Source organism: Procambarus clarkii, chromosome 5 (assembly GCF_040958095.1).
Source record: "Procambarus clarkii isolate CNS0578487 chromosome 5, FALCON_Pclarkii_2.0, whole genome shotgun sequence".
Classification (NCBI taxonomy): Eukaryota; Metazoa; Arthropoda; class Malacostraca; order Decapoda; family Cambaridae; genus Procambarus; species Procambarus clarkii.
The window spans coordinates 7,316,008-7,388,096 of NC_091154.1; the positions used below are offsets into that span (position 1 = coordinate 7,316,008).

Genomic DNA, 72,089 nt, shown 5'->3' on the forward strand with positions numbered 1-72,089 from the left:
TCGTAAAACTTATTACATTTTCAAAGACTTTAGTTAACACATACACAACGGAATAGAACTTACACATCTCCGATTTTGTTTATATCTACATTTGAGTGATGTGGATGGGGTGAGGTGGTATTTAATAAGGTATTAATTTCATCAACGCAAGCGAGAACATGAAACAATGGGTATTGAATAGAAGTGATTGCAGAAAGCCTATTGGTCCATATTTCTTGATGCTTCTATATTGGAGCGGAGTCTTGAGTTGAAACTAACAACGTTATATGGAGGACCTATGGCAATTCCACGACCAAGAGATGGCTTCCTGAACCTTGCAGGAATTAACCTCACTGAGGACCAAGTCACTCTCCTAAATCTGGGCATAAACTGTCACGTTATGTCCAGACCGAGTGAGATGGCCCGGAAAGTGGAGTTGGAAATTCTGTTGGACGACATATTCGACCTCGAGACACAAAAGAAGGTCACTACCAAAGATACCTTACAAGCAGAACTTATTGCGGAAGGAGGAAAGAATCGAGGCAATTACAGAAGCACCATACCGTCCCCCGAGTTCAAAGCAGCAGCCAAAAGCCTTCGTGAGAACAAGGAGATAGTTGTCAGGAGAGGTTACAAGTCGCCAATATACGTCATTCTTAAAAAAGACGAATATCTGGCGAAAATGAACCTCATACTCTCTGACCAAACTAAATTCCAAAGGGTAACGAAGGACACTACAGCCGAATTGAAAGCAAAGGTCAACAGACTAATCGAAACTGTGAACGCCAAGAAATCAGGACTCCACCTGCCAAAGATTATTGGGGAATATAAACCTGGATATGCGTATGGAAATGTCAAGACACACAAGCCTGGAAACCCGCTTCGGCCAATCATTAGCCAGATACCCACACCCACGTACAGACTAGCGAAGCGACTCAACGGCCTGCTGACTCCTTATGTCCCTTGCGCCTTCAGCCTGAAGTCGCCAAAGGAATTTGTTGACTTACTGTGGGGCACACGGGCCACAGGAATAAGAGCCTCGTTGGACGTAGAATCGCTGTTCACTAACGTACCAGTGGACGAGACAATCGGGATGATAGCCGACAGAGTGTATCGTGATCCAGCTTGTACTCCTCTTGACATACCAGAAAATATCCTAAGGAAACTACTCCAAGCTTGTATTAAAGAGGCACCCTTCTTGAGCCCGGATGGGCACATGTATAAGCAGTCGTGTTTGAATTTCCTTCTCTTGATTCCTGGCTTTGGTTCGAGTCAAGTGTTGTCTTGGTGAATGTTGTTCGTGCTCCATAATATTGATTTGGGCAGTTATTAAATATGACCGAAAAAGTAAGATTAATAATTCTAACACGAATTTTCTCAATCTTTCGTACATTTCTTTTCACTGTTGGTGGTAATTCAAAAATCAATTCTCCAAAATTCATTTTTATTTCTAGTCTGACGCGACACTTGAGCGCGTTTCGTAAAACTTATTACATTTTCAAAGACTTTAGTTTACACATACACAACTGAATAGAACTTACACATCTCCGATTTGTTTATATCTACATTTGAGTGAGGTGGCATTAATAGCGTATTAAATTCATCAACACAAGACAGAACACGAAACAATGGGTATTGAATGGAAGTGATTGTAGAAAGCCTATTGGTCCATATTTCTTGATGCTTCTATATTGGAGCGAAGTCTTGAGGTGGGTAGAATATAGTTGTGCAATAATTGGCTGTTGATTGCTGGTGTTGACTTTTTAATGTGTAGTGCCTCGCAAACGTCAAGCCGCCTGCTATCGCTGTATCTATCGATGATTTCTGTGTTGTTTACTAGGATTTCTCTGGCGATGGTTTGGTTGTGGGAAGAGATTATATGTTCCTTAATGGAGCCCTGTTGCTTATGCATCGTTAAACGCCTAGAAAGAGATGTTGTTGTCTTGCCTATATACTGGGTTTTTTGGAGCTTACAGTCCCCAAGTGGGTATTTGAAGGCATAGACGATGTTGGTCTCTTTTAAAGCGTTCTGCTTTGTGTCTGGAGAGTTTCTCATGAGTAGGCTGGCCGTTTTTCTGGTTTTATAGTAAATCGTCAGTTGTATCCTCTGATTTTTGTCTGTAGGGATAACGTTTCTATTAACAATATCTTTCAGGACCCTTTCCTCCGTTTTATGAGCTGTGGAAAAGAAGTTCCTGTAAAATAGTTTAATAGGGGGTATAGGTGTTGTGTTGGTTGTCTCTTCAGAGGTTGCATGGCGTTTCACTTTCCTTCTTATGATGTCTTCGACGAAACCATTGGAGAAGCCGTTGTTGACTAGGACCTGCCTTACCCTACAGAGTTCTTCGTCGACTTGCTTCCATTCTGAGCTGTGGCTGTGTTCACGGTCGACATATGCGTTAACAACACTCCTTTTGTACCTGTCTGGGCAGTCGCTGTTGGCATTTAGGCACATTCCTATGTTCGTTTCCTTAGTGTAGACTGCAGTGTGGAAACCTCCGCTCTTTTCCATGACTGTTACATCTAGAAAGGGCAGCTTCCCATCCTTTTCCATCTCGTAAGTGAAACGCAGCACGGAACTCTGCTCAAACGCCTCCTTCAGCTCCTGCAGATGTCTGACATCAGGTGCCTGTGTAAAAATGTCGTCAACATACCTGCAGTATATGGCCGGTTTCAAGTTCATGTCGACTAAGACTTTTTGCTCGATGGTACCCATGTAGAAGTTTGCAAACAGGACACCTAGGGGAGAACCCATGGCGACCCCATCTACTTGCTTATACATGTGCCCATCCGGGCTCAAGAAGGGTCACCCTTCTTGAGCCCCTTGCATTTTTTGGCATTTTTTCGGTATGAAACTTCGTAATTTAAAACTGAAAATAGGCGCAGAGAGTCAGAATTCGGCTCAAAAATCACGCTCAGGAGTCAAATTTTCGACATTTCAGACATTTTGAAATCTGCAGGGGGGTTTGGCCAAAATATGACCCATCGCCGTTTACAGTAATTGGATTATTTTCGGTATGAAACGTCGTAATTTGAAACTGAAAATAGGCGCAGAGAGTCAGAATACGGCTCAAAAATCACGCCCAGGAGTCAAATTTCCGACATTTCAGACATTTTGAAAACTGCACATGGGTTTGGGCAAAATATGACCCATCGCCGTTTTCAGTAATTGGCATTTTTTCGGTATGAAACGTCGTAATTTGAAACTGAAAATAGGTGCAGAGAGTCAGAATTCGGCTCAAAAATCACGCTCAAGAATCAAATTTCCGACATTTCAGACATTTTGAAAACTGCAGGGGGGTTTGGGCAAAATATGACCCATCGCCGTTTACAGTAATTGGCATATTTTCGGTATGAAACATCGTAATTTGAAACTGAAAATAGGCGCAGAGAGTCAGAATACGGCTCAAAAATCACGCTCAGGAGTCAAATTTCCGACATTTCAGACATTTTGAAAACTGCAGGGGGGTTTGGGCAAAATATGACCCATCGCCGTTTACAGTAATTGGTATATTTTCGGTATGAAACGTCGTAGTTTAAAACTGAAAAAAGGCGCAGAGAACCAGAATTCGGCTCAAAAATCACGCTCAGGAGTCAAATTTCCGACATTTCGGACATTTTGAAAACTGCAGGGGAGTTTGGGCAAAATATGACCCATCGCCGTTTACAGTAATTGGCATATTTTTTTTTTTTTTTTTTTGAGATATATACAAGAGTTGTTACATTCTTGTACAGCCACTAGTACGCGCAGCGTTTCGGGCAAGTATGAAACGTCGGTATGAAACGTCGTAATTTGAAACTGAAAATAGGCGCAGAGAGTCAGAATACGGCTCAAAAATCACGCTCAGGAGTCAAATTTCCGACATTTCAGACATTTTGAAAACTGCAGGGAGGTTTGGGCAAAATATGACCCATCGCCGTTTTCAGTAATTGGCATATTTTCGGTATGAAACTTCGTAATTTGAAACTGAAAATAGGTGCAGAGAGTCAGAATTCGGCTCAAAAATCACGCTCAGGAGTCAAATTTCCGACATTTCAGACACTTTGAAAACCGCAGGAAACAGAAACTTTCAAATTACGACATTTCATACCGAAAATATGCCAATTACTGAAAACAGCGATGGGTCATATTTTGCCCAAACCCCCCTGCAGGTTCCAAATGTCTGAAATGTCGGAAATTTGACTCCTGAGCGTGATTTTTGAGCCGTATTCTGACTCTCTGCGCCTATTTTCAGTTTCAAATTACGACGTTTCATACCGAAAATATGCCAATTACTGTAAACGGCGATGGGTCATATTTTGCCCAAACCCCCCTGCAGTTTTCAAAATGTCTGAAATGTCGGAAATTTGACTCCTGGGCGTGATTTTTGAGCCGAATTCTGACTCTCTGCACTTATTTTCAGTTTCAAATTACGACGTTTCATACCCAAAAAATGCCAATTACTGAAAACGGCGATGGGTCATATTTTGCCCAAACCCCCCTGCAGTTTTCAAAATGTCTAAAGTGTCGGAAATTTGACTCCTGAGCGTGATTTTTGAACCGTATTCTGACTCTCTGCGCCTGTTTTCAGTTTCAAATTACGACGTTTCATACCGAAAATATGCCAATTACTGTAAACGGCGATGGGTCATATTTTGCCCAAACCCCCCTGCAGTTTTCAAAATGTCCGAGATGTCGGAAATTTGACTCCTGAGCGTGATTTTTGAGCTGAATTCTGACTCTCTGCACCTATTTTCAGTTTCAAATTACGACGTTTCATACCGAAAATATGCCAATTACTGTAAACGGCGATGGGTCATATTTTGCCCAAACCCCCCCTGCAGTTTTCAAAATGTCCGAGATGTCGGAAATTTGACTCCTGAGCGTGATTTTTGAGCCGAATTTTGCCTCTCTGCACCTATTTTCGGTTTCAAATTACGACGTTTCGTACCGAAAATATGCCAATTACTGAAAACGGCGATGGGTCATATTTTGCCCAAACCCCCCTGCAGTTTTCAAAAAGTCTAAAATGTCGGAAATTTGAATCCTGAGCGTGATTTTTGAGCCGTATTCTGACTCTCTGCGCCTATTTTCAGTTTCAAATTACGACGTTTCATACCGAAAATATGCCAATTACTGTACACGGCGATGTGTCATATTTTGCCCAAACCCCCCTGCAGTTTTCAAAATGTCCGAAATGTCGGAAATTTGACTCCTGAGCGTGATTTTTGAGCCGAATTCTGACTCTCTGCGCCTATTTTCAGTTTCAAACTACGACGTTTCATACCGAAAATATACCAATTACTGTAAACGGCGATGGGTCATATTTTGCCCAAACCCCCCTGCAGTTTTTAAAATGTCTGAAATGTCGGAAATTTGACTCCTGAGCGTGATTTTTGAGCCGAATTCTGACTCTGCACCTATTTTCAGTTTCAAATTACGACGTTTTATAACGAAAAAATGCCAATTACTGTAAACGGCGATGGGTCATATTATGCCCAAACCCCCCTGCAGTTTTCAAAATGTCTGAAATTTCGGAAATTTGACTCCTGAGCGTGATTTTTGAGCCGTATTCTGACTCTCTGCGCCTATTTTCAGTTTCAAATTACGACGTTTCATACCGAAAATATGCCAATTACTGTAAACGGCGATGGGTCATAATTTGCCCAAAACCCCCTGCAGTTTTCAAAATGTCCCAAATGTCGGAAATTTGACTCCTGAGCGTGAATTTTGAGCCGAATTCGGACTCTCTGCGACTATTTTCAGTTTCAAATTACGACGTTTCATACCGAAAATATGCCAATTACTGTAAACGGCGATGGATCATATTTTGCCCAAACCCCCTTGCAGTTTTCAAAATGTCTGAAATGTCGGAAACTTGACTCCTGAGCATGATTTTTGAGCCGAATTCTGAATCTCTGCACCTATTTTCAGTTTCAAATTACGACGTTTCATACCTAAAATATGCCAATTACTGAAAACGGCGATGGGTCATATTTTGCCCAAACCCCCCCGCAGTTTTCAAAATGTCTGAAATGTCGGAAATTTGTCTCCTGAGTGTGATTTTTGAGCCGTATTCTGACTCTCTGCGACTATTTTCAGTTTCAAATTACGACGTTTCTTACCGAAAATATGCCAATTACTGTAAACGGCGATGGGTCATATTTTGCCCAAACCCCCCTGCAGATTTCAAAATGTCCGAAATGTCGGAAATTTGACTCCTGAGCGTGATTTTTGAGCCGTATTCTGACTCTCTGCACCTATTTTCAGTTTCAAATTACGAAGTTTCATACCGAAAATATGCCAATTACTGAAAACGGCGATGGGTTATATTTTGCCCAAACCCCCCCCCCCCCCCTGCAGTTTTCAAAATGTCCGAAATGTCGGAAGTTTGACTCCTGAGCGTGATTTTTGAGCCGTATTCTGACTCTCTGCACCTATTTTCAGTTTCAAATTACGACGTTTCATACCGAAAATATGCCAATTACTGTAAACGGCGATGGATCATATTTTGCCCAAACCCCCTTGCAGTTTTCAAAATGTCTGAAATGTCGGAAACTTGACTCCTGAGCATGATTTTTGAGCCGAATTCTGAATCTCTGCACCTATTTTCAGTTTCAAATTACGACGTTTCATACCTAAAATATGCCAATTACTGAAAACGGCGATGGGTCATATTTTGCCCAAACCCCCCCGCAGTTTTCAAAATGTCTGAAATGTCGGAAATTTGTCTCCTGAGTGTGATTTTTGAGCCGTATTCTGACTCTCTGCGACTATTTTCAGTTTCAAATTACGACGTTTCTTACCGAAAATATGCCAATTACTGTAAACGGCGATGGGTCATATTTTGCCCAAACCCCCCTGCAGATTTCAAAATGTCCGAAATGTCGGAAATTTGACTCCTGAGCGTGATTTTTGAGCCGTATTCTGACTCTCTGCACCTATTTTCAGTTTCAAATTACGAAGTTTCATACCGAAAATATGCCAATTACTGAAAACGGCGATGGGTTATATTTTGCCCAAACCCCCCCCCCCCCCTCAAAATGTCCGAAATGTCGGAAGTTTGACTCCTGAGCGTGATTTTTGAGCCGTATTCTGACTCTCTGCACCTATTTTCAGTTTCAAATTACGACGTTTCATACCGAAAATATGCCAATTACTGAAAACGGCGATGGGTTATATTTTGCCCAAACCCCCCTGCAGTTTTCAAAATGTCTGAAATGTCGGAAATTTGTCTCCTGAGTGTGATTTTTGAGCCGTATTCTGACTCTCTGCGACTATTTTCAGTTTCAAATTACGACGTTTCATACCGAAAATATGCCAATTACTGTAAACAGCGATGGGTCATATTTTGCCCAAACCCCCCTGCAATTTTCAAAATGTCTGAAATGTCGGAAATTTGACTCCTGAGCATGATTTTTGAGCCGAATTCTGAATCTCTGCACCTATCTTCAGTTTCAAATTACGACGTTTCATAACGAAAATATGCCAATTACTGTAAACGGCGATGGGTCATATTTTGCCCAAACCCCCCTGCAGTTTTCAAAATGTCTGAAATGTCGGAAATTTGTCTCCTGAGTGTGATTTTTGAGCTTTATTCTGATTCTCTGCGCCTATTTTCAGTTTCAAATTACGACGTTTCATACCGAAAATATGCCAATTACTGTAAACGGCGATGGGTCATATTTTGCCCAAACCCCCCTGCAGTTTGCAAAATGTCCGAAATGTCGGAAGTTTGACTCCTGAGCGTGATTTTTGAGCCGTATTCTGACTCTCTGCACCTATTTTCAGTTTCAAATTACGACGTTTCATACCGAAAATATGCTAATTACTGAAAACGGCGATGGGTTACATTTTGCCCAAACCCCCCTGCAGTTTTCAAAATGTCCGAAATGTCGGAAATTTGACTCCTGAGCGTGATTTCTGAGCCGAATTCTGACTCTCTGCGCCTATTTTCAGTTTCAAATTACGACGTTTCATAGCGAAAATATGCCAATTACTGTAAACGGCAATGGGTCATATTTTGCCCAAACCCCCCTGCAGTTTTCAAAATGTCCGAAATGTCGGAAATTTGACTCCTGACCGTGATTTTTGAGCCGTATTCTGACTCTCTGCGCCTATTTTCAGTTTCAAATTACGACGTTTCATACCGAAAATATGCCAATTACTGTAAACAGCGATGGGTCATATTTTGCCCAAACCCCCCTGCAATTTTCAAAAGTCTGAAATGTCGTAAATTTGACTCCTGACCGTGATTTTTGAGCCGAATTCTGAATCTCTGCACCTATTTTCAGTTTCAAATTACGACTTTTCATACCGAAAATATGCCAATTACTGTAAACGGCAATGGGTCATATTTTGCCCAAACCCCCCTGCAGTTTTCAAGATGTCTGAAATTTCGGAAATTTGACTCCTGAGTGTGATTTTTGAGCCGTATTCTGACTCTCTGCGCCTATTTTCAGTTTCAAATTACGACGTTTCATACCGAAAATATGCCAATTACTGTAAACAGCGATGGGTCATATTTTGCCCAAACCCCCCTGCAATTTTCAAAATGTCTGAAATGTCGGAAATTTGACTCCTGAGCATGATTTTTGAGCCGAATTCTGAATCTCTGCACCTATCTTCAGTTTCAAATTACGACGTTTCATAACGAAAATATGCCAATTACTGTAAACGGCGATGGGTCATATTTTGCCCAAACCCCCCTGCAGTTTTCAAAATGTCTGAAATGTCGGAAATTTGTCTCCTGAGTGTGATTTTTGAGCTTTATTCTGACTCTCTGCGCCTATTTTCAGTTTCAAATTACGACGTTTCATACCGAAAATATGCCAATTACTGTAAACGGCGATGGGTCATATTTTGCCCAAACCCCCCTGCAGTTTGCAAAATGTCCGAAATGTCGGAAGTTTGACTCCTGAGCGTGATTTTTGAGCCGTATTCTGACTCTCTGCACCTATTTTCAGTTTCAAATTACGACGTTTCATACCGAAAATATGCCAATTACTGAAAACGGCGATGGGTTACATTTTGCCCAAACCCCCCTGCAGTTTTCAAAATGTCCGAAATGTCGGAAATTTGACTCCTGAGCGTGATTTCTGAGCCGAATTCTGACTCTCTGCGCCTATTTTCAGTTTCAAATTACGACGTTTCATAGCGAAAATATGCCAATTACTGTAAACGGCAATGGGTCATATTTTGCCCAAACCCCCCTGCAGTTTTCAAAATGTCCGAAATGTCGGAAATTTGACTCCTGACCGTGATTTTTGAGCCGTATTCTGACTCTCTGCGCCTATTTTCAGTTTCAAATTACGACGTTTCATACCGAAAATATGCCAATTACTGTAAACAGCGATGGGTCATATTTTGCCCAAACCCCCCTGCAATTTTCAAAAGTCTGAAATGTCGTAAATTTGACTCCTGACCGTGATTTTTGAGCCGAATTCTGAATCTCTGCACCTATTTTCAGTTTCAAATTACGACTTTTCATACCGAAAATATGCCAATTACTGTAAACGGCAATGGGTCATATTTTGCCCAAACCCCCCTGCAGTTTTCAAGATGTCTGAAATTTCGGAAATTTGACTCCTGAGTGTGATTTTTGAGCCGTATTCTGACTCTCTGCGCCTATTTTCAGTTTCAAATTACGACGTTTCATACCGAAAATATGCCAATTACTGTAAACGGCGATGGGTTATATTTTGCCCAAACCCCCCTGCAGTTTTCAAAATGTCCCAAATGTCGGAAATTTGACTCCTGAGCGTGATTTTTGAGCCGTATTCTGACTCTCTGCACCTATTTTCAGTTTCATATTACGACGTTTCATACAGAAAATATGCCAATTACTGAAAACGGCGATGGGTTATATTTTGCCCAAACCCCCCTGCATTTTTCAAAATGTCCGAAATGTCGGAAATTTGACTCCTGAGCGTGATTTTTGAGCAGTATTCTGACTCTCTGCACCTATTTTCAGTTTCAAATTACGACGTTTCATACCGAAAATATGCCAATTACTGTAAACGGCGATCGGTCATATTTTGCCCAAACCCCCCTGCAGTTTTCAAAATGTCTGAAATGTCGGAAATTTGACTCCTGAGCGTGATTTTTGAGCACCTATTTTCAGTTTCACATTACGACGTTTCATACCGAAAAAATGCCAAAAAATGGCCCGGGTACAGGCCCAGAAATGGCCCGGGTGCAGGCCCAGAAATGGCCCGGGTGCAGGCGCAGAAATGGCCCGGGTGCAGGCCCAGAAATGGCCCAGGTGCAGGCCCAGAAATGGCCCGGGGGCAGGCCCAGAAATGGCCCGGGTGCAGGCCCAGAAATGGCCCGGGTGCAGGCCCAGAAATGGCCCGGGTGCAGGCCCAGAAATGGCCCGGGTGCAGGCCCAGAAATGACCCGGGTACAGGCCCAGAAATGGCCCGGGTACAGGCCCAGAAATGGCCCGGGTACAGGACCAGAAATGGCCCGGGTACAGGCCCAGAAATGGCCCGGGTACAGGCCCAGAAATGGCCCGGGTACAGGCCCAGAAATGGCCCGGGTACAGGCCCTGAAATGGCCCGGGTACACGCCCAGAAATGGCCCGGGTACAGGCCCAGAAATGGCCCGGGTACAGGCCCAGAAATGGCCCGGGTACAGGCCCAGAAATGGCCCGGGTACAGGCCCAGAAATGGCCCGGGTACAGGCCCAGAAATGGCCCGGGTACACGCCCAGAAATGGCCCGGGTACCAGACCACCACACATCACCATCACAATACACCATCACCACCACACACCACCATCACAATACACCATCACCACCACACATCACCATACAATACACCATCACCACCACACACCACCATCACAATACACCATCACCTCCACACACCACCATCACAATACACCATCACCACCACACATCACCATCACAATACACCATCACCACCACACACCACCATCACAATACACCATCACCACCACACACCACCATCACAATACACCATCACCACCGCACACCACCATCACAATACACCATCACCACCACACATCACCATCACAATACACCATCACCACCACACACCACCATCACAATACACCATCACCACCATACACCACCATCACAATACACCATCACCACCACACACCACCATCACAATACACCATCACCTCCACACACCACCATCACAATACACCATCACCACCACACATCACCATCACAATACACCATCACCACCATACACCACCATCACAATACACCATCACCACCACACACCACCATCACAATACACCATCACCACCATACATCACCATCACAATACACCATCACCGCCACACATCACCATCACAATACACCATCACCACCACACACCACCATCACAATACACCATCACCACCATACACCATCACAATACACCATCACCACCACACATCACCACCACACACCACCATCACCATACATCACCATCACCATACATCACCATCACAATACACCATCACCACCATACACCATCACAATACACCATCACCACCATACACCATCACAATACACCATCACCATACATCACCATCAGCTGCAAGTGTTCCACAGGTGCAACAATACTGGCAACATAATATAAAGTTTCACGCTGCTTGAAAAATCACATGTTACCCTGGAGACCTGTCCCCACCTGTCCCGGTCCACCTGTCCCGGTCCACCTGTCCCGGTCCACCTGTACCCCACCTGGCCTGGTCCACCTGTCCCCACCTGTACCCCACCTGTGAACAACCAGTTGCGTAATGCTACAAACTTGAGCCATGGGAAGAAATATCTGTTCATATGTAGTCAGGAGTCGAGTGTCAGGAGTCGAGTGTCAGGAGTCGAGTGTCAGGAGTCGAGTGTCAGGAGTCGAGTGTCAGGAGTCGAGTGTCAGGAGTCGAGTGTCAGGAGTCGAGTGTCAGGAGTCGAGTGTCAGGAGTCGAGTGTCAGGAGTCGAGTGCCAGGAGTCGAGTGTCAGGAGTCGAGTGTCAGGAGTCGAGTGTCAGGAGTCGAGTGTCAGGAGTCGAGTGTCAGGAGTCGAGTGTCAGGAGTCGATTGTCAGGAGTCGAGTGTCAGGAGTCGAGTGTCAGGAGTCGAGTGTCAGGAGTCGAGTGTCAGGAGTCGAGTGTCAGGAGTCGAGTGCGCCTCTACACACCTGTGTATCCCCCCCCCCATTAAAAGAAGCGCGGCCTCGTTTATAGATGCGTTGTCAAGTGCGCTTTCAGGTGTTTGTGCCCGGAGAGGAACACACAGGTGTGTCCTGCACGCTACGTGTGTTATAAGACAACAGAAACATTCTAATTTATCTATGCAACACTTTCTACACCAGTTCATCCAAACGCTTATTCAGTATAACACAGTTACAGACATACTGTATTACCAATGCACCATCACCCCCATACAGTCCCTTAATACACCATACACTTCAACAAATGCATCATCACCCCCATATTGTATTAGTAATACACCATCACCACCATACAGTCCCTTAATACACCATACACGTCCACTAATACACCATCACCCCCATACAGTCCCTTAATACACCATACACGTCCACTAATACACCATCACCCCCATACAGTCCCTTAATACACCATACACGTCCACTAATACACCATCACCACCATAGTAGCAGGCATCCCGCAGTCTCAGGAGACTATGGAGTTGCGCTCTGGTTGTCGAGGCTGGAGTGGCCTCTCCAGGGCACAAAACCTGGGATGGTCGACATGGAGGAAAAGCTGTTACCCATACAGCAGGTCTCCACGCTGATGAAGTTGCCCAAAGGAAAGGTAAACGCCAGAACGAGGTTAAGGTCAACAACGAACTAATCTTATGGACTCCAACTCCGGATCTTACCTCGAGGTTGACTCCTGACGACCGTCCCGCCGCGACGGTCTGAGGTCCAGGGGTTCCTCCTCCTTGATGAGCTGCCTTCCCAGGCTGTCGAGTCCCACCTACCCGGAGCAGGTGGTTGTAAGGCGCCAGAGGTACGAGGACGTGGAGGGCCGCTCCTCGTGCTCCAGCGGCAGGGTGGTGGCCTCACTGAGGGCCCTGCCGGACCTCCGGGGGAGGACAGGGGGCCCCCGGGGTCCACAACACACAACTCATATATTATAATACCAATTTCATCATTATTATTATATTATAATAATATTAACATCATAATTATAAATTATTACATCACCACCATACACAGCCACCGACATACACCACCGCTGTCCTACGCCACCATATATATATATACCCGCAATATACAACTAACTATACACCATGATAGGCAAACACCTCCATACTACACCACCAATATGTAACTAACTATACACCAGAGCCAATACTCAATCGCCACCATACACCTCCAGTACATCACTGCAAGCATACACTACCACCATACACAACCACCATCATACACAACCACCATCATACACAACCACCATCATACACAACCACCATCATGCACAACCACCATCATGCACAACCACCATCATACACAACCACCATCATGCACAACCACCATCATACACAACCACCATCATACACAACCACCATCATACACAACCACCATCATACACAACCACCATCATACACAACCACCATCATGCACAACCACCATCATACACAACCACCATCACACACAACCACCATCATTCACAACCACCATCATACACAACCACCATCATACACAACCACCATCATACACAACCACAATCATGCACAACCACCATCATACACAACCACCATCATACACAACCACCATCATACACAACCACCATCATACACAACCACCATCATGCACAACCACCATCATACACAACCACCATCATACACAACCACCTTCATACACAACCACCATCATACACAACCACCATCATACACAACCACCATCACACACAACCACCATCATTCACAACCACCATCATACACAACCACCATCATACACAACCACCAACATACACAACCACCATCATTCACAACCACCATCATTCACAACCACCATCATACACAACCACCATCATACACAACCACCATCATACACAACCACCATCACACACAACCACCAACATACACAACCACCATCATACACAACCACCATCATTCACAACCACCAACATACACAACCACCATCATACACAACCACCATCATGCACAACCACCATCATGCACAACCACCATCATACACCACCATCATGCACAACCACTATCATACACAACCACCATCACACACCACCACCATCATACACAACCACCAACATACACAACCACCATCATACACAACCACCAACATACACAACCACCATCATTCACAACCACCAACATACACAACCACCATCATACACAACCACCATCATACACAACCACCACCATACACAACCACCATCATACACAACCACCATCATTCACAACCACCATCATACACAACCACCATCATACACAACCACCATCATGCACAACCACCATCATACACAACCACCATCATACACAACCACCATCATACACAACCACCATCATACACAACCACAATCATGCACAACCACCATCATACACAACCACCATCATACACAACCACCATCATACACAACCACCATCATGCACAACCACCATCATACACAACCACCATCATACACAACCACCTACATACACAACCACCATCATACACAACCACCATCATACACAACCACCATCACACACAACCTCCATCATTCACAACCACCATCATACACAACCACCATCATACACAACCACCAACATACACAACCACCATCATTCACAACCACCATCATTCACAACCACCATCATACACAACCACCATCATACACAACCACCATCATACACAACCACCATCACACACAACCACCAACATACACAACCACCATCATACACAACCACCATCATTCACAACCACCAACATACACAACCACCATCATACACAACCACCATCATGCACAACCACCATCATGCACAACCACCATCATACACCACCATCATGCACAACCACCATCATACACAACCACCATCACACACCACCACCATCATACACAACCACCAACATACACAACCACCATCATACACAACCACCAACATACACAACCACCATCATTCACAACCACCAACATACACAACCACCATCATACACAACCACCATCATACACAACCACCAACATACACAACCACCATCATACACAACCACCATCATTCACAACCACCATCATACACAACCACCATCATACACAACCACCATCATGCACAACCACCATCATACACAACCACCATCATACACAACCACCATCATACACAACCACCATCACACACAACCACCATCACACACAACCACCATCATACACAACCACCATCATACACAACCACCATCATTCACAGCCACCATCATTCACAGCCACCAACATACACAACCACCATCACACACAACCACCATCATACACAACCACCATCATTCACAACCACCATTATACACAACCACCATCATACACAACCACCATCATGCACAACCACCATCATACACAACCACCATCATGCACAACCACCATCATACACAACCACCATCATACACAACCACCATCATAGACAACCACCATCATACACAACCACCATCATACACAACCACCATCATACACAACCACCATCATACACAACCACCATCATGCACAACCACCATCATACACAACCACCATCATACACAACCACCATCATACACAACCACCATCATACACAACCACCATCATAGACAACCACCATCATACACAACCACCATCATACACAACCACCATCATACACAACCACCTTCATACATAACCACCATCATACACAACCACCATCATACACAACCACCATCATACACAACCACCATCATACACAACCACCATCATACACAACCACCATCATACACAACCACCATCATACACAACCACCAACATACACAACCACCATCATTCACAACCACCAACATACACAACCACCATCATACACAACCACCATCATACACAACCACCATCATACACAACCACCATCACACACAACCACCAACATACACAACCACCATCATACACAACCACCATCATACACAACCACCAACATACACAACCAATATCATTCACAACCACCAACATACACAACCACCATCATACACAACCACCATCATATACAACCACCATCATACACAACCACCTTCACACACAACCACCAATATACACAACCACCATCATACACAACCACCATCATACACAACCACCAACATAGACAACCACCATCATACACAACCACCAACATACACAACCACCATCATTCACAACCACCATCATACACAACCACCATCATACACAACGACCATCACACACAACCACCAACATACACAACCACCATCATACACAACCACCATCATACACAACCACCAACATACACAACCACCATCATTCACAACCACCAACATACACAACCACCATCATAGACAACCACCATCATACACAACCACCATCATACACAACCACCATCACACACAACCACCAACATACACAACCACCATCATACACAACCACCATCATACACAACCACCAACATAGACAACCACCATCATACACAACCACCAACATACACAACCACCATCATTCACAACCACCATCATACACAACCACCATCATGCACAACCACCATCATACACAACCACCATCATACACAACCACCATCATACACAACCACCATCATACACAACCACCAACATTCACAACCACCAACATACACAACCACCATCATACACAACCACCATCATACACAACCACCATCACACACAACCACCAACATACACAACCACCATCATACACAACCACCATCATACACAACCACCATCATACACAACCACCATCATACACAACCACCATCATACACAACCACCATCATACACAACCACCATCATACACAACCACCAACATACACAACCACCAACATACACAACCACCATCATACACAACCACCAACATACACAACCACCAACATACACAACCACCAACATACACAACCACCATCATACACAACCACCAACAAACACAACCACCAACATACACAACCACCAACATACACAACCACCATCATACACAACAACCATCATACACAACCACCATCATGCACAACCACCATCATACACAACCACCATCATGCACAACCACCATCATACACAACCACCAACATTCACAACCACCAACATACACAACCACCATCATACACAACCACCATCATACACAACCACCATCATACACAACCACCATCATACACAACCACCATCATACACAACCACCATCATACACAACCACCATCATACACAACCACCATCATACACAACCACCAACATAGACAACCATCATCATACACAACTACCATCATGCACAACCACCAACATACACAACCACCAACATACACAACCACCATCATACACAACCACCATCATACACAACCATCATCATACACAACTACCATCATGCACAACCACCAACATACACAACCACCAACATACACAACCACCATCATACACAACCACCAACATAGACAACCATCATCATACACAACCACCAACATACACAACCACCATCATACACAACCACCATCATACACAACCACCAACATACACAACCACCATCATACACGGTGAAGAGACCATAAAATGCAACTTGACCTCTCGAACAATACATCGCATTTTGACATAAAAATCCCCAACGTCGAAAATATGGTGTAATATATAGCGGCTCACAAACTTGACGAGTTAGCCCGTTTTCAATTCTTGAGTCTACGGTTAGGTTAGGTTCGGGCACAATAGTACATAATTTTTGTGAACACTCAGTAGGACGATTAATATTTACATATATTAATACGGATAACAGGTTTTAATATTATAATAATTAAACTATAGACTATCGACATAATGTCTAAAACCTAAATTATTTTAAAATAAAATATTAATTATTATATAAGATTTTTATATTAATTTTTAATAATAATATTTAAATTTTAAGCTATTTTTTAAAACATGAATATTAAATTTATATTACGATAATTTTATTACTTAAAGATATAATATATAAATAAAGTTAGTTAAATTATATTGAGTAAATATTTGTTCTGACTACATAGAGAAAACGAGATCATCTTATTGGATCACGTGGCTCCAGGTGGCCTCGGGGGGTAAGCTCTTGGCGCCAGCAGTTACCCTCTGGCAGCGCAGGTGAGCACACGGCACCCTTGGTTGCTCGTCCACAACCTTCCTCCACCCATCCCCATACAACACACAACCACACGCACACACACACATATACACACGCTCTCTCACAGTATCTTCCAAGCTACGGCTGAACCCTAAAATACATATTCATATTCGTTGCAATATGTAACCAAAAACTAAATTTCCCCCCCCCCAAAAAACGAATATTAAATGTTTGTTAAAATTTGATTTATGGTTTGACCGACGAGAGGCTATGTTTAGGTTCTGTTGGTAATTATTTAGAGTACGTTATTGAAGCATATTGTACTTATCCTATGAGTGGTAGTTTATTGTGCACCCCATACTCATCCTGTGATCGGTAGTTTATTGTGCACCCCATACTTATCCTGTGAGCGGTAGTTTATTGTGCACCCCATACTCATCCTGTGAGTGGTAGTTTATTGTGCACCCCATACTTATCCTGTGAGCGGTAGTTTATTGTGCACCCCATACTTATCCTGTGAGCAGTAGTTTATTGTGCACCCCATACTCATCCTGTGAGCGGTAGTTTATTGTGCACCCCATACTTATCCTGTGAGCAGTAGTTTATTGTGCACCCCATACTCATCCTGTGAGCAGTAGTTTATTGTGCACCCCATACTCATCCTGTGAGCGGTAGTTTATTGTGCACCCCATACTTATCCTGTGAGCAGTAGTTTATTGTGCACCCCATACTCATCCTGTGAGCGGTAGTTTATTGTGCACCCCATACTTATCCTGTGAGCAGTAGTTTATTGTGCACCCCATACTCATCCTGTGAGTGGTAGTTTATTGTGCACCCCATACTTATCCTGTGAGCAGTAGTTTATTGTGCACCCCATACTCATCCTGTGAGCAGTAGTTTATTGTGCACCCCATACTCATCCTGTGAGCGGTAGTTTATTGTGCACCCCATACTTATCCTGTGAGCAGTAGTTTATTGTGCACCCCATACTCATCCTGTGAGCGGTAGTTTATTGTGCACCCCCATACTTATCCTGTGAGCAGTAGTTTATTGTGCACCCCATACTCATCCTGTGAGTGGTAGTTTATTGTGCACCCCATACTTATCCTGTGAGCGGTAGTTTATTGTGCACCCCATACTTATCCTGTGAGTGGTAGTTTATTGTGCACCCCATACTCATCCTGTGAGTGGTAGTTTATTGTGCACCCCATACTTATCCTGTGAGTGGTAGTTTATTGTGCACCCCATACTCATCCTGTGAGTGGTAGTTTATTGTGCACCCCATACTCATCCTGTGAGTGGTAGTTTATTGTGCACCCCATACTCATCCTGTGAGTGGTAGTTTATTGTGCACCCCATACTTATCCTGTGAGCAGTAGTTTATTGTGCACCCCATACTCATCCTGTGAGCGGTAGTTTATTGTGCACCCCATACTTATCCTGTGAGCAGTAGTTTATTGTGCACCCCATACTCATCCTGTGAGTGGTAGTTTATTGTGCACCCCATACTTATCCTGTGAGCAGTAGTTTATTGTGCACCCCATACTTATCTTGTGAGTGGTAGTTTATTGTGCACCCCATACTCATCCTGTGAGTGGTAGTTTATTGTGCACCCCATACTTATCCTGTGAGCAGTAGTTTATTGTGCACCCCATACTCATCCTGTGAGCAGTAGTTTATTGTGCACCCCATACTCATCCTGTGAGCAGTAGTTTATTGTGCACCCCATACTGATCCTGTGAGCAGTAGTTTATTGTGCACCCCATACTGATCCTGTGAGCAGTAGTTTATTGTGCACCCTATACTGATCCTGTGAGCAGTAGTTTATTGTGCACCCCATACTCATCCTGTGAGCGGTAGTTTATTGTGCACCCCATACTGATCCTGTGAGCAGTAGTTTATTGTGCACCCCATACTCATCCTGTGAGCGGTAGTTTATTGTGCACCCCATACTTATCCTGTGAGCAGTAGTTTATTGTGCACCCCATACTCATCCTGTGAGCGGTAGTTTATTGTGCACCCCATACTGATCCTGTGAGCAGTAGTTTATTGTGCACCCCATACTCATCCTGTGAGCGGTAGTTTATTGTGCACCCCATACTGATCCTGTGAGCAGTAGTTTATTGTGCACCCCATACTCATCCTGTGAGCAGTAGTTTATTGTGCACCCCATACTTATCCTGTGAGCAGTAGTTTATTGTGCACCCCATACTTATCCTGTGAGCAGTAGTTTATTGTGCACCCCATACTTATCCTGTGAGCAGTAGTTTATTGTGCACCCCATACTTATCCTGTGAGCAGTAGTTTATTGTGCACCCCATACTTATCCTGTGAGCAGTAGTTTATTGTGCACCCCATACTCATCCTGTGAGCAGTAGTTTATTGTGCACCCCATACTTATCCTGTGAGCAGTAGTTTATTGTGCACCCCATACTCATCCTGTGAGCAGTAGTTTATTGTGCACCCCATACTCATCCTGTGAGCAGTAGTTTATTGTGCACCCCATACTCATCCTGTGAGCGGTAGTTTATTGTGCACCCCATACTTATCCTGTGAGCAGTAGTTTATTGTGCACCCCATACTCATCCTGTGAGCAGTAGTTTATTGTGCACCCCATACTCATCCTGTGAGCGGTAGTTTATTGTGCACCCCATACTCATCCTGTGAGCAGTAGTTTATTGTGCACCCCATACTCATCCTGTGAGCAGTAGTTTATTGTGCACCCCATACTTATCCTGTGAGCAGTAGTTTATTGTGCACCCCATACTCATCCTGTGAGCAGTAGTTTATTGTGCACCCCATACTCATCCTGTGAGCAGTAGTTTATTGTGCACCCCATACTCATCCTGTGAGCGGTAGTTTATTGTGCACCCCATACTTATCCTGTGAGCAGTAGTTTATTGTGCACCCCATACTCATCCTGTGAGCAGTAGTTTATTGTGCACCCCATACTCATCCTGTGAGCGGTAGTTTATTGTGCACCCCATACTCATCCTGTGAGCAGTAGTTTATTGTGCACCCCATACTCATCCTGTGAGCGGTAGTTTATTGTGCACCCCATACTTATCCTGTGAGCAGTAGTTTATTGTGCACCCCATACTCATCCTGTGAGCAGTAGTTTATTGTGCACCCCATACTCATCCTGTGAGCGGTAGTTTATTGTGCACCCCATACTTATCCTGTGAGCAGTAGTTTATTGTGCACCCCATACTCATCCTGTGAGCAGTAGTTTATTGTGCACCCCATACTCATCCTGTGAGCAGTAGTTTATTGTGCACCCCATACTCATCCTGTGAGCAGTAGTTTATTTATTTAATTAAATTTGATATGAAAATTTGTTAGGGGCCAATGCTATGGACTGCCATCGCAGGCGTTCAATGTTTACAGATGATGAACGTGGTTGTGGGGGTCCACAGGTGTGGAGGTGGTTGTGGGGGTCCACAGGTGTGGAGGTGGTTGTGGGGGTCCACAGGTGTGGAGGTGGTTGTGGGGGTCCACAGGTGTGGAGGTGGTTGTGGGGGTCCACAGGTGTGGAGGTGGTTGTAGGGGTCCACAGGTGTGGAGGTGGTTGTCCACAGGTGTGGAGGTAGTTGTGGGGGTACACAGGTGTGGAGGTGGTTGTAGAGGTCCACAGGTGTGGAGGTGGTTGTAGGGGTCCACAGGTGTGGAGGTGGTTGTAGGGGTCCACAGGTGTGGAGGTGGTTGTAGGGGTCCACAGGTGTGGAGGTGGTTGTGGGGGTCCACAGGTGTGGAGGTGGTTGTGGGGGTCCACAGGTGTGGAGGTGGTTGTAGGGGTCCACAGGTGTGGAGGTGGTTGTAGGGGTCCACAGGTGTGGAGGTGGTTGTAGGGGTCGACAGGTGTGGAGGTGGTTGTAGGGGTGCACAGGTGTGGAGGTGGTTGTAGGGGTCCACAGGTGTGGAGGTGGTTGTAGGGGTCCACAGGTGTGGAGGTGGTTGTAGGGGTCCACAGGTGTGGAGGTGGTTGTAGGGGTGCACAGGTGTGGAGGTGGTTGTAGGGGTCCACAGGTGTGGAGGTGGTTGTAGGGGTCCACAGGTGTGGAGGTGGTTGTAGGGGTCCACAGGTGTGGAGGTGGTTGTAGGGGTCCACACATGAGAGCTTGGTTGTAGAGGTCCACAGGTGTATAGGTGGTTGTAGGGGTCCACAGGTGTGGAGGTGATTGTAGGGGTACACAGGTGTGGAGGTGGTTGTAGAGGTCCACAGGTGTGGAGGTGGTTGTAGGGGTCCACAGGTGTGGAGGTGGTTGTAGGGGTCCACAGGTGTGGAGGTGGTTGTAGGGGTCCACAGGTGTGGAGGTGGTTGTAGGGGTCCACAGGTGTGGAGGTGGTTGTAGGGGTCCACAGGTGTGGAGGTGGTTGTAGGGGTCCACAGGTGTGGAGGTGGTTGTAGGGGTCCACAGGTGTGGAGGTGGTTGTAGGGGTACACAGGTGTGGAGGTGGTTGTAGAGGTCCACAGGTGTGAAGGTGGTTGTAGGGGTCCACAGGTGTGGAGGTGGTTGTAGGGGTACACAGGTGTGGAGGTGGTTGTAGAGGTCCACAGGTGTGAAGGTGGTTGTAGGGGTCCACAGGTGTGGAGGTGGTTGTAGGGGTCCACAGGTGTGGAGGTGATTGTAGGGGTACACAGGTGTGGAGGTGGTTGTAGAGGTCCACAGGTGTGGAGGTGGTTGTAGGGGTCCACAGGAGTGGAGGTGGTTGTAGGGGTACACAGGTGTGTAAGTGGTTGTAGGGGTCCACAGGTGTGGAGGTGGTTGTAGGGGTCCACAGGTGTGGAGGTGATTGTAGGGGTACACAGGTGTGGAGGTGGTTGTAGAGGTCCACAGGTGTGGAGGTGGTTGTAGGGGTCCACAGGTGTGGAGGTGGTTGTCCACAGGTGTGGAGGTGGTTGTAGGGGTCCACAGGTGTGGAGGTGGTTGTAGGGGTCCACAGGTGTGGAGGTGGTTGTAGGGGTCCACAGGTGTGGAGGTGGTTGTAGGGGTCCACAGGTGTGGAGGTGGTTGTAGGGGTCCTCAGGTGTGGAGGTGGTTGTAGGGGTCCACAGGTGTGGAGGTGGTTGTAGGGGTCCACAGGTGTGGAGGTGGTTGTAGGGGTACACAGGTGTGGAGGTGGTTGTAGAGGTCCACAGGTGTGAAGGTGGTTGTAGGGGTCCACAGGTGTGGAGGTGGTTGTAGGGGTCCACAGGTGTGGAGGTGGTTGTAGGGGTCCACAGGTGAGGAGGTGGTTGTAGGGGTCCACAGGTGTGGAGGTGGCTGTAGGGGTCCACAGGTGTGGAGGTGGTTGTAGGGGTACACAGGTGTGGAGGTGATTGTAGGGGTACACAGGTGTGGAGGTGGTTGTAGAGGTCCACAGGTGTGGAGGTGGTTGTAGGGGTCCACAGGTGTGAAGGTGGTTGTAGGGGTCCACAGGTGTGGAGGTGGTTGTAGGGGTCCACAGGAGTGGAGGTGGTTGTAGGGGTCCACAGGTGTGGAGGTGGTTGTAGGGGTACACAGGTGTGGAGGTGGTTGTAGAGGTCCACAGGTGTGAAGGTCGTTGTAGGGGTCCACAGGTGTGGAGGTGGTTGTAGGGGTACACAGGTGTGGAGGTGGTTGTAGAGGTCCACAGGTGTGGAGGTGGTTGTAGGGGTCCACAGGTGTGAAGGTGGTTGTAGGGGTCCACAGGTGTGGAGGTGGTTGTAGGGGTCCACAGGTGTGGAGGTGGTTGTAGGGGTCCACAGGTGTGGAGGTGGTTGTAGGGGTCCACAGGTGTGGAGGTGGTTGTAGGGGTCCACAGGTGTGGAGGTGGTTGTAGGGGTCCACAGGAGTGGAGGTGGTTGTAGGGGTCCACAGGTGTGGAGGTGGTTGTAGGGGTCCACAGGTGTGGAGGTGGTTGTAGGGGTCCACAGGTGTGGAGGTGGTTGTAGGGGTCCACAGGTGTGGAGGTGGTTGTAGGGGTACACAGGTGTGGAGGTGGTTGTAGAGGTCCACAGGTGTGAAGGTGGTTGTAGGGGTCCACAGGTGTGGAGGTGGTTGTAGGGGTCCACAGGTGTGGAGGTGGTTGTAGGGGTCCACAGGAGTGGAGGTGGTTGTAGGGGTCCACAGGTGTGAAGGTGGTTGTAGAGGTCCACAGGTGTGAAGGTGGTTGTAGGGGTCCACAGGTGTGGAGGTGGTTGTAGGGGTCCACAGGTGTGGAGGTGGTTGTAGGGGTCCACAGGAGTGGAGGTGGTTGTAGGGGTCCACAGGTGTGGAGGTGGTTGTAGGGGTCCACAGGTGTGGAGGTGGTTGTAGGGGTCCACAGGTGTGGAGGTGGTTGTAGGGGTCCACAGGTGTGGAGGTGGTTGTAGGGGTCCACAGGTGTGGAGGTGGTTGTAGGGGTCCACAGGTGTGGAGGTGGTTGGAGGGGCCACGTCAAGGCTGCTAGTTCATACAGGACGCATCAGGGTTGCTATTAATAGCGGAGATTTGTGATCGTGTCGACCGTTTAAGCTGATGTTCCTGAGGCCTATAAACCCCCTGGAGGGTTATATGACCTACTGACCAAGCAAAAAGTAAACTTTATCCTAAACTAAACTAAACCTAAACTCTAATTATAATATATAATTAAATATATATAAGTTTTTTTCTAGGTGGATACACATTACAACAACGGGGATACTATAGTAAACTCTGGTCTACTCTGTGTTTGTGTTGTCTTGTTCTCTGGTCGTGCTGGTTACCTGTGTGTCCAACACTTGTGTTTTTAGCGAACATTCTTGCATGGTTTTGTAAACAAACCATCACAATTATCATGAAAATTCTTAACATTTATTTGTTAGTATAAATATTCCTAAATGCCTCGTATATACTAATAAATTTTAGTACCTCTGGAATTTCACTTTTTGTATGAAAAGGAGACATAATGTGTTTTTCTTTGAATTTAAACAAAATCAACTTGCATGAATAATTTTTTGGAATTGTTCCAAGTTTTTATTTTTGTTAACTTTGTTAATCTGTCCTCCACAAATTCTACAACCTGTAGCTAATATGGAGCCTACAAAATGAGGATTGTTGTACCCCACAAATGTACGTGTTTTGCACTTTTGGAATACTAAATTGCATTGCGAAAGAAGTGGAGCAGAATAACCATAAATCTAACCTAAGCTGCATTACGACTGACTATGCAATAATAAGCCTAATATATCCAATCTTAAGCTAAGTTTATAACAGTCTACCCTAACCTAACCTATTGGTTGTGTTGAGTTTAAGGTCAATCAACCTCTTAAGGGAAATTAAGGTCTATCAACCTCTTAAGGAAAATTAAGGTCTATCAACCTCTTAAGGGAAATTAAGGGCTATCAACTTTTAGAAGGAATTTAATGTCTATCAATCTTGTGGGGAAAATTGACTCGTGGGATTTATTGATTTATTTACAATTTATTATTTTATCTTAATTTATATATGACTTTATTTATTTCAATAGCGGACAGTATGATGTTTAAAGTTGACTGTATGAGTTTATTCCCACAAATAGTTTACTACACAAGCTGGGGTGTTTATTATTTATATAATAGTCTATCAGACATCAGATATGGTAGACATTCACTACTACATATATATATATATATATATATATATATATATATATATATATATATATATATATATATATATATATATATATATATATATATATATATATATATATATATATATATATATATATATATATATATATATATAAATAAATAAAATAGAATATAGTTGTGCATTCTACCCACTTCAAGACTCCGCTCCAATATAGAAGCATCAAGAAATATGGGCCAATAAAAATAGGTCTTCTGCAGTTACCTACCTTTAATACCCATTGTTTCGTGTCCTGTCTTGTGTTAAAAGTTTATTTTCACCTCATCCAAAACTATTGTAACATGTCACCTCACCCAAATGTAGGTATAAAAACTCGAAGATGTTTAAGCTCTATTCAGTTAAAGTTGTGTGTGTGTAAACTAAAGACTTTGAAAATGTAATAAGTTTTACGAAACGCGCTCAAGTGTCGCGTCAAACTTGGAATAAAAATGAATTTTGGAGAATTGATTTTTGAATTACCATCAACAGTGAAAAGAAACGTAAGAAAGATCGAGAAAATTCGTGTTAGAATTATTAATCTTACTTTTTCGGTCATATTTAATAATATACGTCTACAGGAAACATTGCTACCAAATATACTAATATATATATATATATATATATATATATATATATATATATATATATATATATATATATATATATATATATATATATATATATATATATATATTACATATATATATATATGTAATATATGTAAATATGTATGTTTTTTTACATATTTACATATATATATATATATATATATATATATATATATATATATATATATATATATATATATATATATATATATATATATATATATATATATATATATATATATATTAGTATATTTTGGTAGCAGTCTTTCCTGTAGACATATATTATTAAATATGACCGAAAAAGTAAGATTAATAATTCTAACACGAATTTTCTCAATCTTTCGTACATTTCTTTTCACTGTTGGTGGTAATTCAAAAATCAATTCTCCAAAATTCATTTTTATTTTTAGTCTGACGCGACACTTGAGCGCGTTTCGGAAAACTTATTACATTTTCAAAGACTTTAGTTTACACATACACAACTGAATAGAACTTACACATCTCCGATTTGTTTATATCCACATTTGAGTGAGGTGGATGGGGTGAGGTGGTATTTAATAGGGTATTAAATTCATCAACACAAGACAGAACACGAAACAATAGGTATTGAATAGAAGTGATTGTAGAAAGCCTATTGGTCCATATTTCTTGATGCTTCTATATTGGAGCGGAGTCTTGAGGTGGGTAGAATATAGTTGTGCATTAATTGGCTGTTGATTGCTGGTGTTGACTTCTTAATGTGTAGTGCCTCACAAACGTCAAGCCGCCTGCTATCGCTGTATCTATCGATGATTTCTGTGTTGTTTACTAGGATTTATCTGGCGATGGTTTGGTTGTGGGAAGAGATTATATGTTCCTTAATGGAGCCCTGTTGCTTATGCATCGTTAAACGCCTAGAAAGAGATGTTGTTGTCCTGCCTATATACTGTTTTTTTTGGAGCTTACAGTCCCCAAGAGGGCATTTGAAGGCATAGACGACGTTGGTCTCTTTTAAAGCGTTCTGCTTTGTGTCTGGAGAGTTTCTCATGAGTAGGCTGGCCGTTTTTCTGGTTTTATAGTAAATCGTCAGTTGTATCCTCTGATTTTTGTCTGTAGGGATAACGTTTCTATTAACAATATCTTTCAGGACCCTTTCCTCCGTTTTATGAGCTGTGGAAAAGAAGTTCCTGTAAAATAGTCTAATAGGGGGTATAGGTGTTGTGTTAGTTGTCTCTTCAGAGGTTGCATTACGTTTCACTTTCCTTCTTATGATGTCTTCGACGAAACCATTGGAGAAGCCGTTGTTGACTAGGACCTGCCTTACCCTACAGAGTTCTTCGTCGAATTGCTTCCATTCTGAGCTGTGGCTGAGAGCACGGTCGACATATGCGTTAACAACACTCTTCTTGTACCTATCTGGGCAGTCTGAACTTGAAACCGGCCATATACTGCAGGTATGTTGACGACATTTTTACACAGGTACCTGATGTCAGACATCTGCAGGAGCTGAAGGAGGCATTTGAGTGGAGTTCCATGCTGCGTTTCACTTACGAGATGAAAAAGGATGGGAAGCTGCCCTTTCTAGATGTAACAGTCATGGAAAAGAGCGGAGATTTCCACACTGCAGTCTACACTAAGGAAACGAACATAGGAATGTGCCTAAATGCCAACAGCGACTGCCCAGATAGGTACAAGAGGAGTGTTGTTAACGCATATGTCGACCGTGCTCTCAGCCACAGCTCAGAATGGAAGCAAGTCGACGAAGAACTCTGTAGGGTAAGGCAGGTCCTAGTCAACAACGGCTTCTCCAATGGTTTCGTCGAAGACATCATAAGAAGGAAAGTGAAACGCCATGCAACCTCTGAAGAGACAACTAACACAACACCTATACCCCCTATTAGACTATTTTACAGGAACTTCTTTTCCACAGCTCATAAAACGGAGGAAAGGGTCCTGAAAGATATTGTTAATAGAAACGTTATCCCTACAGACAAAAATCAGAGGATACAACTGACGATTTACTATAAAACCAGAAAAACGGCCAGCCTACTCATGAGAAACTCTCCAGACACAAAGCAGAACGCTTTAAAAGAGACCAACGTCGTCTATGCCTTCAAATGCCCTCTTGGGGACTGAAAGCTCCAAAAAACCCAGTATATAGGCAAGACAACAACATCTCTTTCTAGGCGTTTAACGATGCATAAGCAACAGGGCTCCATTAAGGAACATATAATCTCTTCCCACAACCAAACCATCGCCAGATAAATCCTAGTAAACAACACAGAAATCATCGATAGATACAGCGATAGCAGGCGACTTGACGTTTGCGAGGCACTACACATTAAGAAGTCAACACCAGCAATCAACAGCCAATTAATGCACAACTATATTCTACCCACCTCAAGACTCCGCTCCAATATAGAAGCATCAAGAAATATGGACCAATAGGCTTTCTACAATCACTTCTATTCAATACCCATTGTTTCGTGTTCTGTCTTGTGTTGATGAATTTAATACCCTATTAAATACCACCTCACCCCATCCACCTCACTCAAATGTAGATATAAACAAATCGGAGATGTGTAAGTTCTATTCAGTTGTGTATGTGTAACTAAAGTCTTTGAAAATGTAATAAGTTTTACAAAACGCGCTCAAGTGTCGCGTCAGACTAGAAATAAAAATGAATTTTGGAGAATTGATTTTTGAATTACCACCAACAGTGAAAAGAAATGTACGAAAGATTGAGAAAATTCGTGTTAGAATTATTAATCTTACTTTTTCGGTCATATTTAATATATATATATATATATATATATATATATATATATATATATATATATATATATATATATATATATATATATATATATATATATACATATATATATACATATATATATATATATGTATATATATATATGTATATATATATATATATATATATATATATATATATATATATATATATATATATATATATATATATATATATATATATATATATATATATATATATATATATATATATTAAGATCCCAATCTTAACCTACCAGAATATATTATAATTTTGATTTATTCACTCAAGAACTTGTCTCAGATTTCAGAGAAATAGGACATCATGCAGCTGAAACAAGAAAAAGCTGTTGGCAGAAGTTAAATGTTAAAAAGCTTGCAAGTCTTCAGTCCAAATCAAAGCTGTGTAATAATATGAGAAATTTACAATAACTTTAGAAAACAGATATTGAAAAGAGCACGTGAGCATTGCCTTCTGGAAACATTCACTCTGATGAATGTAAATCTAATACAGGATACGTGACAAATTAAAATATTAAACGTTCCATTGTGAACAAAAATGTAAAACTCAAATTGTAAGGAGAATTCCATCTTCAGTAAATATTTGTATTGACTGTGGAATGAAATGAACGTTTCATTGTGGAAATAAACGTTAAGGAGTGAAAACGTTCCACCAATACGTGAAAAACCTTGCCATATTAAATAAGTACTTTATTAGGAGGAAATAAAACTGAAGGAAAGTGAGTAAAAGCTCATTATAAACATAATATATACATAACAAGAAGGTGAGTGAAGATGGAGTTCTTGAAGTCGAGGAGCACGACAGTGTTGCTGAAAGTTATGTGTTCGTTGTTGATCGTCATGTTCATCTACGCCTGCTACCATATGGTGAGTGTGTTTATGTTCTCATGTTCACTGCTGCCTCATGGTGAGTGTGTTTGTGTCCTCATGTTCACTGCTGCCTCATGGTGAGTGTGTTTATGTTCTCATGTTCACTGCTGCCTCATGGTGAGTGTGTTTATGTTCTCATGTTCACTGCTGCCTCATGGTGAGTATGTTTATGTTCTCATGTTCACTGCTGCCTCATGGTGAGTGTGTTTATGTTCTCATGTTCACTGCTGCCTCATGGTGAGTGTGTTTATGTTCTCATGTTCACTGCTGCCTCATGGTGAGTGTGTTTGTGTTCTCATGTTCACTGCTGCCTCATGGTGAGTGTGTTTATGTTCTCATGTTCACTGCTGCCTCATGGTGAGTATGTTTATGTTCTCATGTTCACTGCTGCCTCATGGTGAGTGTGTTTATGTTCTCATGTTCACTGCTGCCTCATGGTGAGTGTGTTTATGTTCTCATGTTCACTGCTGCCTCATGGTGAGTGTGTTTATGTTCTCATGTTCACTGCTGCCTCATGGTGAGTGTGTTTATGTTCTCATGTTCACTGCTGCCTCATGGTGAGTGTGTTTATGTTCTCATGTTCACTGCTGCCTCATGGTGAGTGTGTTTGTGTTCCCATGTTCACTGCTGCCTCATGGTGAGTATGTTTGTGTCTTCAAGTAGTCCTTATCTTCAAGCAGGAGATAGATCACTTTCGTTCAACTCTCGGCTGATAGCTCAACGTCTATTCATTTTGAATTGCTTGAATCAACTGAACTCAAATCAACTCAATTCCCAGTTAGAGAACACCTTCAGTCATGTCCATTCAAGGACTGTTCTTATGCTGATAATGTTCTTTATGGTATCACTGTGAACCATCTATGCTTCAAAATTCCTATTATATTCTGTTCTTCTGCCATTCTTTATACTGAACATCAGCCTTATTAGTTTCCCATTAAGGGAACCCGTTAAAGGCCTTTGGCGCAAGTCAGGGCTCCTGCGGTACCCGTTAAGGGCTTCCGGTACAAGTCAAGGCCTTTCGGTGCCTGTTAAGGGCTTTGATGCCAGTCAAGGGTTGTATAAAGTCGCACAAACTTTCCCTTATTTAGCATTGCTCAGTTGATCATGATTCTCCATCTCTTAACCTCATCACATTGTATTTGTTGATGTTTAACCCTTAAAATGCGCAACGTTTTTTTTTAAGTACTTCTTTTAATGTGCACATCTTTAAAAGTAGTAAACAATCAATTGGGTAAAATCAAATCACATTATTGCGTTTGGGGAGAAGTGTGAGGGTTTAGTCGGGTTCTCACTTGTTTGACTACCTCTGAAGGGCCTCGAGATCCCCCGTTGCATCTGTTTACAATCCTCGTGTGTTGTCATATCATCGGTTTTGCTTCATGTATGAATATTTATTTGAATGCATCAGCTTCCTCAGGCTATTTATGTATATTATAAATAGTATAGATGCTAGTTCTGACTATAGTGAACCCCATAATAGTATTGGTCCTGGTATTGACCATAGTGGTGCTCAACAATAGTATTGGTGCTGGTACTGATACCACTTGCGACTTCTTTCTATTCTGAGGCCATATTCCTCTCACCATAACCATCCTATCAGAGAGGAACTCTCTGTTCCCACTTACCACCCTCCTGTTTACCTGTGCTTGATGCACAAGCTTGTAAAGCAGTCTCTTGTGAAAGCTTACCTGTGCATGCAAAAGTGAGTGTTTGTATAAGAATATGCTTAAGCACTATAGTGTTTGTATATGAATATGCTTAAGCACTATAGTGTGTGTGTGTCGAATGAGATGAAGGCTCAACCATACCAGTAATATATATTTGTAATCAACAGAGTGGCAGCGTAACACTCCGTACGTTATGGGTTCAAGACGAAGTTCGACACAGACTTCGTGGACCGATTTCTCCTGATGACCCTCGAGTCCTGGACATATTGCGTCGCGAGCACCTGGTCCCGCCATCTACCAAGCCCTACAATTTGAAAAATACAACTTTTGGTGATGTCCCCTTCATTCTAGACAACATAAAGAAGCTATTTGGCGACCAACGTGGGGGATTCTTCGTGGAATCAGGAGCCTTTGATGGCGAAATTGGATCGAACACCCTCCGCCTGGAAAGAGAGTTAGGGTGGACAGGTCTGCTGATCGAGGCCAACCCTGAGAACTACCAGATGGTGACAACCAAGCACCGCAAGGCTTGGATCTCCTTCTCTTGCTTGTCGACAGAGAATCACCCGAAGGAGGAGGTGATCGTCTCTCTACGTGAGAAAAATAATGCCGCCGAACGTCGCTGGTCCTCCTACCTCGTCGGCGTCAAGCTTAACACTACCATCTACGATGGTTATATATCATCCTCGAACAAGACGTATTACGCCGTGCAGTGCTTCCCTCTAGCGTCCTACCTGTTGGCCCTCAAGGTGTCCACAGTGGACTTCCTCTCCCTGGACATACAAGGGGCGGAGAAAAGTGTCCTCAAGAATATTCCCTGGGACAGAATCACCATCCGCGCCATGGTGGTCGAGGAAGTCCACTTCAAGGACTTCAATCACCAGTTTGTCGACGACATGAAGAACAGAGGATTCGTCCTGATTGGCAAAAATGGCTTCGACTATTTTTTTGTGAAGGGAGACGACCCGATCATGAAAAAAGTCCAAGCAATGCCCATACCTCCAAAAAATTAAACCTTCGAAGAGTTTGTAATTAATATGTAGAAGCACAAGTGCCCAACCACTTGAACTGGTCGGTATTGTGTAGGCGTTGCATTTTGCTGGTTAAGATTGTTATTTGCTTAGCTAAACGAACTAGAGGGTTCAGTTCCTGAACCGATTATGTGCCTCTGTAATCCTTTACACCACCGCCCACGGGATGGATATGGGGTGCATAAAAAAGAAAAAAATTGAATTGGCGTTCGATTCCCTCATGGTCAAAGTGGTTGGGCACAATTCCTTCCCTCTATCCTATCCCTGATCCACATACACATATCTTTTCCAAATGCTACATACTCGTACTGACTTAGCAGCTTCTCCTGAGAACTATATCTCACTTTCCCCCAAATCTTAGTCTGTCTCTTATTGTATGTCTCTTATCCCTGTCAAATACTAAATCATCATTGCTTAGCACTTTCTTCCAATAACTAGAGATATACAACCACCCTTGAAATCATAAAATGTATATTCAAACAACACACAATTAAAGAGCTGAGATTCATCAATATTCTAGGAAGATAATCCCATTACAGAAAGTCTTTGATCATCGACATAAAGATGGCACCAAGATTGATAATATAGATTAAGGCACCTAAAGAGAATGGCACCTAATTTACCAGAAATTATATATAACATAATAATATTCCTATCTACTAAAGGTGTGAAAATTTATGAAATATTCAACTTAATAAGTGTTAATTTACAATATTTTCTTGTTAGCTGTTCAAACACTGTATTGTATAATTCCTGCAAAAATTAAACTTTTTGATATGTGTCTGATTTACATTAACTTTACTTGGTCCCATGTATGTGAATCTGGAGTTGTCGCCCAGCCCATCAACCCCATCGAAGTCTGGGATCATTCCACTAAACCACGTCAATTCAGACGCTGGTCTCCATAGCTTCCTAACCCAAGAGCATTAAGGGAGGAGCAGGTTTATAACCATGTACAGAGTTTAAATCATCTACTTTTTTGAGAAGACTGTTTGAACCAGCGATTTCGTGGCTCCCAGGCGAGAACTGATTTATCAATATAAATAAAAATGTTTTATTGAATATGACCGCATATTCTGTATTTATTATTTTCTGGTTTAGGGCTTCTATCCCTCTAATTATTTTCTTAGCATCCGGGCTTAGTTGAAATAGGAGTTCTCCAAAACTCATTTTCGTACTTTTAAGGTGAAGAAAAGAAGTGATTTACTATAGAGTGTATTACACTTATTTATACAATTTGCACAACGTTTCGAACCTCCATGGTTCATTCTCAAGTGAACAGATCTTACAATGCTGGTTGATTTTATTGCTCTACGCTCTTGTACACTCTCTGAACCGCTTCCGGTACATCTCCGGAGTCAGCCGGAATGAGTGGAGCACCGCATTCTTAATCGCGTCGTAACTAGTACACTCCTCTAGGTCCAGCATGCTGTAGGCTTCCCGGGCCTCACCAGTCAACCTGCCCTGGACCAGAGCAGCCCAATCATCTTCCGGCCACTCCTTCAGAGTCGCTATCCGTTCAAAGTGTTCGAAGAATGCCTCAGCTTCTTGTGGTTCGAACGTAGGTAAGTCACGTTCCCTTACCTTGAGGTCATCCCGCCGTGCAGGTAGTGAGGGCAGACCACGCTCAACGCGACGCAATTCGACTTCTTTCTTTGCCTTTATCTCCTCCAGTCGCAGTTGTCTCTCTCCTTCTTCTCGCTGCAGCCGAGCTTCTCGCTCACGCTCCTCTCGCTGCAGCCGAGCTTCTCGCTCACGCTCCTCTCGCTGCAGCTCAGCTGCACATTCCTCTCGCTGCAGCTCAGCTGCACGTTCCTCTCGCTGCAGCTGCAGCCGTGCTTCTCTCTCCTCTCGTAGCAGCTGGGCTTCCAGTTGCATCTTCATTATTTCCAGTTGCAGGCTCCTCTTACTACAGCTGGACCTTCCACTGCTCCCATGTTCACTGTGAATTCCCACCACACTGGTAGGCGCTTGGGGTGGCTCTAGTCGGGACGGTTCACCTTGCGACGGCTCTCCTCGGGACGGCTCCTCTCGAGATGGCTCCTCTCCCGTCGCCTCCTCTCGAGCTGTGAGCTGTGCAATGATCTCTATCCTTCGCTCCGCTACCTTAGTCGTCCTCAACCTGATCCCAAAGTGGTTTGCCACTTGTTGGAGCTGGGCCTTGGTACACTCTTCCAAAATTCTCTCGTCCCTTGTGTCAATAAATTTCTTTACTTTGTCCTCCTCCATCTCTATATCATTGAGCATACACGACAGCACAGACAAGTTAGTAGGCACTAATTTCACCGTTTCAGTCCCTTAGCTGGTTGAGTAGCAGTACCACTGAATTCACTGGCCACACTGTATTAGTACCCTGGCAACACTTGTCTTGAAATTTGGGCCACACTGTAGCTTGATCTACACTTCCTGGCGAAGTTCCCAGTTCTTGGCTACCGGGGTTCGAATCCTGGCAAGGTCGCCAGTTCTCTGTCACGTGGAGGTGGGCCAGGGCTATGCTAGCACTTAGCTGCTAGGGACTCAAAAGGCCATGTACTCAGCCCCTTTGACTCTCGGGATTCACCAGGGTCTCCTTGGTGACACAGGAGAGGACCAACAATGCCCACCTCCGCAGGTCTTTGTTTCCACCACAAAAGGGGGGGGGGGTGCCACTGATTCACCCTGGAAGCCCTTCAGTCAAACACGAGGGAACTACTGTTAACAGTTCCGGCCTAGACCCGTGGAGGAGTGAAGGAAGACTCAGGCTTACCTTATAACCATAACCTCCCTGAGTCTTGCCTGCCAGACAAAAAGGTTGCAGGAACTCCTTTCCCGCCTGTCTTCTCTATCGTCTTCTTAACAAGGTCGCCAGCTGGGTTATTATATCTGCACCCCAGCAATGCAGTTCAGTGGGTGTATTATATATTGTTTGTAGCCACAAGATTGCTACTCCCATGGATCTGCTACTAGACTGTCGGCCCAGGGTACTCTCCCAGGAAGGTCTGTGTGGCCTTACCTCTCTCTAGCCACCACGTTACTAGTTGCCACCATTCAGGCACTGATACTGATCGGATGGCTAAGGGTACACTTTTATATAGGTCCGTGCTGTCTTTACCACGCTCCAGGCAATAAGAACTTCTATAGAGAACGTAGTGTTCCCTAGGTGGTACTATGATAACCTTCGTGTATGCTCATAGAGAAATATTGTAATGGAGGCACACTTAAACACAATGATAAAATGTGTGAATTTACTGACGCAAATTACATGAGCACACATACAATCACAAGTAATACATGAATATGAAAATAAGGATAATAAATCTGGAGATCGTCAGCCTCTTCTTCCATGACCTCCAACACTCCTTCAACTGGGCAGAAAGACAGGAGTCCCACACTTTCTCACAGGAGGGCCTCTTCACCACGTCGGCGCCTCTTCTTCACTATCCTGCTGTCCATACACACTGTCCCCTCTGACAGTCCTGGACACAAGCTGCCTTGCAGCCTATTCTACTACTAAAGTATTAATGTCCTGTTGACACATACATAATTAATTATTGTGGCCTAACTAGCTTACTCACACAAGGGGTAATGGGAGGGAAAATGATCTACCTTTCATTCCTGGCTCACGACGCCTGTCCCTCGATGGTGTGAGGTTCCCACGCTTCCTGAGTCGATCCTTGACGATCCAGGAACGTTCTACAGGTCCTCAGGCGTCGTGGAGCCTTCGCGTCGTCGCCGTTCCAATCCCTGAGATTCAGCTACCCCAATCCTGGTTCATCGATGGGCGCTGAGCTAATCACTATTTTCCCACACTCGCCCCTTCCACAAGGCGTTGCTCCTTGTCCTAGGCACGGTGTCGTCCTTCCAAAACCCTCAGTGGATGTGACCCGGTCACAGCTAGGCCTGCCCGCCACACCTTTCCAGGGCCTCAACGTCCAGCGTCGTCGCCGAATATTTTCCAAGTTTGGCACTCTTTTGCTCAATAAACTTGGTTCCCTTTTGCTTCCCAGAAGCGCGGGGTCTCCAATACAGCAGATGGGCTGCGATAGCCAGCACTAATCCACTAAGAAAGGCTTGAAAAGCCTCTAATCCTTGAGAGCTGACCGAGGAGCGTCCTCTCGCTTCCAAGGTCAGGTCAACTCTGACGTTGGCGCCGCCCGGGGCACTCGGTGACGTCATGGCGGGCCCTGATTGGTCGCCCGCGACCTAAGTCGGCCAATCCGCGATCGGCTAGTGTCCCTTCCAAAACGTCATATCTGCAGTAGGGGATACTCTTTAATTTTATATCAGGGCGCCAATTTCCCCTTACTTACAACTAATAATGTAACTTTCTCCCTTAACTGGCAGCCGGTCTGGTCGCCACATATATCATTAGACTCCCTGAACCTCAGAGAATCAGTAGGGAGAGCTGATATGACTCTTAAAGCAGGCAAACGAAAGAAATAGGAGAGGGCACCGTAACAAAATATATATATATATATATATCTATGTCGTACCTAGTAGCCAGAACGCACTTCTCAGCCTACTATGCAAGGCCCAATTTGCCTAATAAGCCAAGTTTTCATGAATTAATTGTTTTTCGACTACCTAACCTACCTAACCTAACCTAACCTAACTTTTTCGGCTACCTAACCTAACCTAACCTATTAAGATAGGTTAGGTTAGGTTAGGTAGGCTTGGTTAGGTTCGGTCATATATCTACGTCAATTTTAACTCCAATAAAAAAAAATTGACCTCATACATAACGAAATGGGTAGCTTTATCATTTCATAAGCAAAAAATTAGAGAAAATATATTAATTCATGAAAACTTGGCTTATTAGGCAAATCGGGCCTTGCATAGTTGGCTGAGAAGTGCATTCTGGCTACTAGGTACGACATATATATATATATATATATATATATATATATATATATATATATATATATATATATATATATATATATATATATATATATATATATATATATATATATATTCTCGGCCTTGCATAGTAGGCCGAGAAGTGCATTCTGGCTACTAGGTACGACATATTTAATAATATATATATATGTATATATATATGACCGAAAAAGTAAGATTAATAATTCTAACACGAATTTTCTCAATCTTTCCTACATTTCGTTTCACTGTTGGAGGTAAATCAAAAATCAATTCTCCAAAATTCATTTTTATTTCTAGTCTGACGCGACACGAGCGCGTTTCGTAAAACTTATTACATTTTCAAAGACTTTAGTTCACAAATACACAACTGAATAGAACTTACGCATCTCCGATTTTATATCTACATTTGAGTGAGGTGGAAGGGGTGATGTGGCATTAACACAAGACAGAACAAGATGTGGTATTAATAGGGTATTAATTTCATCAACACAAGACAGAACAAGAGTATTAATAGGGTATTAATTCCATCAACACAAGACAGAACACGAAACAATGGATATTGAATAGAAGTGTTTGTAGAAAGCCTATTGGTCCATATTTCTTGATGCTTCTATATTGGAGCGGAGTCTTGAGGTGGGTAGAATATAGTTGTGCAATAATTGGCTGTTGATTGCTGGTGTTGACTTCTTGATGTGTAGTGCCTCACAAACGTCAAGCCGCCTGCTATCGCTGTATCTATCGATGATTTCTGTGTTGTTTACTAGGATTTCTCTGGCGATGGTTTGGTTGTGGGAAGAGATTATATGTTCCTTAATGGAGCCCTGTTGCTTATGCATCGTTAAACGCCTAGAAAGAGAGTAGGCGTTCTCTTTCTCAGACTAGAAATAAAAATGAATTTTGGAGAATTGATTTTTGATTTACCTCCAACAGTGAAACGAAATGTACGAAAGATTGAGAAAATTCGTGTTAGAATTATTAATCTTACTTTTTCGGTCATATTTAATAATATATGTCTACAGGAAAGACTGCTACCAAAATATACTAACATATATACTAACATATATATATATATATATATATATATATATATATATATATATATATATATATATATATATATATATATATATATATATATATATATTAGGGGTACCACCTCTGGTGCAATTGCAGGATATATATATATATGTCGTACCTAGTGGCCAGAATGCACTTCTCGGCCTGCTATGCAAGGCCCGATTTGCCTAATAAGCCAAGTTTCCCTGAATTAATATATTTTCGCTCATTTTTTTCTTATGAAATGATAAAGCTACCCATTTCATTATGTATGAGGTCAATTTTTTTTTATTGGAGTTAAAATTAACGTAGATATATGACCGAACCTAACCAACTTACCTAACCTAACCTAACCTAACCTATCTTTATAGGTTAGGTTAGGTTAGGTAGCCGAAAAAGTTAGGTTAGGTTAGGTAGGTTAGGTAGTCGAAAAACAATTCATGAAAACTTGGCTTATTAGGCAAATCGGGCCTTGCATAGTAGGCTGAGAAGTGCGTTCTGGCTACTAGGTACGAACGACATATATATATATATATTATATATATATATATATATATATATATATATATATATATATATATATAAATATATATATATATATATATATATATATATATATATATATATATATATATATGAGGACGACGGGCGGGGAGGAGGTGGGGGTTGACCGGACACCGCTCGCCTTGAGGGAAGAGGGGGTCTGGGTGACACTTAAACACTGGTACAATTTCCTTGTATATCACTGCACAATGGTGAATGAATCATACACTTGTAGTCTGACACACTGTGACCTCCATTAACACTAAACATGATTGCTAATTTCTGTTTTTCTTTTCCAAATATATTTCTATAAACACTGGGTGGCACAAGGATGACCCCCCCCCCCCTCTCGCCTGACCAAACAACAACACCCCCTCCCCCCACACATCTTCTCTGTGGGAGGCCTAAAGGGCGCCAGCGTGGCCCTCACTGCCCATATATATATCTATATTGTGATGGGAAAGTGTTGGATTGTTGATGTTCGGCAGTCCTCCAATGGCAGGTGTCAAAGCCTGGTCACACTTTAAACAAAAATATTGACTACTTGCCTGTTGTCTGTGATAAGTTAGAGGGAGGAACACGTAAAACACAAAATATGAACAACGAAACTTTAATATATTTACTTTAAACATAAATGAAAATAAAGACAAATCTCGGGAAGTTAAATTACAGTTAAATAATGAAAAAAATGTAAAGACAATGAGAAATACAAAAATTACAATGTTAAAATCGTGCTGAGAATATCGGCTATGGCTGAAACCTCCCTTCGTATACGAGCTAATGAGCGAGTATGCCAGAGAGAAATATCAACCGTAAGAGCACAAGGAATATTCTGAAGTGGATAGCTGGTCAGGCTCAGACCTCGCTTCGTGTAGAGGGCGCTGAGGTGCTGGGTGCAGGTGCGCGGCTGGCGAGTCACCAATCGGAGGCAGGCAAGCTGGTGAAGGGTAGTTAGCTGGTTTGATGACGAGCCGGCGTGGGGTGTGTGTGGAGTAGGGGGATCTTGAATACGTTTTGCCTCCTGGTCAAAACGTTTTGTGCTACTGGTGACGTCTCTGGAATGTAGCATCTTATACTTGTGTCTTTGGCGTAACTTGAAGTAGGGAAGAGCAGGCTCAATCTCTCTTGAAAGAGATTATCGTCACAAAATATATATATATCTATATATATATATATATATATATATATATATATATATATATATATATATATATATATATATATATATATATATATATATATACACACCTGGCCTGGTCCACCTGTCCCCACCTGGTCTGGTCCACCTGTGTGTCCACCAGTCCTGGCCGGGCCACCTGTCCCCACCTGGTCTGGTCCACCTGTCGCCACCTGGCCTGGTCCACCTCTCCCCACCTGGCCTGGTCCACCTGTCCCCACCAGTCCTGGGCCACCTGTCCCCACCAGTCCTGGGCCACCTGTCTTCACCTGGCCTGGGCCACCTGTCACCACCTGGCCTGGTCCACCTGTCCCCACCTGGCCTGGTCCCCCTGTCCCCACCTGTCCTGGTCCACCTGTCCTGGTCCACCTGTCTCCACCTGGCCTGGTCCACCTGTCTCCACCTGGCCTGGGCCACCTGTCACCACCTGGCCTGGTCCACCTGTCACCACCTGGCCTGGTCCACCTGTCACCACCTGTCACCACCTGGCCAGGTCCACCTGTTTCCACCTGGCCTGGTCCACCTGTCCCCACCTGGCCTGGTCCACCTGTCTTCACCTGGCCTGGTCCACCTGTCCCCACCTAGCCTGGTCCACCTGTCCCCACCTGGCCTGGTCCACCTGTCATCACCTAGCCTGGTCCACCTGTCCCCACCTGGCCTGGTCCACCTGTCCCCACCTGGCCTGGTCCACCTGTCCCCACCTAGCCTGGTCCACCTGTCCCCACCTGGCCTGGTCCACCTGTCCCCACCTAGCCTGGTCCACCTGTCCCCACCTGGCCTGGTCCACCTGTCATCACCTAGCCTGGTCCACCTGTCCCCACCTGGCCTGGTCCACCTGTCCCCACCTGGCCTGGTCCACCTGTCCTGTGAGAGGGAGGATTTACCAGCTAGCATCTAGACTGGGTTGGAGTGCAAACCGTAAGGGTGCACTCTGACAAGAGTACTATGGAGTACTGACAAGTGTACTACGGTGCACTCTGACAAGGGTGCACCGTCGTGCACTCTTTCTACATTCCGTAATTCTCCCACTAAACATCTCTTGTTTGGTATCTGTGTGAAGCATAGATCCAGGCCTGTCCAGTGAGACTACAACGGACCCCGTAGCTCATCTGTGAGTAGAGATACAGATATTGACATGTATTTACATGAACATGTGTAGAGAGAGAGCAGGCAGGAAGCTGGGGGTCGTAAATCAATGGTTCCTAGCCAGTACCAGCACTGGCTGGGTGACGTGACGTCACCCAGGCATCACGTGACCAGAGGGGAGACCATAGTTGGTGGAGGCACCATAGGCCGAGTCGGCGCGCTTTTCTCTCATTGGTTAATCCATAGACAGAGGGGGAGAAGGGGGGCCCCCAGTTCCCGCCTCACCCCAGCCAAGCATTCTGAGACCACGATTTGTCTTGACAGGACGTGGAGGATTGTAGCTAACGGCCATTATTTACAATCTCCGTCCTCGGGGCGTTAACATCAATCTCCAGTCCGCTCTGATTCCCGCTAATGTGAATTGCTGTCAGAATTAAATTTGCGCGAGTGTGGGAGATTATTTTGGGATTTTGAGATAAGTAAAGAAGTCTCGCTACGTGATCACAGGAGGAGCAACAGGACTGTAGTGGTTGTGATCCGTGTTTATTGTCGCCCTTCATAGTCATCTGTTCTTATAACTAAGATACATGACAGAGGTGGAGAATATAAGGAAGGTTTCTCAGTGTTTTGTGAAACCCTCCTGTGGTAATTTGTAGAATTACGGCCCACTAAGGTGGACATCGTTTCCCGCCTCACCGTGTCGCCATTGTCTCATGACACCACACACTGGTACTGGCTTCAGCGCTCGTTGTGTGCGCGTACGAGCCGTCTACGCGAATTCCTGTCTCAGTGAGGAGCACAGTTATTGCTCACTCGCTGTGAGTTTCCGTGCTGAGCGCCCGGGACACGTAAGAACTCGTCCCTCACCAGTCCAGCACCCCCGTGGTCCCCATACCCACGTGTGGAGGAAGTTTGGGTGATCTTCAGAGCTTCAGTACTGCAGTTACAGACCTGAATGAATGTGGATGTGTAACTGAGAGAGCCGGTCTTAACGTGAGGACTCTAATTATGTATTGGTGCTTAACATAGAATACTTTATTGCTGACTGACAGTTGACAGTCAATTAGTAATAATTAATCACTGAGATCAATTAGTGTAACTTTTAATACTATTGTTTTGATTGTCGTCTTTGGAGACGAGTGTTAAAGTAACTTGAGTTACCAAAGATTTGTCTCGTGAACCCGCCTTGCTTTGATTGCATTGTAATTTAATTGCAGAACGCTGCAAGTATTTTAATTGCAATTTGCATCCTAAGTGAGCACCCGTATTGTTCAGTTAGTTCATTTATCAGCCAGAAGCAACAACAGAAGGAGTCTGTTGTTATACTTGAGAGCGACATAAACAGGAGTCGGTGCTAGACTGGCTGTTGATTAGCTGTCTCTAACGTGTCACTTACGGACATTAACGTAACGTCAAGATTGTTGTCTTGCATTAGTTTCGTTCTTTATAAATAAATTATTACTGTTGCTAAAGAAACTGTCATTTATGTCAATACCTTTCAATAATATTAATGCCCCACACATTCTGCAACATATTGCACATATTGTCCTGTTCTTGTGATCATTAATGAAAGCTTGATACCTGGTTGATGGGGTTCTGGGAGTTGTTCTACTCCCCAAGCCCGGCCCGAGGCCAGGCTTGACTTGTGAGAGTTTGGTCCACCAGGCTGTTGCTTGGAGCGACCCGCAGGCCCACATACCCACCACAGCTTGCTTCTCGATTCGAGCCAGATTCATAGCCACACACATCAAATCAAATTTGGCGTGAGAACTCATGAGTTACTCGTAATATTACACTGGCAATCGAGGAACTCAACGACTCAGTGGATTAGGAGTCCATTTGTTTGGATCCGTTCTTGTTGCTCTCGCCTGTCTAAGTCTTAATGTATAAGCTGCTCCGGTGCAGCCCTTTCTGGCTGAGGACCTTTGTACTAATGTTCAAATCCTTTCAAAAGAAAGGATTCAAAAAAAGAAAAATCTCACATGTCCCAACCTGGTCCACCTGACCCCACCTGGCCTGGTCCACCTGTCCCCACCTGGCCTGGTCCACCTGTCCCCACCTGGCCTGGTCCACCTGTCCCCACCTGGCCTGGTCCACCTGTCCACACCTGGCCTGGTCCACCTGTCCACACCTGGCCTGGTCCACCTGTCCACACCTGGCCTGGTCCACTTGTCCCCACCTGGCCTGGTCCACCTGTCCACACCTGGCCTGGTCCACCTGTCCCCACCTGGCCTGGTCCACCTGTCCACACCTGGCCTGGTCCACCTGTCCACACCTGGCCTGGTCCACCTGTCCCCACCTGGCCTGGTCCACTTGTCCCCACCTGGCCTGGTCCACCTGTCATCACCTGGCCTGGGCCACCTGTCACCACCTGGCCTGGTCCACCTGTCCCCACCTGGCCTGGTCCACCTGTCCCCACCTGGCCTGGTCCACCTGTCCCCCACCTGGCCTGGTCCACTTGTCCCCACCTGGCTTGGTCCACCTGTCCCCACCTGGCCTGGTCCACCTGTCCCCACCTGGCCTGGTCCACTTGTCCCCACCTGGCTTGGTCCACCTGTCCCCACCTGGCCTGGTCCACCTGTCACCACCTGGCCTGGTCCACCTGTCACCAACTGGCCTGGTCCACCTGTCACCACCTGGCCTGGTCCACCTGTCCCCACCTGGCCTGGTCCTCCTGTCATCACCTGACCTGGTCCACCTGTCGCCACCTGGCCTGGTCCACCTGTCATTACCTGACCTGGTCCACCTGTCATCACCTGGCCTGGTCCACCTGTCCCCACCTGGCCTGGTCCACCTGTCCACACCTGGCCTGGTCCACTTGTCCACACCTGGCCTGGTCCACCTGTCACCAACTGGCCAGGTTCACCTGTCACCACTTGGCCTGGTCCACCTGTCCACACCTGGCCTGGTCCACCTGTCCACACCTGGCCTGGTCCACCTGTCCACACCTGGCCTGGTCCACTTGTCCCCACCTGGCCTGGTCCACCTGTCCACACCTGGCCTGGTCCACCTGTCCCCACCTGGCCTGGTCCACCTGTCCACACCTGGCCTGGTCCACCTGTCCACACCTGGCCTGGTCCACCTGTCCCCACCTGGCCTGGTCCACTTGTCCCCACCTGGCCTGGTCCACCTGTCATCACCTGGCCTGGGCCACCTGTCACCACCTGGCCTGGTCCACCTGTCCCCACCTGGCCTGGTCCACCTGTCCCCACCTGGCCTGGTCCACCTGTCCCCACCTGGCCTGGTCCACTTGTCCCCACCTGGCTTGGTCCACCTGTCCCCACCTGGCCTGGTCCACCTGTCCCCACCTGGCCTGGTCCACTTGTCCCCACCTGGCTTGGTCCACCTGTCCCCACCTGGCCTGGTCCACCTGTCACCAACTGGCCTGGTCCACCTGTCACCACCTGGCCTGGTCCACCTGTCCCCACCTGGCCTGGTCCTCCTGTCATCACCTGACCTGGTCCACCTGTCGCCACCTGGCCTGGTCCACCTGTCATCACCTGACCTGGTCCACCTGTCATCACCTGGCCTGGTCCACCTGTCCCCACCTGGCCTGGTCCACCTGTCCACACCTGGCCTGGTCCACTTGTCCACACCTGGCCTGGTCCACCTGTCACCAACTGGCCAGGTCCACCTGTCACCACCTGGCCTGGTCCACCTGTCACCACCTGGCCTGGTCCACTTGTCCCCACCTGGCTTGGTCCACCTGTCCCCACCTGGCCTGGTCCACCTGTCACCAACTGGCCTGGTCCACCTGTCACCACCTGGCCTGGTCCACCTGTCCCCACCTGGCCTGGTCCTCCTGTCATCACCTGACCTGGTCCACCTGTCGCCACCTGGCCTGGTCCACCTGTCATCACCTGACCTGGTCCACCTGTCATCACCTGGCCTGGTCCACCTGTCCCCACCTGGCCTGGTCCACCTGTCCACACCTGGCCTGGTCCACTTGTCCACACCTGGCCTGGTCCACCTGTCACCAACTGGCCAGGTCCACCTGTCACCACCTGGCCTGGTCCACCTGTCACCAACTGGCCAGGTCCACCTGTCACCACCTGGCCTGGTCCACCTGTGTAAAAACCTCCCCCCCCCTTCCATAAAAAAGAAGCGGGTCGATGTTTACAGGTGTGCTTACAGGTGTTTGTACCAGGAAAGGAACACACAGGTGCATCCTGCAAGCCACGTATGTTATAATACTACGGAAACATGTTGATATATCTATGCAACACTTTCTACACCAATTCATCCAAACACTTATTCAGTATAAACAGTATACAAACGTACTCAGTATATACAAAGCATACTTTCCTTATATTACACTTCCACATACACACCATGGCACCCATCACCACCACCAATACGCAACTAACTATACACCGCAGTCAATGCGAATTAAAATACCATTATTTTTGTATATAAGTATTTATTATTTATTTCTGAAATTTGCTATGAAAACTAAATAACTTTAATAGGAAAGATTTAATAATATATCATATATTTATATAACATTTTAATAATAATAAATAAGTCATAAGCTATATTTTAATAGTTTCACATTAGAATTATTACCATTATCTCAGTTCTTAAATATATAACTTATAACTGAGAATTGTTCAATTATATTGAGTAATGAGGAGCTGTTCACTTGAGACAGTTAAGCAAGTCCCAGCTGTGACTAGGTACAAGGGACAGGATGAACAACCCAGCGGATTTTTCTCCTACTGGGGAGTGTTGTACTTGCTGCTAATGGCGGTATGTGTCCACTCACAGGATGAGTGGCGCGGCCCAATAAACTCGCCCCTCGGGGCAAAATTTAACATTTTTTAATTTATTTGTTTCGACTTCATAGAGAAAACGGGATCAAATTATTGGAACACGTCGCCCGGGGTTGAGAGAGAGAGAGCATGTCACCCGCAGTCACCGACTGGCAGCTGAGGTGAGTACACTGCACCCTGGCTTGGTCGTCGACATCCCTCCCCCTTCCACCCACCCAAAGACACACATACACGCTCTCTCACAGTCTTCCAAGCTACGGCTCAACCCAGAAATCCATATTCGTAAATGCGATATGTAACCAAAAATGAAATTTTCCCTAAATTAAAATTAATGGTAATGTTTGTTAACATTTTGCGTATCTTTTTCTTGAATGTCGGTAGTTAACTCGAGATGATTTCGGGGCTTAGCGACCCCGCGGCCCGGTCCACGACCAGGCCTCCATTTTGTTACACACCCCCAGGAAGCAGACCGTAGCAGCTCCAGGTACCTATTTACTGCTAGGTGAACAGGCGCATTATGGTAATAGAAACTGCCCATTTGTTTCTGTCTCCACTTAGAATCGAACCCACACCCTCAGGACTACGAATCCAAAGCGCTGTCCACTTAGCTGTCAGGCCCCGTGTATGGTTGGACCTAGGTCTGGTTGTGTACAGGTTCTATGTGTAATTATTTATAGTACGTTGTTGAAGAATGTTGTACTCATCCTGTGAGTGGTAGTGTATTGTGCACCCCATACTCATCCTGTGAGTGGTAGTTTATTGTGCACCCCATACTCATCCTGTGAGCGGTAGTTTATTGTGCACCCCATACTCATCCTGTGAGTGGTAGTGTATTGTGCACCCCATACTCATCCTGTGAGTGGTAGTTTATTATGCACCCCATACTCATCCTGTGAGTGGTAGTTTATTGTGCACCCCATACTCATCCTGTGAGAGGTAGTTTATTATGCACCCCATACTCATCCTGTGAGTGGTAGTTTATTATGCATCCCATACTCATCCTGTGAGTGGTAGTTTATTGTGCACCCCATACTCATCCTGTGAGTGGTAGTTTATTGTGCACCCCATACTCATCCTGTGAGCGGTAGTGTATTGTGCACCCCATACTCATCCTGTGAGTAGTAGTTTATTGTGCACCCCATACTCATCCTGTGAGTGGTAGTTTATTGTGCACCCCATACTCATCCTGTGAGTGGTAGTTTATTGTGCACCCCATACTCATCCTGTGAGCGGTAGTGTATTGTGCACCCCATACTCATCCTGTGAATGGTAGTTTATTGTGCACCCCATACTCATCCTGTGAGCGGTAGTGTATTGTGCACCCCATACTCGTCCTGTGAGTGGTAGTTTATTATGCACCCCATACTCATCCTGTGAGTGGTAGTTTATTGTGCACCCCATACTCATCCTGTGAGCGGTAGTGTATTGTGCACCCCATACTCATCCTGTGAGTGGTAGTGTATTGTGCACCCCATACTCATCCTGTGAGTGGTAGTTTATTGTGCACCCCATACTCATCCTGTGAGTGGTAGTTTATTGTGCACCCCATTCTCATCCTTTGAGTAGTAGTTTATTGTGCACCCTATACTCATCCTGTTATCTTGAGGTTATCTTGAGATGATTTCGGGGCTTTAGTGTCCCCGCGGCCCAGTCCTCGACCAGGCCTCCACCCCCAAGAAGCAGCCCGTGACAGCTGACTAGCACCCAGGTACCTATTTTACTGCTAGGTAATAGGGACATAGGGTAAAAGAAACTCTGCCCATCGTTTCTCGCCGGCGCCCGGGATCGAACCCGGGACCACAGGATTACAAATCAAGCGTGCTGTCCGCTCGGCCGGCCGGCTCCCTTAGTCAACAAATGCACCGCAATTTTTAATCGCAGAAAAAACTTATCGCGGAAGGAGGAAAGAATCGAGGCAATTACAGAAGCACCATACTGTCCCCCGAGCTCAAAGCGGCAGCTAAGAGCCTTCGTGAGAACAAGGAGATAGTCGTCAGGAGAGGTGACAAGTTGCCAATATATGTCATTCTTAAAAAAGACGAATATCTGGCGAAAATGAACCTCATTCTCTCTGACCAAACTAAATTCCAAAGGGTAACGAAGGACACTACAGGCGAATTGAAAGCAAAGGTCAACAAATTGATCGAAACTGTGAACGCCAAGAAATCCGGACTCCACCTGCCAAAGATTATTAGGGAATATAAACCTGGATACGCGTATGGAAATGTCAAAACACACAAGCCTGGAAACCCACTTCGGCCAATCATAAGCCAGATACCCACACCTACGTACAGACTGGTGAAGCGACTCAACAGCTTGCTGACTCCTTATGTCCCTTGCGCCTTCAGCCTGAAGTCTCCAAAGGAATTTGTTGACTTACTGCGGGGAACACGGGCCACAGGGATAAGAGCCTCGTTGGACGTAGAATCACTGTTTACCATCGTACCTGTGGACTAAACACTCGGGATGATAGCAGACAGAGTGTATCGTGATCTGGCCTGTACTCCTCTTGCCATACTAGAAAACATTCTAAGGAAACTACTCCAAACTTGTACTAAAGAGGCACCCTTCTTGAGCCCGGATGGGCACATGTATAAGCAAGTAGATGGGGTCGCCATGGGCGTCCCCTAGGTGTCCTGTTTGCGAACTTCTACATGGGTACCATCGAACAAAAGGTCTTAGTCGACATGAACTTGAAACCGGCCATATACTGCAGGTATGTTGACGACATTTTTATGCAGGTACCTGTTGTCAGACATCTGCAGGAGCTGAAGGAGGCATTTGAGCGTAATTCTGTGTTGCGTTTCACTTACGAGATGGAGAAGGATGGGAAGCCGCCCTTTCTAGATGTAACAGTCATGGAAAGGAGCGGAAGTTTCCACACTGCAGTCTACACTAAGGAAACAAACATAGGAATGTGCCTCAATGCCAACAGCGACTGCCCAGACAGGAACAAGAGGAGTGTTGTTAACGCTTATGTCGACCGTGCTCTCAGCCACAACTCAGGATGGAAGCAAGTCGATGAAGAACTCTGTAGGGTAAGGCAGGTCCTAGTCAACAACAGCTTCTCCAATGGTTTCGTCGAAGGCATCATAAGAAGGAAAGTGAAACGCCATGCAACCTCTGAAGAGACAACTAACACAACACCTATACCCCCTATTAGACTATTTTACAGGAACTTCTTTTCCACAGCTCATAAAATGGAGGAAAGGGTCCTGAAAGATATTGTTAATAGAAACGTTATCCCTACAGACAAAAATCAGAGGATACAACTGACGATTTACTATAAAACCAGAAAAACGGCCAGCCTACTCATGAGAAACTCTCCAGACACAAAGCAGAACGCTTTAAAAGAGACCAACGTCGTCTATGCCTTCAAATGCCCACTTGGGGATTGTAAGCTCCAAAAAACCCAGTATATAGGCAAGACAACAACATCTCTTTCTAGACGTTTAACGATGCATAAGCAACAGGGCTCCATTAAGGAACATATAATCTCTTCCCACAACCAAACCATCGCCAGAGAAATCCTAGTAAACAACACAGAAATCATCGATAGATACAGCGATAGCAGACGGCTTGACGTTTGCGAGGCACTACACATTAAAAAGTCAAAACCAGCAATCAACAGCCAATTAATGCACAACTATATTCTACCCACCTCAAGACTCCACTCCAATATAGAAGCATCAAGAAATATGGACCAATAGGCTTTCTACAATCACTTCTATTCAATACCCATTGTTTCGTGTTCTGTCTTGTGTTGACGAAATTAATACCCTATTAAATACCACCTCACTCAAATGTAGATATAAACAAATCGGAGATGTGTAAGTTCTATTCAGTTGTGTATGTGTAACTAAAGTCTTTGAAAATGTAATAAGTTTTACGAAATGCGCTCAAGTGTCGCGTCAGACTAGAAATAAAAATGAATTTTGGAGAATTGATTTTTGAATTACCACCAACAGTGAAAAGAAATGTACGAAAGATTGAGAAAATTCGTGTTAGAATTATTAATCATACTTTTTCGGTCATATTTAATATATATATATATATATATATATATATATATATATATATATATATATATATATATATATATATATATATATATATATATATATATATATATATATATATATATATATATCGATCTTATCCTTTTATAATATATTATAAATTTTGTTATTCACTCAAGAACATGTCTCAGTTTTCAGAGGAATAAGACATCATGCAGCTAAAACAAGAAAAAACTGTCGGCAGAAATTAAATTTTTAAATACTTACAAGTCTTCAGTCCAAATGAAAGTTGCGCAATAATATGAATAAGTGGCATAATAATATGAGAAATCGGCATTAACTTTAGAAAACAGATATTAAAATGAGCACGTGAGCATTGCTTTCTGGAAACATTCACTCTGATGAATGTAAATATAATACAGGATACGTGACAAATTAAAATAATAACCGTTCCATTGTTGGTTCAAATTTGAGCACTCAAATTCTAAGGAGAATTCCATCTTCAGTAAATATTTGTATTGACTGTGGAATGAAATGAACGTTTCATTGTGGAAATAAACGTTAAGGAGTGAAAACTTTGCACCAATACGTGAAAAATCTTGCCATCTTAAATAAGTACTTTATTAGGACGAAATAAAACTGAAGGAAAGTGAGTAAAAGCTCATTATAAACATAATATATAGATAACAAGAAGGTGAGTGAAGATGGAGTTCTCGAAGATAAGAAACACGAAAGTTATTTGTTCATTGTTGATCGTCATGTTCATCTACGCCTGCTACCATATGGTGAGTATGTTTATGTTCTCATGTTCACTGCTACCTCATGGTGAGTATGTTTATGTTCTCATGTTCACTGCTGCCTCATGGTGAGTGTGTTTATGTTCTCATGTTCACTGCTGCCTCATGGTGAGTGTGTTTATGTCCTCATGTTCACTGCTGCCTCATGGTGAGTGTGTTTGTGTTCTCATGTTCACTGCTGCCTCATGGTGAGTGTGTTTATGTTCTCATGTTCACTGCTGCCTCATGGTGAGTGTGTTTATGTTCTCATGTTCACTGCTGCCTCATGGTGAGTGTGTTTATGTTCTCATGTTCACTGCTGCCTCATGGTGAGTGTGTTTATGTTCTCATGTTCACTGCTGCCTCATGGTGAGTGTGTTTATGTTCTCATGTTCACTGCTGCCTCATGGTGAGTGTGTTTATGTTCTCATGTTCACTGCTGCCTCATGGTGAGTATGTTTGTGTTCTCATGTGGTCCTTATCTTCAAGCAGGAGATAGATCACTTTCGTTCAACTCTCGGCTGATAGCTTAACGTCTATTCATTTTGAATTGCTTGAATCAACTGAACTCAAATCAACTCAATTCCCAGTTAGAGAACACCTTCAGTCCTGTCCATTCAAGGACTGTTCTTATGCTGATAATGTTCTTTATGGTATCACTGTGAACCATCTATGCTTCAAAATTCCTATTATATTCTGTTCTTCTGCCATTCTTTATACTGAACATCAGCCTTATTAGTTTCCCATTAAGGGAACCCGTTAAAGGCCTTTGGCGCAAGTCAGGGCTCCTGCGGTACCCGTTAAGGGCTTCCGGTACAAGTCAAGGCCCTTCGGTGCCTGCTAAGGGCTTTGATGCCAGTCAAGGGGCTCTATAAAATCACACATACTTTCCCTTATTTAGCATTGCTCAGTTGATCATGATTCTCCATCTCTTAACCTCATCACATTGTATTTGTTGATGTTTAACCCTTAAACTGCGCAACTTTTTTTTTTTAATACTGTAACACCTCCACATTGGTACTCCCCTTACTCACTTAAAAGCCTAGCTTAACACCGCTTGCAAGCTCACTGTGGTCTTCACTGAACTCCCAGCTAATATTAAACTGAAACATTAAATGAGAGTGGGAAGCTGCAAATGAAGGGTTATGATTTTGAATAATGAATAATACTTAAACTTACAACTGCCACCACCTTCCTGAAACCTGAATTACTGTATTACTGATCTCCCAGGAAGGACAGACATCAATAATTATGAAGTCGAAGGGTGTAGGAATCTTGACGAGAGTGCTTGGGAATTAATCATAATAATCTTTACTTACTGGGGGTCTATGTAGCGTGTGGGGAGGGGAAGCACACGTGAGCTCTGTGAAAAACAATATATATCTCGGGATATTTCAGTGATACAGGAACTAAACACAGTCAGATAACTCATAAAGTGCGTCTCAACTTATTAAACAATATACCATAGTGATTGACATCCGACTTTTGTGCTTTAAAGGAAATAATACGTGAATTTCGTGTTGAGTCCACCTCGTGGTGCCAGAACCCACCCCATAGACCCACGTCCTGTGTGCCCACCGTGTGTGTGTGTGTGTGCTTACTACCTTGAGGTTACCTTGAGGTGCTTCCGGGGCTTAGCGTCCCCGCGGCCCGGTCGTCGACCAGGCCTCCTGGTTGCCGGACTGATCAACCAGGCTGTTGGACGCGGCTGCTCGCAACCTGACGTATGAGTCACAGCCTGGTTGATCAGGTATCCTTTGGAGGTGCTTATCCAGTTCTCTCTTGAACACTGTGAGGGGTCGGCCAGTTATGCCCCTTATGTGTAGTACTAGCAAATTGGTTTCCAACAAGTGTAATAGGGGAAAGTGGATCGATAAATCTATGTATGGAACTGGATGCCAGATCCATTTGCATTCCAGAATTACAGATACAATTACCCACCGAAAGGGAACTACAACTACGACAGACAACTGCCCTACAACAATCAGTACTGGTCAGAACAAACTCATTATGTCCACGCATAATGGGCTTGCCGAAAAAGTCTCCCATTCAAACTATCACTAATAGAGCAACCTCATTCATCTTTACTAACATACAAGGACTGAAAACAAGAACAAACAACAAAGTACAGTTCATAAATGGCCTCCTCACGGAGTCAAATGCAGTATTTGGAACTTTCACAGAAACCCATGCAGGGGAATTGTTGGACAGTGAGATCTGGATTACAGGATATAACCTATACAGGTGTGATAGGAAAATTAGGTCACATGGAGGAGTGGGTCTGTATATTAGGGAAGACCTTGTATGCTCGGAGCTCCTTAACGTTACAAATGAGGTGGTAGAGGTACTGGGATTAAAAATAGAGAAAATAAACTTAGTGATTATTCTAATATACAAACCGCCAGATGCAACGGCTGAGGAATTCACATAACAGATAAGCAAAATAGAGAATAGCCTTGATAATTTGGAGAACCCGATACCTGATATTATCTTCCTAGGTGACTTCAACTTGCCTAGTCTCAGGTGGAGAATAGCAAACAATAATATTATACCAGGAAATCTATCAGGACCTAACCAACCTCAGATTAGAGAACTACTTAGATTCTGTGACAAATTTTCACTCAATCAGCAGATATCGGAGCCAACGAGAAATGAAAATATTCTAGATCTGGTCTTTACGAACAATGAAAACATTATCAGAGACATTACGATATCAGATACCACATATTCAGATCACAAGCTCATTGAAGTGCAAACGACCATCAATACTCAAAATAGACCTAAAACGTTGATAAAGCGAGAGGGGCTATTCAGTAAATTCAATTTTAATAATAAAAGGATAGACTGGGAGATAATAAACAGGGAACTTACAAACATTCCATGGGGAACTGTTCTAAGTAATACAAGTCCTACAGAAGGAATAGAAAAACTGACTTCAGAAGCGTATCAAGTCTGTCTGAAACATGTTCCTTTGAGGAAAGCCAGAAACAGATCTAACGTAGAAAGAGATTGTAGACGACACTATAAACGCAGGAAAAAAAATAACGTAACTGCTTATGTAGACACGAATTTCCCATCAAAGAAGGAATAATTTAAATAGGGAGATTGAAGAAATCGAGCGGGAATTGAAACACTCGTATGAAACTGAAGAAAGGCAGTTAGAACAGAAAGCAATTCAGGAAATAAAGAAAAATCCAAAATACTTCTTCACATATGCGAATTCAAAAGCAAAAACCACTGCCAGTATTGGACCTATTCGTACAAGTGAAGGTTCATACACGGAGGATGACAAAGAAATTAGTGAAATCCTAAAAAAGCAGTATGAGGACATGTTTAGCACTCCAATAAACAACATGAAAGTGGAAGATCCAGACAATTTCTTTATGCGGGATATTCAAACCCCTGTAAATATAACTGATATCAACACGAGCGCACTAAATTTTGAAAGAGAAATTGAAAACATGCCCATGCACTCGGCCCCAGGTCCAGACTCATGGAATTCAATATTTATAAAGAAATGCAAAGTGCCGGAAGCACAGGCACTCAGTATAGTGTGGAGGAAGAGCTTGGACACGGGGGAGATACCAGATGCACTTAAAGTAGCAGACATAGCTCCTCTACACAAGGGAGGGAGCAAAGCATTGGCAAAGAACTAAAGACCAGTTTCACTAACATCGCACATAATAAAAGTATTTGAGAGAGTGATTAGGAGTCAGGTCACCAATTTCATGGAGACCAATGACCTTCAGAACCAAGGCCAACATGGATTTCGAGCGGAAACATCGTGCCTCTCACAGCTACTTGAGCACTACGACAAAGTCACCGAGGCATTAGAAGAAAAACAGAATGCTGATGTGATATACACGGACTTCGCAAAGGCTTTCGATAAATGCGACCATGGCGTGATAGCACACAAAATGAAGTCAATGGGAATAACCGGTAAAGTAGGACGCTAGATACTCAGTTTTCTGTCAAACAGGACTCAGCGAGTAACTGTCAACCATATAAAATCTAGTCCGAGCACAGTTAAAAGCTCTGTACCTCAAGGTACAGTCCTTGCACCGCTGCTTTTCCTTATTCTCATATCAGATATAGACAAAAATACAAATCACAGCTTCGTATCATCCTTTGCAGATGACACAAAAATCAGTATAAAAATTACCTCGGCTGAAGACATTGAAAAACTTCAAGCTGATATTAATAAAGTTTTCGACTGGGCATCAGAAAATAACATGATGTTTAACAGTGATAAATTCCAGGTACTCAGGTACGGTAAAAATGAGGACCTTAAACATAATACAGGGTACAAAACACAATCAAATGTGCCCATAGTAGGAAAACAGCATGTAAAGGATTTGGGAATAATGATGTCTGACGACCTAACGTTTAGGGAGCATAACCAAGCAAATATTGCGACAGCCAGAAAAATGATAGGATGGATTACGAGAACTTTCAAATCCAGGGATCCCATCACAATGGTTATACTCTTCAAGTCACTTGTGTTGTCCCGTCTTGAGTACTGCTCAGTACTCACTTCCCCCTTCAGAGCAGGAGAGATTGCTGAAATAGAGGGAATACAGAGAACATATACGGCACGCATAGACGCGATAAAGCACCTAAATTATTGGGATCGTCTCAAAGCCCTCCAAATGTACTCACTAGAAAGAAGACGAGAGAGATACCAAATAATATACACGTGGAAGATACTGGAGGGCCAAGTACCAAATCTACACAGTAAAATAACAACGTACTGGAGTGAACGATATGGAAGAAAATGCAGAATAGAACCAGTGAAGAGCAGAGGTGCCATGGGCACAATCAGAGAACACTGTATAAACATCAGAGGTCCGCGGTTGTTCAACACCCTCCCAGCGAGCATAAGAAATATTGCCGGAACAACCGTGGACATCTTCAAGAGGAAACTAGATTTATTCCTCCAAGGAGTGCCGGACCAACCGGGCTGTGGTGGGTATGTGGGCCTGCGGGCCGCTCCAAGCAACAGCCTAGTGGACCAAACTCTCACAAGTCAAGCCTGGCCTCGGGCAATAGTAGAAGTAGGGAGTAGAAGAACTCCCAGAACCCCATCAACCAGGTAACTAGGTAACTTATAGAGAAGACAGGGACTTCCAATACAGTACATAAATACCACATATAAAAATGACTCAGCATTAATCAAAAAGGGGGGGGGTGTTAAGTAATTACCATTAAATTAATTAATATTCACTTCATTTAAACAAAAGACACGTTCATTTATAACAAATTTAAATATATCCTACTCTAAATACATCCCTAAGAGGCAATAACCGGAGTACAATTACTTTAATGTACCGAAACTCAGACACACATTACCTTAGTCCTGCAATTACCGGCCACAGATGTTAAATGGCTGCCCTCCAGGTCCCCCGGACCCCACACCAGTCTCACACCAGACACACTAACTAAAAATGTCCTTGTCTACCCTAGGGAGGCCTTTGGTTTTCCTCACGAGCTTGGCTCCGGGCTAGGAGCGACACACGAGCTTGGCTCCGGGCTAGGAGCGACACACGAGCTTGGCTCCGGGCTAGGAGCGCCACACGAGCTTGGCTCCGGGCTAGGAGCGACACACGAGCTTGGCTCCGGGCTAGGAGCGACACACGAGCTTGGCTCCGGGCTAGGAGCGCCACACGAGCTTGGCTCCGGGCTAGGAGCGACACACGAGCTTGGCTCCGGGCTAGGAGCGCCACACGAGCTTGACTCCGGGCTAGGAGCGACACACGAGCTTGGCTCCGGGCTAGGAGCGCCACACGAGCTTGACTCCGGGCTAGGAGCGCCACACGAGCTTGACTCCGGGCTAGGAGCGCCACACGAGCTTGGCTCCGGGCTAGGAGCGACACACGAGCTTGACTCCGGGCTAGGAGCGCCACACGAGCTTGACTCCGGGCTAGGAGCGCCACACGAGCTTGGCTCCGGGCTAGGAGCGACACACGAGCTTGGCTCCGGGCTAGGAGCGACACACGAGCTTGGCTCCGGGCTAGGAGCGACACACGAGCTTGGCTCCGGGCTAGGAGCGACACACGAGCTTGGCTCCGGGCTAGGAGCGACACACGAGCTTGGCTCCGGGCTAGGAGCGACACACGAGCTTGGCTCCGGGCTAGGAGCGACACACGAGCTTGGCTCCGGGCTAGGAGCGACACACGAGCTTGGCTCCGGGCTAGGAGCGACACACGAGCTTGGCTCCGGGCTAGGAGCGACACACGAGCTTGGCTCCGGGCTAGGAGCGACACACGAGCTTGGCTCCGGGCTAGGAGTGCCAACCAATTCAAACCAAAACTGGATTTTCTGATCCCTTGGCCAATGGATGTCTGGCACTACCCTCGGAGACTCCGCCTCTTGATATTCAGACCAATCACGTGATCCCCCAGGCCTAGTACCCTAGCACTACTAACCAATGAAACAAAAGCCACTGCTCCTGGCCAATGAAATGCCTGACAAATACCCAGAAGCGGTCTTCTCACAGAATCTGGAAATAAGGTTACAACCAGATTCCTGTGAACGAGCTTCGGCTGACCAGCCACCCAAGAAAATTTGAGAATACGGGTTTATGGCACTGAGTTATATTGCCCCAACAATTTGCCAATGGCTATGGAAGGGACGAGAGAGAGAGAGAGGGAGGAATGGTTGGGTAGGAGGAGTGGAAGGAGGATTGAAAGGAGGATTAGGGAATAGGATTAGCTGGTGATGTAAGGGCAGTGTCCCTTGCCTAAGGACACCTGACTCGAGTTTTTATGGCAGGAAAGGGCGGAGGAAAAAGGATGGAAAGATGAGGCAACATGGGAGGGGGAAGAATGTACAAGGAAGGGAGAGACGAACGAGGGGAGAAGGGGAGGAAAAAAGAAGGGAGAAGAGGAGAGGCTTGGCCTGTGCAACAGTCAATTACAGTACTTTTTCAAGGTGCATAAGTTTAAAAGTAGTAAACAATCAAATGGGTAAAATAAAATCACGTTATGGCATTTGGGGAGAAGTGTGAGGGTTAAGTCGGGTTCTCACTTGTCTGACTACCTCTGAAGGGCCTCGAGATCCCCCATTGAATCCGTTTATAATCCTCGTGTGTTGTGATTTCAATCTTTGCTTCATTTATAAATTTTCATTTGAATGCATCAGCTTCCTCAGGTTATTTTTGTATATTAGGAATAGTATAGATCCTAGTTTTGACCATAGTGGTGCTCCACAATAGTATTGGTGCTGGTACTGATACATGTGGTATTCCATTTGCGACTTCTCTCTATTCTGAAGCCATATCCCTATCACCATCACCATCTGCTTCCTATCAGAGAGGTACTCTCTGTTCCCACTTACCATCTTCCTGTTTACCTGTGCTTGATGCACAAGCTTGTATAGCAGTCTCTTGAGAAAGCTTTTCTGTGCATGCAAGTGTGACTGTTTGTATATGAATATGCTTAAGCACTATAGTGTGTGTGTACCATACCAGTAATATATATTTTTAATCAACAGAGTGGCAGCGTAACACTCCGTACGTTATGGGTTCAAGACGAAGTTCGACACAGACTTCGTGGACCGATTTCTCCTTATGACCCTCGAGTCCTGGACATATTGCGTCGCGAGCACCTGGTCCCGCCATCTACCAAGCCCTACAACCTTACTGGTGTTTTGTCTGAAGTACCATTCATTATGAACAATATAAAAAAGCTATTTGACGACCAACGTGGGGGATTCTTCGTGGAATCCGGAGCCTTTGACGGCGAGAGGGGATCGAACACCCTCCGCCTGGAAAGAGAGTTAGGGTGGACAGGTCTGCTGATCGAGGCCAACCCTGAGAACTACCAGATGGTGACAACCAAGCACCGCAAGGCTTGGATCTCCTTCTCTTGCTTGTCGACAGAGAATCACCCGAAGGAGGAGGTGATCGTCTCTCTACGTGAGAAAAATAATGCCGCCGAACGTCGCTGGTCCTCCTACCTCGTCGGCGTCAAGCTTAACACTACCATCTACGATGGTTATATATCATCCTCGAACAAGACGTATTACGCCGTGCAGTGCTTCCCTCTAGCGTCCTACCTGTTGGCCCTCAAGGTGTCCACAGTGGACTTCCTCTCCCTGGACATCCAAGGGGCGGAGAAAAGTGTCCTCAAGAATATTCCCTGGGACAGAATCACCATCCGCGCCATGGTGGTCGAGGAAGTCCACTTCAAGGATTTCAATCACCAGTTTGTCGACGACATGAAGAACAGAGGATTCGTCCTGATTGGCAAAAATGGGTTCGACTATTTTTTTGTGAAGGGAGACGACCCGATCATGAAAAAAGTCCAAGCAATGCCCATACCTCCAAAACATTAAACCTTCAAAGAGTTTGTAATTAATATGTAGAAGCACAAGTGCTCAATCACTTGAACTGGGCGGTTTTGTGATGGCGTTGCATTTTGCTGGTCGGCGTTCGACTCCCCTCATGGTCAAAGCGGTTGGGCACCATTCCTTTCCTCCATCCTATCCCTAATTCCCGTTCTCATATCCCTTACAAGTGCTACAAACTCGTTTTGACTTACCAGCTTCTCCTGAGAACTAAATCTCACATTTCCCCAAATCTTAATCTGTATCTTATCCCTCTCAAATACTACATAGTGATAATGGCATAGCACTTTCTTCCAATAACTAGAGATATACAACCACCCTTGGAATCATAAAATGTATATTCAAACAACATTCAAATAAAGAGCAGATATTCATCTATATTCTAGCAAGATAATCCCACTACAGTGTCGTTGATCAGCGACATAAAGATGGCCCCAAACACACCCAATATCTTAAATAAATTAATAAGTTCCTTATCTACTATAGGTGTGAAAATTTATGTAATATTTAGAAAGTGTTTAATTTTATGCAACTTAATAAAGTTTTAGTTTACAATAATTGGCTTGTCAGCTTTTCATACACTATATTGTATAATTTCTACACAATTTCTACTTTTTGACATGCACTGATTTACATTGCATTTACTTGACCCCATGCATATGAATCTGGAGTTGCAGACCAGCCCATCAACCACATCGAAGGCTAGGATCATTCCACTAAACCCGGGTTGCTCCTCGGTGATCCAGTAGCGTGTTGCAAGGCCTCAGATGTCGTGAAGTAATCGCATTGTCTCCGTGCCACTCTCTTGATTTCAAGTATTTCAATACTGGTCCAACCAGTGGTCACTGACCCGGTCACTGTATACACACGTTTCTTCAACAAGACGTTCTCTCCTGGATCTGGAGACGGTGTCTTCCCTCCTTCCCTGCTTCTTGACGGTATCTATATATCTCAATAGATATGACCCAGTCACTGCAGACCTGCTCATCGTACCATCCGGACTCGCGGGCGCCAGGCATTCCCTCCCAAGTCGTCGCCGACTATTGTCCTCAAATTCTTGGCACTTCTTTGCCCACTAAACTTGGCTTCTTCATGCTCCCCAGAAGCAGTGTCTTCAGCAATAATGGTAGACTGATGGCTGCTTATAATCCACTGAGCAAGGCTACCAGATCCTCCAACCTCGAGAGCTCTTCGACGCATTTCTGCTCGCGTCCAAAGTCAGCTCAGCTCTCCACGAAGTCCACTGCCAGCGCCAAGCCAGGTCTCTCGGTGACGTCACGGCAGACCCTGATTGGTTAGCCACGTCATGTGACCTCGGCCAGACAATCCCCAGCCGGCTGGCGTCGCCCACAAAATGGCAGATTTGCAGGCAGGGTCACCATTTTGTATGTACCTGGGGCACGACCTCCTCCCCCCCCCTTTACCTACAAACCTATAAATACAAATTTTTCCCTAACTAGGTGATCAATAGGGTCGTCCGTATACCAAAAGACTCCCTGCATCTCAGGAAACCTGTAGGATTAGTGGATATGACTCTTATCGCTGGCATTAGGGAGAAATAAGAGAGGGCACCATAACATACTCCTCCTCTTAAAATAAGAGTCATATCGAATGAACAGCACTGGAGAGGGCAGCCTATGCTCTTTCATCCTCCATCCATGTTGGTGACGTGGCTCGTACTACCTCGCCAGACACTTGTATTCTTGTACTTCCACCTTGCACAAGACCGGGTGGGGTGGGTGTTCTCAGAACACCTATAAGAGATCCTCCTTCAGTGTCTACGAGTACACTTCAACGACTCGTTACCACTGCAAGGTTCAGTACATGTAGAGCCTCCACTGCATCGTGCATTCTGAGGTACCCTTGCACTTCCACTGCATCTTTCAGGTATTCCATGCTTCGGCTCACGATCTCCTCTTCGCCAAACTTCTCTCTTCTCGGTTCCTCTTCTCCTATAAGTGCACTGTCTCCTCACAGCAATACCTGTTACCTGTCCTCCATCCAGCACCTTCCTCTCTTCCACACTAAACTTTTGCTATGGCCCAGTGTCCCTCTGGCTAGGCTGGCGCCTACCCTGGGTATACCTGTTCCCTGCTTTCTTCCCATTACTCTTCCTATACCATTCGTTCCACTGTTCTCGGTGAACATCTTCATTCCTCCATGAGACTCCTCTCCCAGCAGTCTTCTTCGGTTCGTGGTTAGGCTTATCCACCTCACTTTGGCTCACCTTGCCACGGTGGTTCTTCTTACCCCTACCACTATCTATCCAACCGGCGTAGGGTACACTGTGTCGTGGCTCTTCCACTCTGCTTCTCACTGTCGTTCTCTCATCCTCTGAGCTCACCTTACTGACACTTTTATGTGGTGGGAGTGCGGCCTGCAACACCTTCACCGCCCCAGGCACTTGTACAGCTTCACCTCGCCACTCCTCCACACGCATCATTAGGCTTAGCCGCAGGTCCTCGTCGGGGTTCTCCACGACCTCTGCATTCTCGCCATCGTTGTCGTCGTCCTTGGCGACGTTATCATTGCTGCGGTCGGCTTCCTCGCCACTGCCTGAGTCGACCAGCACCTCATCTGGCAGGGTTGCACCACTGCCGGAAACATAGGCACTCCTGGTCCAATCGGGTTGTATCCTGCCTCCGCCGAGGTCGTTACCCAGCACCATCTATATATGCTCCAAGGGTAATTTAGGGGCTACAGCTACGATAGCCTTCTGGTGTGGTGATAATGGGTCCTATTACATCTGTCCAAGAAGAGTTTCAGACAAGGATTTGCATTTAAGAACAGGGTTTTGTAAATGTAGTTGACACAAGAGAATTTGCGGAGTGAGATTATATTTAGCATGTTTAGGGAGTTAAACAAGGGGGCTGAGTGTTATCTGAAAGCAGAATTTGTTATTATTCTGATAGCAGATTTTTGCTGGGTGATGATGGACTTGAGGTGGTTTGCAGTGGTTGAACCCCCATGCACAGATACCATAGTTGAGATAGGGATAGATTAGTGCATAATATAGAGAGATGAGAGCAGAGTTAGGAACATAATATCTGATTTTGGAGAGTATACCAACTGTTTTAGAGACTTTCTTAGTTATGTGTTGTATGTGGGTGCTGAAGTTGAGTCTCTTGTCTAGGAATATGCCAAGAAACTTTCCATCATTTTTATTGCTAATGTTTACATTGCCAATCTGAAGTTGAATTGCATTTGTAGATTTGATTCCGAACGCATATTTGGAAGCATTTGTAGATTTGCTTCCTTTCATATGAACGAGTCACTGCCTGTGTACAAGCTGCATATACCTAGTTGATACCTGGTTGATGGGGTTCTGGGAGTTCTTCTACTCTCCAAGCCCGGCCCGAGGCCAGACTTGACTTGTGAGAGTTTGGTCCACCAGGCTGTTGCTTGAAGCGGCTCGCAGGCCCACATACCCACCACAGCCCGGTTGGTCCGGTACTCCTTGAAGGAAACAATCTAGTTTCCTCTTGAAGATGTCCACGGTTGTTCCTGCAATATTTCTGATGCTCACTGGTAGGACGTTGAACAACCGTGGACCTCTGATGTTCATAGAAACTTGTCAAATATCAAATATCCTTGGCCTTCAACTTACTTGAAGGCCAAGGACGATGGCCGTGACTTTGCTGACTATCTTCCTATCTTTCTCACTCATAATGGTCTTCCAAGTATCTCTGTTCCTTCTACTCAGCTCTTGCACTCTGTTCCATTCTCACCTACAGTCCTCACTCCACAAAACACCAAGACTTCAGCTGAGGAAAATACTACAGTTTCCCCACAAGGTACTACCAACACAATCCTGATAAGCTACAGAAAACGGAGCCACTGACCAAACAGCACACACTGTACTATCCCAAACTGACCCATCCATGTCCCAAGTATTCTCACCCCTCTTCTTCCAACATTGTCCCCTCCACTTCCAATCTGACCTCAAACACTACAACTTCTGATACTTCCCACCTGGACCCTGTCACCATGCCTACAGCCCGCCTTCATCCCCCACCAGCTTCAGTTATTCCTAATTTTTAGTTTCCGTGGTGTAGTGGTAAGACACTCGCCTGGCGTTCCGCGAGCGCTATGTCATGGGTTCGTATCCTGGCCGGGGAGGATTTACTGGGCGCAATTCCTTTACTGTAGCCTCTGTTTAACGCAACAGTAAAATGTGTACTTGGCTGAAAAAAACGATTCTTCGCGGCAGGGGATCGTATTCCAGGGACCATAGGATTAAGGACCATAGCCCGAAACGGTACGCGTACTAGTGACTGTACAAGAATGTAACAACTCTTGTATATATCTAAAAAAAAAAAAAAAAAATAAAAAAAAAAAATTATCTCTTTTCATCAACCGATCCCGTTCAGCAACTCGTTGTCTCACTCCCACTTCCCGCGGTCAATCTTCCATTACTCCTGCCTCCCTCCTCCAAGACGCACCCTCCTCAGTAACTGCGAAAGTCATTGATTATCACAAACCTCGTCATCTTCAACAGGCACAAAACCCCACCAGCACCCCATCAAAACTGGAACATTCATAAAGATCATCCATTTCAATGTGCGGGCATATTTCTCCATTAGACACATGATGTCAGATTTTATTGAGACCGATGACCTGATGTGTTATTATTAAATAGCACATTCATTACGAACTTATATAAAATCAAACATTATGGCTACTCCTCTTACCAGTCACCAGATGAAGCACATGAAGGAGTTGCAATACTCATCCGTTCTTCATACAAACACGAACTCCTACACACTCATTGGCTTCACAAACATTTCCTAGCCATCAAAGTTCACACACAAATGGGTTCTCTCATCATCTGCACAACCTACACCCGTCCTAACACCGGCATTCTCATGCAAGATTTCTTAACTCTCTTCAACCACACTCACTTGCCTGTTTTTCTGCTTGCAGACCTCAATGCACAACATCCTACATTCCACCACAATACCACAGATCAGCATGGCAGACAGCTTCACCAAATATACACCCAAAAACATCTATTCTCTCTTGGCCCTAACTTCCCCACTTTTTTCAGTCATGCAGGTTCTGGCAGACCTGATCTCATATTCACCAACAGACATGGCAGCAACTTGCAACACCACATTTCACCAGGACCCATTACCGGCTCTGATCATATTGCCTTAATTCTCACAGACTCCACAATCCTATCCCCAGTACTCCTCAATTATCATACCTTAGGGAAAACTGGGACATGTTCAAACAACACATTGATGACACTGATCTCACTTATGAATACAATGACAAACATCACACTGACATTGACACACAAGCACGCATCATACAAGACACCATCATTAATGCAGCAAATATCTCCATTCCTAAAACAAATAAACCACATTTCACTTTCACCCCCCTCCATTCGCTCAAAACGCCTCTTAGCTTGCTATCACACTTGATTCTTACAAAACATGCATCGTCATGGACAAGTACTATGGGACCCTTACAGCATTAGAAAACCACATCCTTAACAGCCTAGATGAAGACCACACAAAACGCTGGTGACACCTCATAGAACAAGCACAACAACACAGAAAACTGACACCTCAAGAATTCTGGAAACAAATCAAACGCTTACAAGGATCAACTCACACACCGTTTAAATACCTTCTTCATAATAACAACAAATTCCCTGATCCTGAAGCAGTACTCAACATTTTTAAACACCACTGGGAACAAATTTTTCACCCACATCCTCCTGAACCATCTGCCCGCCCCAACATTGAAGTAGTCGAAGACTGGATACACCAAAATAGACAAGCAACTACACCAGACGACCTCATTCACCTTGACAATCTCAATTCAAGCACTGAACTACAGACTCCCCTAACTCTAGCTGATGTCAAGACAGTTCTCATGGACACTCGTCGTAGAGCCCCTGGTGCGTCTGGCATTGGACATATCCTTCTTAGATATCTCACCTCCTTCTATCATTACTGCTATCACTAACCTATTCAACGCCTCCCTTGCCTCTGGATACTTCCCTCTCACCTTTAAGTCTGCCACAGCTGTTCTTATTCCAAAACCTGGGAAACTTCCCACTGACCCAAAGAACTACAGACCCATCAGCCTTCTAGAGACACTTGGCAAAGTCTTTGAAAGGCTGATCAACCAGAGACTGAGAACCCAGCTTGAACACAATGACTTACTCACTAACAAACAGTTTGGATTTCGGCCTCACCGGTCCACTCACGACGCCTTAAACATCATGACTAACTACCTCAGTATCAACCATCACCAAAGACTTAAGACTGCACTCATCACTAAGGACGTTGAGAAGGCCTTTGACACTGCTTGACATGACGGCCTAAAATTCAAACTATACAACAACTTTAATCTTCCCCTTATCACTACCAAACTTCTTTCTAACTACTTAGACAATAAGACAATGAGAATTAAGTTCCTCCGACAACACTCTGACTACTTCAACTTACATGCCGGTGTTCCCCAAGGCTCTGTTCTTGCCCCAACACTCTACATCCTATACATCAACAACATTCCTGACCCTGTTCATCACACTTCATTAACCATATGCTACGCTGATGATATCTCTCACCTTGTCAACAGCAACACCATTGATACACTAACAAACAGAGCACAAACAGAACTTGATATTGTCACAGAATGGGAGTATAACTGGCGTATTAAAACCAACTCCAACAAATCCAAAATCACCTACTTTTTCTGTAAAAGAACTATTCGCCCAAGTCCTCTTAAACTCTATTCTACTCTCTAAATCCTACTTATATCTCTGTATCTCCTACCACCACTGTTCTTGGACTCACACTTGATCGACAACTACTCTTTCACACACACATTACACAGAAACATACAATAGCTCTCCAAGCCATGAAAAAACTGTAGACTTAGATTTGCAAAACCTGACACAAAAATGCACCTTTACAGAGCACTTATTAGACCTCTCCTAACATATGCTCCACTAGCTCTTTCTTTAGCTGCACCCACTAACAAACTAAATCTTCAGAGAATACAGAATAGAGCACTTAGATGGGTACTCAACACCCGATGGCAAGAGTTTATTACCAGTTAAAGTCTCCATGAAAGTACCTACATTCCTGCCCTAAATGTCTACTGGAAAACTTTATTAGACAAACAACTTGATAGACTACTCACTTATCATGAACAACACATTGATTTTCTCCTACACACTCTCAGACGACCACGACACACTCACGACCTCTTCTCTACCATCCATGATCCTCCTCCTAACTCTGTATTTCGATAAACTTTAGCTCACAACACCCAACATCCACTATCAATACATATTCAGCTCTCAACACCCAGCACAAACCATCCGTAAAAGTTCAGCCCTGACGCTCTTGAGCCAATCACTGTGATGTTGTGAGTGTTGTGATGTCACTGTTGTTGTCACTGAAACTCCCGACTGAGTCCCTGCCTCGAATGCCGCAACCAAACGACACGCAGCTGGGTTTAGCCCTGGCACTTTTTCTCCTACAAATCTACTTCCTCTCACCCCTCTTATCTTCTTCTGTCCCCACTTCCAAGCTCGCCTTTCGGGGTGTCTTATCCTGTATATATTTGGATTCGGATTCGGAGACTGGTCAAGATGATGACAGATCACAATCACGAACACAAGATCACAGATCACGATCACACACACGATCTCTCCCGCACCTAGCAATGCAGGGTGGGAAAATAATTGGCAGGAGACTTGCGTCTCTCTAGATGGGCAGACCCCCTTTAACTTGGTGTTTTATGCCGGGTAGAGACGGGAGGCCATCTCCAGTGACGTGTAGTCTTAGAGAGAGACCCATCGGCCAGCAGGAAGTTCACCATGCGCCACAAACGCTGCAAGATCTGGGGAACGCCCCTTGACGAGCACCTGTGCTCCAAAACATCCCTCCTGAAGCTATTTAAAGAAGTTGCAGGAGTGCCACCTAACGACATCAGACAGGAAGGCACGGACATCCTCTTCTACTTTATAGTGATGAGGAAGTCGACAAAGTTCTGTTCTACACCCCCCACTTTTCTCAGACATCACCTTCGTCTCAATTTCCCACGTCAGTACCGGGCTGCACGCTCTGTCATTGTTCACGATATCAGCCAATGGATCGCTGATCAAGATCTAGCAGATGAAAGCGCATTCATGACCGACTTCACTGAATCCAACCCGGGCTTACAGCTCCATGAAGCTAACTTCTTCAACAGATATCGCTCCTTGAAGCTGACCTTTCAGACCATCGATTCGGTTACTCTGGCTACCAGAAATGGTGTCTACAGCTTCGGTATCCACATTCCTCCATTCTGTGTGAAGATGGAGAGTTTCCACATGGTCAACCAGTGCCTCCGGTGCTACGAGTACATCCACTCCACCAGCAAATGTAACCAGCGTATTCAAAAGTGTAGCCTCTGCTCAGCTGATCACCATTATTCTATTTGCACGTCAGAGACACTATGCTGTTTGCTTTGCAAAGGCGATCATCCTGCAATCTCCATTCGTTGTCCTCATAGACAAGAAGTCATCCAGAACATGGAAAAAAAACAAATCTTTACCGGAACCAGCACCCCTGGTGCAACCAACCAATCAGCGACCACCTCAACTTCTGGTTTCAACGTCCAAACCGCCATTTTTCCCTTTGATTCTGGGAGGACGACCCACTGCTACTGCTGCTGCCACTACCAGCCAATTGGGGCCCAGCTCCCAACTAACCAGCCACACATCGAGCCAGCCATTGCCGCCTCCACCCCATCCTTGCCAACTACTGTCTAGCACAGTAAAAGCTTTGACATCGACGGCCAGAATGACTGCTGGCACTAACCCCTGAGAATCTGCGAGACTCCTGAAAATTCTCTACAAAGCGAACGGTCTCCCTACCTTCATTGTTCCTGAAGAAGTCTACAACACTCCGGATTCAACTCCAGCAACTGACCCTGTAGAGGATGCCGACTCTACATCCGACGACGATTTCGCCACTACAATGCAGACTTCAGATCCTGTTCTAGTACCTTCAGCTCACAAGACTCTGCCTCCTGAGACCTCCCACTTCTACTACAGTTCCAGTTACCAACCATGACATCACTGTGAACGCGGCCACGCTTTCAGACTTACTGTCAGCTCCTTTTGCACACGTTTCTCCGGCTGTTGCTGACCCTTTACCCGCCCCAGTAGTGAATTCAGCTGCAATGGACTTTTGGTGTGACCCTGTAGAGGGTCTATTCTATGAAGTCCTTTCTGCTGCAGTACCTACTGCTGCTACTCAACCTTCAAGAACTCAACCTTCAAGAACTCAACCTTCAAGAACTCAACCTTCACGAACTCAACCTTCAAGAATTCAACCTTCAAGAACTCAACCTTCAAGAACTCAACCTTCAAGAACTCAACCTTCAAGAACTCAACCTTCAAGAACACTACCTTCGCGATCTACCACCTCTGCTCTTCACTCATCTGATGAATCGGATGAGGACGTGTCTGTGGGAACATCATCTCCTCCTTCACGGAAATGTCACTACTCAGCTGCCGATGTCCTTCACGACACCGCACCAACAACCCCCAACGACAGCACCTCAAGGCCAGCACCAAGTCAGACCACCAAGACCAAGACCGACAAGTCCAAGAAGATGACCAAAGATCAGAGTTTGCTGAAATCGTCAACAAAAAAGAAGACCAATAACGAAATTTAACATCAACTTCTGTACACACACACACAGAGATCACACTAACGTGATGCATCAAATGAACAAATCCACAAGGGCAGTGACGAGGATTCAAACCTGCGTCTGGGAGCATCCCAGACACTGCCTTAATCGACTGAGCTACGACAGGGAACAAATCCTTGTGCGTTCATCAACTTCTGTAATCAACCCTTAACTGCCAGCTGCTTTAAAGAACACGGCGACGAGAAGCCCTGCCTCCAGCAAGACTCATCAGCGAGCACCAAGGAACACTCCACTCTACCACCAAACCTCAGCATCAGCTGCAATTCTTACCCACGGTGGTTGGGCCACCGATCTTTCATATCACCTCTTCTCCTCGTCTCCAGATCCTCACCCAAGATTTCTGCATCCTCCCCCCAGCCTTCTCTCCCCGACTTACCAGTCCTATGGTCTTGAAATTGGTGTTTCGATACATTCGTTTATGACTAAATTTTTAAAGAAATCAGTCGAATAAATTTCGACTGATTCACTAGATGCATTCATGTTCATTTTTCATCAATGACCGTCATGTGCGTCACTTTTTAAGTGGGTTCAACACCGTAGATTCTGGCCAGTAACCGGTCGGGTGACCTCATGGACAACCTCCACCTTGGCTAGGGTGATGTCGATTAACCTTAGATGCTTGACAATGGCATCAAAATGGGAAAAATACAGTTATTGCTACAATTAATAGTTCTATGGAAGACATATCCCAACCATTCACTTGTGATAATACTACCATGACTACCAGAGCTACCATTGTCACCATTAATTCCCCTACCACAGCTACCATTGTCACTATACTACCCCTACCACTACTACCAGAGCTACAAATGACACTATAACTACCCTTACCACCATTATTACTATTATTACACTCACTATTACTATCCCTATCACCATTATCAGAGCTAACATTGTCACTATACTACCCCTACCATCACTACCAGAGCTACCATTGTCACTGTCACTAACCTCTGACCTCACTTTCATTGCCACTGTTTCTACCACTACAATGAATACCATTTTTTGCAGCACACATGGAATTCAATACAGATATGTGTCAGTAATGGTAGAGGGAGTAATAGTGACTGTGGTAGGTGTGGTAGTGATGGTGAGGGGAGTAATTATAGGTATTGTGACATGAAACAGATTCGCCGCTTTGCTGGGCAGGTGTAATGTGGCTCTCACTCATATAAAATAAAATAGAAAGTGCTGCTTTGGGCTCTTGATACTGGTAATAACTCAAAAGGGCCACCACTTACGGGCTATTTATGCCCGTGCCTCATCTTCATCTTCATCTTAACACATTCATAAGGGAGACATCTCCCGTCACGCAGGGTGCATTCGCACCTCCACAGATCTCCAGTATCAGCTCTTGATACTGGTAATGGCTTAAAAGGGCCACCACTTACGGGCTATTCATGCCCGTGCCACCTTTTGGGTGGCTTAATCTTCATCAATCAATCAGCTGCTTTGGCACTTGTTGTGTGTAAGTTGCAGGAAGAGACAAAAAACAACAGATGAACAATAAATCAAGTTTGCTATAATAATAATAATAAACAGAAATGGTACCTGAATATACTTGGCAAATATGCAAAATAATCAGACATAAAGGAATATAAACTAATTTGCATAACTAATATACTGTTGTTCTGAAGACATCCAATATACCACCACAACATGCGGCAGACGACATAGGCTGGTTAGCAAACTATAAATATCAAATGCAATATCTTTCATAGACAACTGGGAACACTTCTATGGAAGAAATGGAATGTATGCTCGTGATGGGGTGCATCTATCGAGAGCTGGGGTTGTTGCTGTTGCGAACTCGTTGGAAGAAGTGGTTAGAGGTGTTTGTTTGGGTTTAAACTGTTAGTAGATAGAGGTATGGGAATTGATTTGGAGGAAGGAGATAATAAAAGTACGTGTTTGTGGGAGAAAGGAATTGGCAAAATGATCAGGGAAAGAGAAGGGCCTCAAAATAACAATTCACTTAGGGTATATTACACTAACAGTAGAAGTCTAAAAAAAAAATTAACGAATTAAATGCTCTTGTCTGCACAGAAAAAATAGATATTATTGCACTTACCGAAACGTGGATGAATGTAGAAAATAGAGAACTATTAGCTGAATATCAAATAAATGGATTTAAACTATTTCACACAGATAGATATATTAGACGAGGAGGGGGAGTAGCCATATATGTCAGGGACAATTTGAAATGTAGTCTCAAAGAGTCTCAGACAGATAGTGATGAAGAGATGAGTAGTATTTTTAATAAATATTTTGTATCTGTATTTACTAAAGAGGAACTTAACAATATGCCTTCAGCCGAACAAGTCTATGTGGGTGGGGACGAGGACAGGTTGACGAGTTTAGCAGTTACCAGGGAGGATGTTCTTAAACAAATAGTAAAACTCAAACCAAACAAATCCCCAGGGCCGGATGAAGTGTTTGCTAGGGTGCTTAAAGAATGCAAAGAGGAGCTTTGTGACCCACTGTCAACCATATTTAATAAATCAATAGAGTCAGGCAGAGTGCCAGAGTTTTGGAAAGTTGCTAATGTGATACCAGTTTTTAAGAAAGGAGATAGATCACTTGCGTCTAACTATCGACCAATTAGCCTAACGTCTATTGTGGGAAAGTTACTCGAATCTATAATAGCAAATAAAATTCGTCTTCATCTTGAAAAACATAAATTAATAATTGAGTCGCAACATGGTTTTATAAATGGCCGTTCATGTTTAACAAATTTGTTATCTTTTTATTCTAGCATTGTTGAGGCAGTTGATAGTGGTAAGGATTGCGATGTTGTATACCTTGACTTTAGCAAAGCTTTTGATACAGTGCCACATGAAAGACTGATTAAAAAAATAGAGTCTCATGGTATTGGGGGTGCTATATTAAGCTGGATTAGGGCATGGCTATACCAAAGGAAACAGAGAGTTAGTATAAATGGAATCAAGTCAGAGTGGGAAAATGTTGTAAGTGGAGTGCCTCAAGGCTCTGTCCTGGGACCTCTGTT

General features: G+C 44.6%; 3 protein-coding genes across 3 annotated transcripts; all 3 read left to right on the forward strand.

Annotated features, from left to right (window-relative positions):
- Positions 1 to 29,436: 29,436 nt before the first annotated feature.
- Positions 29,437 to 33,498, forward strand: LOC123764078 (protein Star). The gene is made up of 2 exons (XM_045751593.2): positions 29,437 to 30,017; positions 31,855 to 33,498. Exons 1-2 carry the CDS (start codon positions 29,925 to 29,927, stop codon positions 32,698 to 32,700), a joined length of 939 nt encoding a protein of 312 aa, XP_045607549.1. The 5' UTR covers positions 29,437 to 29,924; the 3' UTR covers positions 32,701 to 33,498.
- A 12,616-nt stretch (positions 33,499 to 46,114) lies between these two features.
- On the forward strand, positions 46,115 to 59,727 carry LOC123761764 (uncharacterized). Its single transcript, XM_069339070.1, has 3 exons — positions 46,115 to 46,373; positions 50,423 to 51,016; positions 58,499 to 59,727. Exons 2-3 carry the CDS (start codon positions 50,936 to 50,938, stop codon positions 59,339 to 59,341), a joined length of 924 nt encoding a protein of 307 aa, XP_069195171.1. The 5' UTR covers positions 46,115 to 46,373; positions 50,423 to 50,935; the 3' UTR covers positions 59,342 to 59,727.
- An 8,821-nt stretch (positions 59,728 to 68,548) lies between these two features.
- On the forward strand, positions 68,549 to 69,046 carry LOC123766689 (probable serine/threonine-protein kinase samkC). Its single transcript, XM_045755968.2, has one exon. The coding sequence runs from the start codon at positions 68,549 to 68,551 to the stop codon at positions 69,044 to 69,046; it is 498 nt and encodes a 165-aa protein (XP_045611924.2).
- The last annotated feature ends 3,043 nt before the right edge of the window (positions 69,047 to 72,089 follow it).

What these genes read in the sequence shown, in the direction of transcription:
- LOC123764078 (XM_045751593.2), top strand. Translation starts at nt 29,925, where the DNA reads ATGGAGTTCTTGAAGTCGAGGAGCACGACAGTGTTGCTGAAAGTTATG. An exon ending in TCTACGCCTGCTACCATATG is followed by an intron (nt 30,018 to 31,854) that starts GTGAGTGTGTTT and finishes TGTAATCAACAG; the next exon opens with AGTGGCAGCGTAACACTCCG.
- LOC123761764 (XM_069339070.1), top strand. Translation starts at nt 50,936, where the DNA reads ATGGAGTTCTCGAAGATAAGAAACACGAAAGTTATTTGTTCATTGTTG. An exon ending in TCTACGCCTGCTACCATATG is followed by an intron (nt 51,017 to 58,498) that starts GTGAGTATGTTT and finishes TTTAATCAACAG; the next exon opens with AGTGGCAGCGTAACACTCCG.
- LOC123766689 (XM_045755968.2), top strand. Translation starts at nt 68,549, where the DNA reads ATGGACTTTTGGTGTGACCCTGTAGAGGGTCTATTCTATGAAGTCCTT.